The sequence below is a fragment of the Pipra filicauda genome, unplaced genomic scaffold (assembly GCF_003945595.2).
Source record: "Pipra filicauda isolate LSUMZ 115617 unplaced genomic scaffold, ASM394559v2 scaffold25_size4600443_pilon, whole genome shotgun sequence".
In the NCBI taxonomy this organism is placed as follows: Eukaryota; Metazoa; Chordata; class Aves; order Passeriformes; family Pipridae; genus Pipra; species Pipra filicauda.
Window position 1 is genome coordinate 2,061,449 of NW_024104376.1, and position 65,294 is coordinate 2,126,742.

Here is a 65,294-nt window from a genome sequence, read left to right on the forward strand (position 1 = left end):
GAGAGCACCAGCAGACCTGTTGTAAATTAGCATTTAAATGCAAGTGTCCCTTGAGGAATTTGGCTACTTTACTATTCAGAGACAAGAAGTGACAGGTCAGCTATGAAAGATCACTCTTCCCTGAAACTGATCTGAAACGAGTGACATTCATTGCTGACTTTAGGCAAATCCCACACAGCTGCACGGTAGCAAAAACACAACAAGAAATCCTGGTTTTTTTCTAACAACCTGACTTTGTATCTTCTCTATCACTTGCCTACAACCCACATCAAAAGATATTCCAGTCAGTGAGAGGATTTCCAGTGATGTGCTGAGTGAATATATAGGAAAAAGAGTCTATCTTTTAGGATCCTATGGAGCTGTTTCTAGGGAGGAGAAAATAGAGGATGGATAGCTGTTTATAGTTAGGACAAAATAGAGGATACATGTGAATGAAGCATAGACAGCAAAATATAGGGACAGTTTATATGTGAGGATAATATTTATAGAGCTAAGGTGCAAACAAGATCTTTTCATTTAGCTTGTAAGTGGTTTCTACGCCCTAAGAAGAGGCTGAATCACATTTAGCAAACTCATCTTTGCCAGCAAGTACGTAAGTATGTGTGTGCATTTCTGTGATGCTGATTAATGTCTGAGTCAATGCCATAAGACATCTAAGAACTTTGAAATATTTTTGGTTTTTTAATGTTTTCTGCTGATGGCAGCTTCTCCCTTGCCCGACTGCTGGGTTATGGGTGAGCCATTTCCCACCCCAAGGCCTCTGGCACCACAGTCTGCAAAGAAATGGCATCTGCCAACTCACACTTCATCTCCAACAGACAGTGTCATACACCTTTCCTTGATCCACATAAAAGGCATTGAGAAAACATGAATTCAGACCAGAGGCATCTGAGTACAGCAGTATTCTTAGGACAATTATGAAAATAAAGGCAGTGAGACTCTCAAAAGCACCCGGTACAGGTTTTTTAAGTCCTATTGAGTTCAAAGAAATCAGAGTTAGCTCAATACAGGCTGAAGTTCTGCTTCAATTCAATTACTTTTCCAATCTCTGCCTGACAGATTTTGCTTATCCTCTTCCAGATTTAGGAGCCAGTATTTGTAGACCATTCAGTAAATCAGAGTCTCAGAGCTAGGGCACACGCAACCACCATAAAACACAGGATGGGTAACCCTGATATGACTCATCTCAGAGAGAATCAGCACGAATCAAAAGAAGTATCCAATCGTAAAATCACTTTGCCTCAGAGATTCTGGTAAACAGACCAGCTGCTAAACAAGAACTGCCTCTCTCTTTTTCACACTGTTGTGGTTTAACCCCAGCCAGCAACCAAGGCCAACACAGCTGCTCACTCCTTCTCCCACCAGAGATCAGGGAGATAATCGGAAAGGTAAAGCCAGAAAACTCATGGGTTGAGGTAAAGATAGTTTAATAGGGGAAGCAAAATCCATGCACTGAAGCAAAGCAAAACAAAGAATTGATTCACACTTCTCATGGGCAGGAGGGTGTTTGGCCACCCCCAGGAGAGCAGGGCCCCATCACATGTAATGGTTTCTTTGGAAGACAAACTCCATGACTCCAAACCTCCCTTCCTTCTTCTTCTTCCCCCCCCTCCTAGTTTTATATACTAAGCATGATGTCATATGATATGGAATTTCCCTTTGGTCAGTTTGGGTCACCTGTCTTGGCTGTGTCTTGTCCCATCCTCCCATGCACTCCCAACTTCCTTGCCAGCATGGCAGTATGGAAGTAGAAAAGGCCTTGGATCTGTGTAAACACTGCTCAGCAATAACAAAAACATCTCTCTATTATCAGCCCTGTGTTCAGCACAAATCCAAACCACAGCCCTGTACTGGCCACTGTGAAGAAAATTAACTCTATCCCAGCTGAAACCAGCACACACACTCAGAGATTTGCTGCTTTTCAAACATTTAAGTTCATTTTTTCTCTTAATATTGTTAATTGATTTGATACTGCAGATAGTGGGTTTGTAAAGAGCATTTTCTTTGTACCCCTTCCTCACATGCAACAGCCTGTTATGGTAAAAGATTACACAGTATAATCATCTGTTGGTTTCTACTCATCTTTTTTTCAACAATATGGCTGCTGCACAAACCAACCCCACTTCTATTACTTCTAGGTAAGCTGATATTTTTTTGGTTCTGCTATTTTCTGTTGGAGACTATTTGCTGTTCTACTATTTGCTGCTTTTATTTGTATTTCTAGGCAATCCTGGAACATCACTCCATTTACAGAGGTAACAATTTTTGGCATAGAACTGAGCATTTCATTTGTGGGATTTGCTGCTTAGGTCTAAATACTTCATGGTGCTCTTGCAATACCAACACACATTTAGGAGCTGAAGTCAATACAGGAAGGCTGAAATCCTGATTTGTATGGGGAAGGCAGAGGTGGAATACAGTGAAAGCATCTGTAAGTTTGTCACACAGGCTGTTCCTTAAAGACAGCCCCTGTGTGATTATGTTGTCTCTTATATGAACCTAAAGTTACATATTGTTAAAATGCTCTTAAACTCCAGCTTCAGATTTATTTCTAGTAACAGGTTGTAGGTTTCCAGCATTGCACACGTGTTGCACAGACCCCATTCAGCAACAGCCTCCCAGGATCCCCATGGGATTAATACACAAGCTGAAGAGCTTCACCCACTGATCTCTGCCTGTAGCTTCTTCACTGCAGCATGTCCCATGGGAAAGCTTTCAGTCCTGATGGGCAGATTCCTAGTGATGGGGAGTGGATTTTTCGAACAAAAAAATTCACAAAACAAAAATAAAGCAGGTGAATCAAGGGTGTCAGCCGTTACCCTTAAAATTCACTGCTCCACTCTGCTACTGTAATTAGCATGTTTTTACTGTAATTAGTTCCCTGCAGCTCCTTATTCATGAGTAACCACGGGGGAAAAAAAGAAAAAAAAAACAACCCACTATTACTTTTGGATGCAATGCACAGGGGGCAGAAGCTGAGAGCTTCAGTGGTGCTGCCTTGTGTGACATAAAGCAAAACAAGTTTATCCCTCTTCCTCTCTCATTTGTAGCCTGGAAATATCAGCAGTTTTCCATCCCTCCCCCTCCTCCCATCCCAGTTGTTCACACTATGAAGTCTTTGGAACCGCACCTCTACTTTGGTATGTATTCATAGAGTGCCAGCACAGCTCGGCCGCATGCACGGAGCTGCATCGGCACCAAATCCCTGACGCAAACCAGGGAGGAAACGTCATTCCTGAGAGCTGCCAGCTCACCTCTGCCCTACGCCTGCCTATCCTTGCCTCTGCAGGGCAGGTGGGGCACAAAAAAATGCTCCTCAGTCTTGAGTATGAATCCCTGAGCAAGTGTGAGGTTTCTCCTCTTCCAGACCCTGCAAGGGACTGGAGGTTTTCATAGTAATTTCATTCACTTTAGATTCAACTGAGCATCTCAAAATAAGAGTGAGAAGTAAAAATTACTTATGTTATAATTAGATGTGCCAGAATTAACCTCACCTTTTTCCTGACACTGCTTAAATTAGCATTCATTGGGCATAAACCACAGTGAATAAGCTAATGAAATGATTCATTAGTTCATTTGCCTATGCATGTTGATAACTACATGTCAAGAACCCAATGATTTTTTTAACGGCCTCATTTATTTTAAGGAAGCTGCGTCATTCATAAAGCATTGGCCAGCTGCCAGCTGCATCCCCTCACCTTTCCCTGCTGTCTTCATAAATCTCTGATTAACTTCTTAAGCATCTTAGGCATTTTTGTGAGGAGAACAGTAGCATCTGTTCCATGACAATTGCTACTCATCTGCTCACCTTGCAAAGGTTTCTTGGCCCCTGCCCCTTCCCCTGTCCATGAGCCATGCAGCTCATTACTTCCAGACTGCACAGACATTTCTCACAATCATTTGATGCTTTGGCATTGCTCTGTATAGGAGAAGAGGAAGCTGTAGCTCTCCTCATCTCTTAACCAAGCCGATAAGTGTAGTCATAAATCAGACAATTTGCTCTCAGTGTGTTTTTGTATGAACGTGTTAGAAGTTGCCATTTTTCTCCATTAGATAGAATCTCCATTCTCCATCAGACATGCATAAGAGTTGTCCTTCTGCTACTGAATCTGGCACAGAGGCCACAAGAAACCAGTGACTGGCAACTTTCCCATCCACAAGCACTGTTGGTGCTTATCCAGCCTCTCCGGATATTTCGGAGCACCCACGTGAAACAAGTGAATCAGTGCCATTATCTCATTTTAGAAGTGGGCTCTTGAGGCACAGAGCTGAAATGGCTGTTGACGGTCACCCACAAAGCCTGATCAAGGAATGGAGGGTGTGTTTTTCCCTCCCTTAGATTAGATCAAATCCTTTAGTTTGGGGCAGAAGTCAGCATCCTGGCCCAGTCTGCTCCTAGAGTCACAGGAGGTTTCAGCAGAGTGAATTGAGATGGGTCTATCTTTGGAAAATCTTCCCTGCTTTCAAAGCAGGTAACTTCAGGTTTTTTGGTGGAGCACAGTGCTGGGGTCACTAGGACCCACTATCTCAGGTTCAAAGGAGGTAACAGTCCCAGTACACACAGAGAAGAAGCACTTCTACATCAGTTGCACAGATAAGTTGTCTTCTTTCCCTACCCTATAGGTCCTTTCACAGCCAACCTGCAAGAGGACAGTACCAATGAATATGGCAGGCTCCATTTCTGCCACCACTGAGCAACATTGTCACCATCTGCCAAACAGTGTCACACAGTTACTGGTCTTATTTTGCATTGCAGTAGTTTTCAAACTATGGCCCATGTGCCCTTGAGGTCTGTTAGCAGTCTGTAGTTGGTAGATTTTACATATTAAACACTCACACTTAAAAACCCACCAATTAGAAAGAAGTTGGATGCTATGGACACCTGGCAGTCCAGCAAATGATGCAAGGGTATCAAATGGGTCAGCCCCAGGGTGGTTTGGGATTGTCTGGATCTTTATGAATAAAAGAAAAAATATCTGCATCCTAGCTTGTGTTATCAAATATTGTTTGATAACACAAACATCCTTGTTTGTGTTATCAAAATATTTATAAAATAGCAGAATGATACTGGGCTATGAAAAGGAGCTGAGTGCATTATGAAGGAATGGAAAATACAGAGCAAGGGAAGAAAGGAGCCATAATGGTGGAAAATCATGAGAGGCACTTGTAGGATGCAACTTTGACATCAGGTTAAGTGCTGGTTAAATCCTTATTAGTGTTTATAGGAATGAGTATATTCCCAGGCTCAGGTGTGCTCAGAAGCATCCCTTGGTCTGGATGACCTCAGGAAATCACTCTACACTTCAGGTCTCCAGAGTGAGCTCCTGACCTTCCCCTGGCCTTTGCGTGCAGTGCTGTGTGCTGCAGTCAATCTGTACTTGCAGTGGCTGCTGTGAGACCCAGCAAGGAAGGGTTTAGCAATGAGAATCACAACACCCTGGGACCAGTTAAAGCCTCTCCTGCTATTTTTCAGTTCCCTATCTAGATTGAAGCAACACATGTTCAATGACACTGGTGCAGTAAGTGGGACTGGAGATTTGTAGTGATGACTCTGTAGTCTCACCAGCTCACAGATACAAGACTGATGAATAGCACTGCTGATCTTTATCCTGAACACCTCTCCTTTGTGTTGTTTATCCCCCACGTGGGATGCACGACTAGGATATGTTTGGAATGAGAATCAGCAACCTGCACAGTGCTTTAGCTGCTTGGGATGGGATATACAAATGTTTGTTTCTTCTTCTGCCACCTCCCAGCTAATCGGTGTATGAGGCTTCAGAAATAAAAAATGTTTCTCATTTCATTAATGATGTGTTGACCTTGTGTTGTGAAGCAACCAAAGGAAAATTTAATTTCAAGTGTGCAAAACTGAAGTGTGGAAAATTATTGAAGTCGATAAGATTTGTGCTGCTTGGCTTTCTATCAAATAATATTGAAATTACTCCTGCACAGGAACAACAGCAATGTATTTCTCTTGACTCCCCTTATACTGCCTACATGGAGTTGCTCTAGCACATGCTGGTATGGGGACTCAAATTTGCAGCAGAATGTCTCTCGTTGCTATCGTTCAGCAGCAACTGTGCCCTAAGACACTATAGTGCCAATTCTGCAGAAAAGTTCTGTCAGAATAATAGGCAGTTGGGCTCCAAGAACAAATTCATGGCTCCCACATACCCACATCCAGGCTCATGTCACCTAGGGCTATTGCTTTTAGAATCATAGACCAGCTCAGGTAGGAAGGGATCTTGAAAGGTCATCTGCTGCAACATTTTGTGGAAAGGGGAGCCTGGATGAGATTACCCAGCCTGACATCCTATAATATCTTGAAAACTGCCAGCAATGGGGACTTTGCCACATCCCTGAAGAGGCTGTTCCAGTGATTGATTGTTCCCACTGTAAAAAATTTCTTTCTTATACCAAGATGAAATGTGCCCAGTGACACTTGTTGACGGCCGCATCAGAAATCCATTTCTATTCATTTTTCCAGTGCGCTGCTCCTCCCGACTTCTACCGCAGCACACTTGGCAGACATTTGGGTTGTTGAAAGTAGCTGGTATCTGGTACTCCTGTAGCAAACAACTGGCTTCCATCTGCCACCACTCCTACAGCAGCTGGTTCCAGGATATGCGGTGAAAATAACTTTCTAGCACTAAACATCAGTGCAAGATTTCTACAGTCACATTAGCATGGTTTCATTGTCATTTCCTTTTCAGATATAAATGCTTTTGTTTATGGAAGGACCTGGACTGCCACTAGTTGCAGTCCATCTGCCCAGGGACAAAAGCTCAGCTATACTTCCACACATCACAGCCCAGCTCCTTCCTAAACCTCTTCCTGCTTTGATGCTTAACTGCCTGCATCAGTGTCAATGCTGTGCACAAGGATAGAGGGGAAGAGCTCCTCTTGCAAGGGCAACAGCAGAGACACCAGGTGCTTGTTCACATCTGCCTTGTGCTTAGGCCCCCTCATTGTGCCATGTCCCCTCTGTACAGATGACAACTTTGCCTTCTGCTACTCCTACATCTAACAGGGCAGATGTGGCTTGTCCGACACCCCTCCACTGCCCCAGCACTGACAAGGATCAGAGACACATTTAGGTTATAGATGTGAGTTGTGACCATCACATTAATAGGGCTAATTGATAATCTTTCATCAAGCGAGCAATCAGGTGAGCTATACATTAATTAGTCTCCTCTACCTGTCCTGGTGGTACTTGTAGTTGGTTCCTGGTGCTGACAAGTTTTGGCAGCCCATGCTTACCAAAAAGCAAAGGCTGTATCCTCCACCCAGGGTAAGCTTTTCTGGTTTACACAGAGGGATACAGGCTTTCCATCCTTGCCTAGTAAATCAGATCCTAAAGCAGATGATTAGAAAGCTAAGTATGAGTTTTAGTACTTTTAGAGCTCCTAGAAGGACTCACCTCTATATATTTCCCAATTTCAGCAGCTGGATTCATGTTACTAAGCAAACTAACATCACAGCAAAAAGATACAAGAGAAAGTTTTGCTAAGGAATTTTAAAGTCCATCCATTTTCCTGTGAAATAAAATGGAGATGTTTCTTTAGGAGCACCCATATAATTGATGTCAATAAAATATTTATGCCAGATATATATCTGAAAAAGAGAAACTAAACTCCTTAAATTTAATGGAATTCAAATGATAACTGAATTCATTTGAAGTGGGTACCAGTAAAATGCTTTTTTATGTGATTCTAAATGAAATTTTGTTTTATTTTGATAGCTAGATTTGCCTACAGGCAGGGTTTGTCTCAATGAGATTTAGTTATTCCGAAAGACAAGCATGAGTCTGATAGTTGTCTGGGATCCTCCAAAAGCAGATGTTGCCCATCCTAATGCAGGGACTCATGCAGGTGCAATAGCTCACCTCTGGAGAGGTGTACCTTCCTCCACTAAATATTTGGGGGGGGAGAGGGTGATGTGGTGAGACATCATGAGTCTAATTTTACCCTCAATTTTAAAAAAGTAATGACAGGCAAACATTTTTTAGTAACAGCAAAATGAGCTTGAAAAGCATCTTCCTTGAAAAAGCACAAACCATTGATCAAAGGTGTTATTGGTTCATTTATTCCTTTGCTGCCTCTGCCAGTCCTGTAGCTTTGTTTGACAAATTTAAAAAGTCAGCGTGGTTTCCAGCATAAAACAGCAAAAGTTGTAATTGTTCTCAGGTTTTAAATTATAGAGAGTATTACCGTGCTGTATTACTACTGATTTAATGATGATTCATATCCAAAAGAGATTCTGACTCACTACAGTTCACCTCAACCAACCAGATGACTTTTATTTAACAGGCTAGAGAATTAAAAAGTGAATTTCAAGGAAATAATTTATAACAGACATAGTTCAAGCATTAAATCAGTCGGATTTAACAACCAGAAGGATAGTTTCCACTTATAGAAATTATGCAGGTTGAAGTACCAAAAGCACAAGGCTAAGCCAAACCAAATGTGACCTTTCAGGAAGACCTTTTCCATAAAATACCTGCCACTCCTGCAGAGTAAATAGTGAAGGAGACTCTTCATGACACTCTCACCAGGTCTGTTCAGAAGCTGTCAGCAGCAGAAGAAACAACTTCAGACAACAAAAGCCAATGTTACAGATTTTCATGCAGAATATGTCAAGAGCTTAATTTCCATAAGATGACATCAACATTCAGTGAGTTTCTGCACACAACATCCTACTTCAAATCTAGGTGGAAAAGGCCAAAACAGTCAAATTCTGAAAGGCAGCAGAAGAAAATAAACAAGTCCTCAAAGGACATTAACCCCACAACTGCCTTTATTTGGCAAGGAACACTCTCACCACTGCTTGATTCCCTCCCAGTCTCTCCCCTCAGCCCACTGTTGATGAGAGCAGCCAGAGGGTCCTGTTGCCCTCACAGGATTCGTGGAGGAGAGTGCTGCAGCAGGGCTGGCAGGGGGGGTTAGGATTGGCCTGTGTGGATTGATCCATTAAAGAAAGACAAATGAAAAAAGTGCACTGGGAAAGTTTCATCATATGAAAACGAACTGCAAATAAACATCTTATGTTTAAACTGTTTAAACTATTTATCCAGGTAGAAAAAAAAAGAGACAAGTAAAATGCTGGAGGTCCAGACTCAGACACACAAATTCAAGCTGAAGGTGAGAAGTTCTACAGGATTTTTTATTCCAAATCATTGCTTTCTGCCTAATAAAAATATGTCATGACAATAAGTTGGGTTAAAATAGACGAAGGACTTAGTATTTTGAGAAGTTATCTTAAGAGTCCATCAATCAAACTTTGCCTTTGAAACACAGAGGTGATTAAATCTAATGTTTGCTGATAATTTCTAATGGCATAATAATAAGTCATAATAGGAAAAGAAATTATTATTTAATCTGAAAGGAGTTGGCAAAAGACTTAAGTCAGACTATTTAACAGGAATTCTTTTCTGTATGGGTAACCACAGAAAAGCCAGATTAGAACAGATTAGCTATATTCATGCTTAACTTGAAAATTTCATTTGTGAGATGTGTTTAAACCGTATTTAACCTACATAAAAACATTTTTTCTTTTGTTATTTAACAACCAGTTTAGGGCCCACGTGATAGGTAGCTAGGGAAACATAATGAAATACAGAAAATTATTTTGGTTATTTTGACTATTTGGAATGTTTTTAGTGCATAATGCACTAAGCTCAGAGTAGAAGATTTGAATCAACGAGTATAAGGGTATTTAAGGTCACCTTCACCAGAGAGAAAATAAAATTACAAAATTACAGATCCTTTTGAGAAAGTCTTCTCAAAACAGCCAAGGTCCTTTTGGGCAAGAGGCCCCAGAAAAGCTGAGCAATGACATCTTTGTTTTAGGTGGATGTCTAAGAGCTGTCAAGTGGACATGAGCAATGTGCTGAGGAGTCCTGAATGACAGGTGTTAGCAGAGTCATTTGAGATCCAGTTAAAAAGTATAAATTTAGCACTGTTCCTTCAGACCATGCCAGAGATAACTGCAGCACCTTATCAGCATGAGAAAGGCCAATTACCCACACCGGCCTCAGCCCCACTGAACGGGCCACAGAAATCCCTGGGGACTTCTGCAAGTGCAGAAGTCTTCCTGTGTGATGCCCATCACCTGTTAGGAATATGACAGTGCAGGTCTGGAAAGACCTTGAACGAAATCAACTGAATTTAACCTGACTTTTGCTGTGGCTTTTTTCAGCAAGCTCTGGATGGGACCCATTAATATCAGGGAGGGCTTCACCCTGGGAAGCAGAACTAGTAGAGCCAGAGGTCTGTAGTGTTGTCACTGTATCACAAAGAAAGGAAAAACAAAAAAGGAACAAAAGGACACTTTTATTTCCCAGTTTAATTTAATGATTAACATACAATGTTTTGTCTTGTTCTACAAATGATATTTTCTCACCCAGCAGTGATTTTCCCAAAGATACCATTTATCTCTGACCACCTCAGCAGCACTCTTCCCATTTCCAAGTTTGACAGCTTGCACACATGCCACTAAACATTGGGAAAGGGGATAGCTTTTACATCAACCACCAGTTCAAAGAGACATAAACCTGACCCAAAGTTGTGTATTTATGCAGTTAGAGAACATGTCATGGCTTCTGAGAAAGCAACTACACATTTTAACCTGTTTTCATTATTTATGTTTTCTTTCATTTAATACTGTGTGCATAACTGGCCGGTTACCTTCTCCCGTTACAAGAAAATCCTTACAGTTATAGCAGGAAAAACAAGAAAACTTTTTCGCAATGGATTTTAGGAAATTACATATGAATTCAGATGTTCATCTGGCAAAAGGCAAGTACATACTTCACATTAATTGCACAATATTTATGCCAAATGAAGATGTGACCCACTCTGTAAGGAAAGCTTTAAAAATTCAGTAACCCTGAAAATAACACATATAATCTTTTTTTTCCCCAAGGCATGGAGTATCTCTTTGAAATTCTGTAAATCTCATTTGCAGGGTAAATAATGTTCAATCTTTAACAAACACCAGATGTATCTTACAATCTCCGGAAATGAGTTTCTTACTGCCATATAAATTAACGTCCACCATGACTCATGCCACTGTCAGGAATTCCCAGACTTGTGAGGAGGGTCAGTGGTGCAGCCAAACCACACGCGCTGTCTCCTCCTCATGGCCCACCTGTTCACAGAGACTGAACCACAGTCCCTGTGAGCACCCACTGCTCCTTGAGTCACCTGCTGCTGGTGATGCCTGCATCTGCTGGCAGCACCCACAGCATGCAAAGAGGAGGCAGCACCATGTGTGTGAGCAGAGAGATCGTCTTGGTATCCTACTCTTCTCAGAAGGAGATAATTGAGATATTTTCTGCGCCATGAACAGACAGAACAGCCAGAGCAGGATGGTCCTGCTGCCATCTTAGCTACCAGCACATGCCACATGACTTTTAGACACCTTCCCTGAGCTGCTGGAAATGTGGAAACAAGCTGCAACACACTATCATGCAGTCATTGATCAAGAATAACCATTGATGTCTCATTATATACATATTTTTATGCATCAAATGTTTTCCTCTATCAAGCCTATAGAGAAAGAGGTGCAACAGCTAGAGGGCCCTGGCTTTGCAGGCTGTGGTGTGTGGTAACTTAGTGGTGCTGGGTTTTCCACACTTGTTCAGCAGGCCCTGAATAATTCAGTGGTAGCTTTGCTTCTTGTGAATAATGTACTCAGTCTTGAATCTGAGCCAGTAAAAACTTACATTGCACCACTGTGAATTTTCTGCTGCGCACAATACCAGCACTGATGCTTACAGATAAATGCCTAATGGGTTTAGGGCATGAATTTGCTCTGCCTGTACTCCAGAATAGTCATACCCTTACAAGTAACACCTGCTTAACATTATTTAAATGCTCACATGACACATTTGACTAGAGCTTTTCATACCCCCGACCTGGTTGCCTGAGGTGGCCCGCGAGTCCCAGAATTTTCTGCTCTGTCCTCTTCCTACTAAATCCTGGGCACTTCCTCTTGTTTTTTTGACCACTATTGATCAACCAAGCCAATGTCTTCTCTACACAAACTATCAGAGCCCAGATACATCACTCCTCCCTGGTAATGGTCAGCTAAGAGCCAAAAAGTGTGTACATGACATTAGGACTGGTTTTCACCACATATATATCCCTGTACAATGACAGGTATTGAATCTCATGGTTTTCTGCCCAGTCATAGTGCCTCCAAAGATCCTCCTGGATTCTTCACACATAGTCTGATTTTTTTTACTGCCCCAAAAAGTTTACTGCCATTATTATTCATTCCCCTTTTCAGTCTGTTATGAATATACTGAACAAAGCATTCAGGTGCCTGAGCCATGAAATCATTCCCTCCTTCCTCAGGTTATTCATTCCTCCACTCCATTCAAGTCAAAAGAACTGAATTTTGGAGAAAGATGAAAGACAGAAATTTCAAAGTCAAGGTGTAGAAAAAATATGAGCAGAAAAAAGATTGCATGCAAATAAATAGAGCTGGAAAAGGAGGAAACTTTCCTCCCAGCCTGATCCTGTCTACCTGGGACACAACTGGGGCTGGGTAGATCCCATGTGCAACCCTTCTTGTGCTGTGGTGGGACAGCGCAGAGCCACCTCTCTGCAACCCAGTTCTACACATGTGTTCATGTGTGCCTGCAAAGGGGACAGCAGCATCTCAGTGCACCCCTGAAGGGTGTCCTGAAAGGGAATTATCCTGCTTGCCAGTAAGTGAATTAATTTGAATAAACAAATCCACATCCTGACTCCATCCAGAGACCGGCATCTTGGGGCTGATTGCTGAACCTTGTCCCTTTGGCATGTCCCTTTGGCATGAGGGTCCAGAGAAACCCTCAGTGGCCTCTGAGATCTGGAGGCTGAGGGAAAGCAGTCCCCAGCAAAGCATTTCTGCACCACACCTCCACAGCAGGAGGCCTGGGGCCCTCCACTCATCTCCTCCACACCAAGGAAAAGAAAGTGGAGGTAGATGAAACTCTGCAACGTGTGCCAGATTCCTCCTCTGTGCCTTGGAAAAGCACCAACCTCTCACACGCATCACCTTGCTCACCTCTTGCATTCATTCATTCTCCTCCTCTGTGCCCAGGGTTTGTCTGCCATGATAGTGCACCCCAATCTATTCAAGCTCCAACACAATGCATCAAGGGTCAGTTTAAGGGAATAAGATACAGAATTTAGAAGAGAATAATAAAATGAAATTCCAGGAATTTGTAAGATCAGACTATGTAACCTCACAATTGTTCCAAATCCTTAAAGATAAAGCTCCTAAATACACCATCAAACACCATCACAGCCAAGGTACATTTTATTTATAATAAATTCTCCTAAAAAATGTATTATTAATCAGCACAAACATTGCCAGCAGTGTCTCTGACAAGAAACTTCAACACTTTAGGTTTCCTCTTAAATGTGCATTTTTTTAGGGAACAAAGCCTGCCTCTGCTCTTTTTGGCACTTTTCATTTGCATCTCTTCCACTCACTCAAGTTTGAATACCATATTACACCAAAGGGAATACAATAACCTCTTTGCAGACCTAAGTCTAAATGAAAGACTTAAGCATTTCAATGGAAGAAAAAAGATATTCCAGTTAGAGATCCATAAAAATCAGCAAGTATCACGTAAACATTTCCATTTTGATGAAACCACACTCTTCACTGGAAAAATATTCCACCCAAAGATTGAATTTATTCTAGATAATAGTTAAAGATATCTGTGAACTGCTGCAAAATACAAAACATTTAAAATGCCCACATGCAGGTGATGACCATTTAGTTCTGGTCATTCACCATATGGGATGTCTGCCTTGCAGCATAAATGCAGGAAACACCTGGATCACACCAATGATACCTGCCCATTAATCTCAAAAATGTGGAAGAAACTCTCCCTATTGGATTTGCGGGTGTGCTGTGTTGTCTGTGGGTCTGTCCTGAGGGCTCAGCTGCTGAGCAGCCCTGGCGCAAATAGCCTTGTATTCCAGGAGAACCTGCTAGTGAGACCCAGTAGACTGCTCTCTCTTCCAAAAATGTAACTAATGGTTTAAGATTCTCATTTTGCCCTCCTGTTTGCTAGTCATTAATTCAATTTTATACCAAAAGCTCCCAAGCCATGCCCAAGATTTTACTGCAGCCCTCCCAGAGGTTACAAAAATAGGAATAAAATCTAATTGCTCACCAAGCTGCATAGTCCTCATTTTCCTCCAAATCGTATTTGTTCTCAAATCCACCTTATGTAAAAGGCAAGAGACATGGTGGGCATCTCTGCCAGGTTCAACTCAGTAACACGTCTGTGTTTGGTCTTACAGTGCACCGAAGACACTCTCTCTGCCAAAGAGCAGCTGCTCTGAAGCGATCTCTGGAAATCTCCTTTCACCTGGCTCCTTTCCCTCCTCCCGGCTTTCAAGCCCAGGCTGTAACCAAGCCACTGACAGACAGGCATCAGCACACTGCTCTGCTATCCTGCGTGGCTCACTAGATGCCTGACTTCTCTCAAATGACAACTAAGTCTCATCATTCTCTTTTCTAATCATCACAGACAGCTAAATACTTTTTCTATCAGCATCCTTATTAGAGCAGGATGGTCTGAATGGGTGACTCCTGCTTGTGGTTTCTCTGTATGTAATGCTGCTGGTCTTGTGGGCTCTCATTTGTGGTGATCTGCTCATCTCTGGTCTTTGTGTTTCTCTTGACCACTGCTGGGGTCAGGTTCAATGACAACCTGAAAAGCCTCTGTACAAAGGCACAGCAGAAGATTACCCCAAGTATGAAATCCTTCATGAAACGGGAGGTACCAACAGCCCGAAGAATTGATTGCAACACAGTTTCGATTCTCTCTAAGCCTAATATTTACACTTACTTTTACAACCACAGATAGGTACCTGGCTCCCTATCATCTCTTGTTTGTTTACACATTGTTGCAAACACTTGTCAGCAACAACTTTCCTGCGTTTAACAGGATCAGCCTAATATCATGCTGAATTTTAAGTGTTCAGAGTCCAAGGTATCCTCAGACACCAAGGGGAAGGAACTGTCTTCAGCAGTTCAGCTCCCATGAGACTGAACTCGTCATCAGGAAATATCAGCTCTTCCTGTGACTGCTAATGGAGGCTTATGCTGAAGCAGTTGGCCCCTGGGAAACTCTAAGGTTACAGACAAAAGCCGTTGTTAGCTGCAGTTCCTCTGAGTTTCAAAATTTCTGGAAATCTTCAGTTTTCCTCTCAATTTCAAGTTTAGGTCCTTGTGGGTACCCAGAAATATTCAGGATCCAACCCTGACCTACCCTAAGTGAGCCTCCCACCAGGCCAACTATTATTCATAGCAATCACTGACTGCCTCTCCATCCTCTGTTCTCCTGCATTTTGGACCCTGACTCTTCCCTTTTACTACCTCCGGCCCCACTGCCAAGTCAAAGCCTCCCTCAGAGTCCAGCCTGAGTCCAGAAACAATGGCTCTCTGTGTCAGCTTGAATGTTATTTGGGTACCAAGATGGTGCCATACTGCTGAGCATCAGCACAGTCTAAGGAAACACAGGGAAATGAGTCCATCCTGAACCCACTGGAAATGACTTCTCATCACTTATCCCTGGAGCTACTGGGCCAATGGCCTGCCTTTGTCATGAGTGCTGTGAAATTCAGGGAAGAAAGGGTCTACCTCCTTTCATCTCTGCAGGAGTAGCAGGCTTTCTTTCTTGATGGAGTAATCCAACCCTGCATCCCCAGGGGCAGGGATCAGCATAAAGTTTCCACCGATCACCCGGAAAATCCTGCAGAACAAGCATCATTTTATATACTCCCAAGGTATATAGCTCAGGTTTACTGCAGGATCTCTGCTTGAATGCAGACTCTGGTATAGTGAATTCACACTATTTCCAGAGGGGTACAAAAGTCTTGACTGTAAAAGGAACCTGAGATCCAGGAGTCTATCACACAGCTGGAAAAAGAAGTGTTTTCATCATGTCAGAGTTGTGCATTGCCCAAGGTCACCCTGTGGCTCGGGGTACAACAGTTTAACCAGAACTTGTCAGCACAGCTGTCTGATGGCCTCCCCCACACTGCACAGAAAACTTAAAGCAGCAAAGAAATGAAAAGCAGAATTCCAGGGGAAATGAGGTTGATTTGAAATTAAATAACGGCCTTTATGTTTTCCAATAGTTCTATTCCAGCAGTTTTTACATCTCATTGTGATGGCTGTCTCTTATCTAATATTTGCATAAAGCTGATGATGTGCAACACTTTTTATTAATAAAAAACCCACCTCCTCTCCATTTTTTTTATTCACAATGATAAATAAATTTAGAAGAAAATTCTTTTCTGCAGCTGCAGCCCCTCAGCCCCCTCACACCCTAATTACACTGAGAGTGCCTGTAACCTATTATTACTATTCAGCACTTGGTACTTCAGAAGCTCCTGTTGCCAACATCTTGTTCACCTACCTACAACCAGTCTTTTCCTTATGCCCACCACCACTCAACTGCAGACTATATCTTCTCCCCAGCCCCTCTCAAATTAATACCAAAGATTGTTTAGAATAAAATTCTTCAGTTTTCTTCTCTCCCCTCCAGACAAAAAGAAATTCCCATTCCCATTGCTGCCACCTCCAGTTCAGACAGAGCCCTCAACACTTGCCGAGTTATTCTCTTTCAGTGATCAATATTCTCCAGTGTTGATTAAGAGAAAATGGCTTTCAGATGGAGAACGGTCCAGAGGGTAGGGATAAAATTCAGTGGTTGCACTGAGATAAACCTGGCCTGCAGGAGAAGAGCTATTTCATGCCAAACTCTGCAAGCTACTAAAGGATTAGGCTGCATTTTTCATGTGTGTTCCAAGAAACTCATTCCAGAGAGATCAGATCCTGCAGCTGTTGTACCCCCTGCCTAGTCAGAGCCAGCCAAACTAAAAAGCCAACACCTTTGGGGATATACAAACAAAAAGGGAAGAGAGCAACAAATGAGATGTGCATTTAAAAAGCAATAGCGGTCCTGGTCCTGCTTACTGCTGGCAGGGAGGCACAGAAGTGGACAAGCTCTTCTAGGAATAAACCCCTGCCCCAGCTGTGGCATATCACACACAAAGGTAACACCATGTACATGACACATTTGCAGGAGTTCCTTCCTGCTAGGAAATTCAAAGTGACTTTTTCCAAACCAGGTTTCCACCACCAATACCCTCTTAATGTATGTATGTATGTATGGCCAGTCTTCGCGAGCGAAGATTTGGGAAAGGTCATTACCCTTCGAGCCTGCGCAGTGGATTTTTTAGGTGAGACACAGTGTGTGCTGAACTGAGCCCACCCTTTAATCCTGAGGTTCATCTGCTGGGGCCGAGCAAGCTTGGACAGTGGCAGCGAGGTCCTCAGGACGTAGGTTTGTTTAGAGTGACCTTCTCTTAGATGGATGGCCTTACAGGGCTGACGAGCTCCATCTGCCTGGGGGAGTTTTTCCCTGGCCTGGAATCGAACCCGGGTCGCAGTGGTGATGTAATTCAAAACAAGTACCGTTCATTCTCTTCCAAGGCCGAGTTGGGTGGGGTGCCCTGAGCAACCTGATCCAGTGGGTGGCATCTCTGCCCACGGTGGTAGGGGTGGAACTGGATGATCTTAAACATCTCTTCCAACCCAAACCATTCTCTGATTCTCTGACAAGAACTGAGAATCCTGTAAAAGGTAAAACATGGACTTGACCATAGCAATGTTTTCAAGTTCTAACTACCAATGGACTTTTTAGCTACATAGGTGCTTTTTTATTCCTATTCTCCTATTTTTCACTGAAATCCTCTGAACAATTGCAGTTTCATTCCAGTGAAGAAATTTTGTTCACAGGATAACAAAAATATATCCTACTCACAGAATCACATCATGGCTGGGGTGGAAAGGGACCTGAGAGATGACCAAGTCCAACCCCCTTCTCAAAGCAGTCACCTAGAGCATGTTGCTCAGCTCTGTGTCCAGTCAGGCTTTTGGTATCTCCAAGGATGGAGACTCCACAACCTCTCTGGGCAACCTGCTCCAGTGCTCCATGACCCTCACAATAAAATGCTGGGGTTTTTTTATGTTTAAATAGAATTTCCTGTCTTGACATTGGGAACCATTGAGAACCATGGAGCTCTGTCTTCTTTACCCTCACCCCAATGAAATATTCACATGGGTAAGATCCCCTTGAAGCTTCCCTTCTCCCAACTAAATGAACCCAGTTCTCTGAAGCCTTATCTCACAGAATATGCTGAATTGGAAGGGACCCATAAGGATCACTGAGTCCAACCCTTAGCCCTGCAACAGGACAGATGCTCCATTCCTTACCCATCTTTGTGGCCTTTTACTGGATTTGCTCCAGTATGTTCATGTCTCTCCTGCACCGAGGAGCCCACCTTTGGGCACAGCTCCCAGAGGTGTCTCTCCAGGGCTGAGCAGAGTAGAAGGAACACCTCCCCTGACCTGGGGGCAATGCCCTGCCCAGGGCGTGACGGTTGCCTCTGCCACAAGGGCAATTGCTGGCTTATGTCATCTTGGGGTCCACTAGGACCCACTAGGACCCCAAGAGACCTTCCTGGGGTCAGCTCCAGCCTGTAGCAGTGCATGGGGCTATTCCTGTGCAGGAGCAGCACTTGCCATATCCCTTGGTTGGACTCCATGAGGCTCCTGTCAGCACATTCCTCCAGCCTGCCCAGGTCCCCCTGGATGGCAGCACAACTCTCTGGTGCATCAGCCACTCCTCCCAGTTTCATATTATCCACAAAGTGGATAATTCATATAATCCACAGAGTGCTGACAGAGCACTCTGCCCAATAATCCAGGGTCATTAATGAGGAGGTTAAAAAGTTCTGGCCCCAGTATTAACCCCTGGGCCATGGGGCAATAGAGACTGTCCTCTGGCTGGACATGGCTCTGGGACCAGCCATTCAGGCAGTTTTCAGTCCACTTCACTGTCCACTTGCTAAAGGCAGGATATACAACATCCATCACCCTCTGCCGAGCACATCATCTCTGTACAAGGCTAACCAATTCAGGGAGAACTAGTGAGAAGAGACACACATGTACCACAGGACAAATTATGTTATTTTAAAGTTTAAATAAAAATGATCCTTGGATTGTGACTTAGTTTTTATGTTCATCTAGAACAATACACATTTATGCTTTGCCAAAGAATAGCTAACATAACATCAGAGTGAGGTTAGTATTACAGTCAGGTGAGTAGCTATTCCTCTCCATATCTCCCCTGGAAAAGTACATTTGCTGGAGCTCCAGCAGGGATGTCATCAAGATAAATGTGTTCTTCAGTGAAAAGACTATACCACAGCCATTCATATGCTGACTTAGCCTTGTTGCCTTAAATCTATCATCTATATTAATGATGAAGACTAAGTATGTGTTCTGAAATATGCATGTTAATGGAGATGGCTTCATTTGAAGCCAGATGAGAGGGAAATTTCTTTACTTTTATCTGCTATTCAGCTATACAAATTTTTTCTCCCCCCAGTTTATTCAACATCCATTTTGAAATGAAAAAAAATGCATTTCAAAACATGTCCGGCAAATTAAGTCATAGAACATTTCCAAAACAACCCTGAGATCATAAGGAAAACCATGCAGAGTGCAAACCTTTCAAGCAGAAGAGACAAAGTGCAGTCTCTGAAGCTCATCAACCAAAGCATCTCTGATTTTCTCAGCAACACCCACAATCAGAGCCCAAAGAGTACTTGTAAGGTGCATGACTGCACTCCTGCTGCCTGTCTTAATATTCATAAAGGACCACAGACCCCCATGAGGTTTTAATATGTTGGTTAATCTGATAACATTTTGAAGCATCTTTTTCTTTACTTCTTTCAATTTCTTAGAAGTGAATTCTCAGTCCTCCTTCATTTGTCTGCTCTCGATCCTGCTGACTCATCACTTCCCCTTCCTCCGTCTGCCCAAACACTATTTTCTCTCACACCTCCCTGTTCGACCCATCCATGCTTTGCACTCCAAGGAAAGGCTGACAGCAGCATCCATCCCTGACGCACACATCACATCCCTGTTCAAAGACACTTATATCCCATTTCAACCACCATGACTTTCAGTGCTGCTTTTACTCCTGCCTCCCCCTTCCCCATGGGCTCCACTTGCCTTTCTTTTTTTGCCAGATGTGGGCTTCTGACAGTTCTTTAGGCATCTCTCTGACAGCACCAAGCATTCAGCATGAGTAGCTAGACTTACTACTGTGCTGCTATGACAGTTGTTTTTGTGTCCAGTGCCAAAATGATTTTTAAAAGCATCAACAGCTCCCTGTTGCCAGTGTGAACCCAAACACCTCCCGGTGCCAGATTTGGCTGGTATCAACCCTTTGCTGTCACTGATGCTGTCTGCCAGCAGCTCCCTCAGTGAATGAGTTTCTCCAGCAGATTTCTTCACCCACATGACTAGAGGCCAAACATCAGGTCAGCAAGAGGGTCTGCAGCTGTGAGAGGACAAGTCTATCCAAGCAGAGGACACACTGAGGCAACAGAGACAGAGACCCTGGTCTCAAAGTCATGACAGAATCTGTCACACTTTTCCCTGTCATAAGGAGAAACCTTTATTATCATTTGGTCAAAATAATCCTGTGCCCATAGTTAAGTCCTTATCTTCCAGACTTTCAGACCTTTACTTGGTGTTGGTGCTGTACCTCATACACCATGAACCTCTTACCCAGAACATTTCTGCAGGGAGACATTGAACTGTATCTTCCCACATCTGACTGATTCCAGCTTCACCAGACTGTACCCTTAGTAGTTACATATGTACTTTGATGTTAAAAGCCTTAGTGAATTGACAATAAAACACCTATAACATTGCAGAAGGCAAGAATGCACTGTATCTATGGTTAGATGTATCTGTATCTCTGCACAGAACTTATAAGCCCAATCAAACTTAGCTAAAGGGCTCGCAACAAGAAATAAATGGGCAGGGCCTCAGCACAGCACGAGTTTACCCCAGGCAGAAATGTCCTGTGCACACAACAGGTTCTCATCCTGTGGCAGCTGCTCAAGTTTAAACCCATCATGTGCCATATCTGTCATATAGACAAATACTGCCCACTGCTATCTGTGCATCTCACATGGTGGAGAACCAGATCAGCAGCCACTGGACTGAGGCCCTGCTGTCTATTCAATGAATTTCACAGAACTCTTTGCAGTTTCCATTAACTAGTGTATTCTGAATACAGCCCTGACGAATCTGCTTCAAACTGCCTAGAAGGTGGCCTGATACACCATTGCCAGTATCTGTTCTGGCCCAGTTTCCCAAGCTGTACAGAGAACTAGGGGCTGGGAAAGCAGTTTAGCAAAGAATCTGAGCTGCTTTTCCAAAAGTCACTTGATTTAAAACACTGAGGCAAGTCTCCAGTATGGATGAGGAACTATATTTCTTCAGGCCAAGAATGTAACAGTCTCTCTCTTTTTCCAGTGAAGGACAGCAGCTCTTTTGATGTCTGCCTACAGAAATGCCAGTCTGCCAATCCCACACCACAACCAGAAGCAATGCCTTTACTTTCAATTTAGTAGTATCTAGTCCTGAAGGTGAAAGACTTTATTATGGCTTCGAGTTTGCTCCAAGTTTGGAACACAGTTGTGTTAAAATAAATTGTCTCATCCACCACTATTATTCTTCTCTTCACTTGCATTGATTGCAAAAATCACTCATCTTCCAGATCCTACAAGCCATGTATCAAAATCATCATACAGACAAGAGTTCCAGGAGTCAGGGAGATGAATGTGGGACAGCCCTAGGAGGTATTTATCACATCTGCAAATGCCCATCTCACTGGGCTGTGTCATCGCCATGACTCAAATGTGCAATAGTCTTTGCTGGCTCACCTTCTCCCAGGATTCAAAAAGGGAGAAGAAGCAAACGTTCAAACCCAGCCCCACAACCTGATGTGCCACAAGCACAGGATCTGGTCTTGAGGAGCCAGAAACTGCACGTAGTTCAAAAGCCACAAGGTGCCAACACCGGATTTCTCTTACCTCCACCCACAAGTCAAAAGTTTGGGGTATAATTCATGGTTAGTCAGTTATTCTTCCTCTTTGGAAGCAGAGGGATACAACATCATCCAGGGATGCCTGTCTGATTCCCCACATGGCTCAGAGGGATGTGCAACTTCTAAACAGCCACAGTTAAGTGAGACAAATCCTACCCTGGAAACAGAATGACAAGCTGACACGCCATAAGCCCCTCCAGCAATGTTATTAAGTGACAAAACTGCCAGTTTCTATAAATTGATTTACTAAGATCAGCAAAACCAGAGTTTGCTCTCATGGGTTGAACATTTAATAATTCTTGAATGTGATGAGGAAAAAAAAAAGGAAAAGAGAGGCACAAAGATTGTGCAGAAAACCTGCAAAAAATATTCATGGGGTTTTTTGCATGGGTGGCCAGTAATGCCAAGAATAATGACAGTTTGACACAATTGGCATTTAGAAGACAGGAAGCAAAATATTAATAAATAAATAAATACACTTTCCACTCAACTACTGCTTATATTTCTGCTAGTGACAGGATACTGTAAGAAGGATTCAAAGAGGTTAGGAGGAAATTCAAGCATTTTAAATATAAAATAAAATCTAATGGCACGTGCTGAAAAAAACATTCAGAACAACCACTGAGTGTTCGGAGTAATCAGTTCAAAATTCAGAGATGAGAGAAAATGAAGAACATTTGCTCTGTGCAGTCATGGAGGCTGACAGTTTTGACTGCACAGACAGTAGTACCGGGAGGAAGGGAAAGTAACAGTAGTAAAATTTCCTATTTGTTATAGCTATCTTGTGGCAATTCCTGAAATACTTCATCCTGTGTTTTAAAGCACAGGAAAATGATCTTCTTTACTTGCAGAAAGGATATATGAGATTAATGGGATATACTGAAAACAGCAGTTATGTTCCAACAGTGACTAAATGTGGCTAAAAGAAGAGACATCTTTTCAATATATGAATATTTTTCAATGTGCATATACACGTACCACGGGGAGGAATTAGTTAGTATGACACACTGAGGAGTACTAATTCAAAGCAGCAATCTGGAGAACAGTTAAAAATAAAGTTTAGGAAAAAAAAACAAACAACCACACAATTGAAAGCAAAATATATCAAAGCTGTAGACAACAGTTTGCAAAAGAGCTACGGCATCACCATGCCTGCAATATCCGACACAATACTATCAAGTGTAGCCAGAACAGTCATTCATGGACAGCAGCAGCAACAGGTATGGGTGGGGGTTTTTTATTTTTTCTAACATTCACACATCTCCAGATCATCAATGCAAATTAAAAAGCATGTTGAAGAAAGGCAGAAACTCTTTCACCTTTCTAACCCTCTATGGCATCACTGCTCCATCTGCATTTCCTTAAAACATGGAGGAAATGAGAGCAATCACCCCATCACCAACATAACCAAAGGAAGTTACCAAGATAACAAAAGGAAGTTACCAGCAAATTTACCCAGAGTAGGATTAGATAAGGATGTGAGATAAAATTTGCAAAACCCACAGTGCATACTCAGACAAAAAGAGTTTAAGACACAGGCAAGATCAGGACACAAACCCTGGTATGTTGGAAGACTCCAACCTAACACTTGTCCTACAGCAGACTGTTTCTTTCTTAAATAGGTGCTTCCTGGCAGCAGGAACTTTCCAGCCTCTGAGTTGCTGTCCTTGCCCTCTGCTTGGGCTCTGCTCACCACAGAATTATGCAAACTACACCTGAGCTCAGCAGAGTCATCAATGTATCCAGGAGTCAAACTCGATGACCCTTCAGGGTCTCTTCCAACTCAGGATATTTTATGATCCTCAGTGGCAAACCTCAGGGCCTGCAGTGGCACTGGTACAACGTGGACATCATGTTTCCTGTGCTGCTATGCCCTGGCCTACAGACTGCACGTGTGTAACAGTTCCAACCCATCCTCTCACAGAGCTGGGTCAGATGATTTCCTAAATACTTCTTACAAAAACTACAGGAACTGAAACAGGGATTCATAACTCGACTAGACCACATCACAAGTGTGAGTCACAGCGTACCCAAGAGACTTATATTTAAAGGGCTTTCATCAGAACATTTTTAACTTGATTTGCACCTCACCAGGACATATAGATCAATGCCCCAAGAAAAGGAACGGGAGGCTGCATGTTTAGCTCAGAGAGCAAGAAGGAAATAGAATTTATGAAACCACACAGTGAACAAGTTGCTACCATTGTATTTTCTGTTGTGGCTGAAGAGGTCTTTTAAAGTAAAAAGTCAAATCATAAAGTGCACTAGTAATTGCCATCACCTACTCAAAGTGAAACATAGACTGTCATTAATGGGGAAAAAAAAAAGTGATCCTAACAACTATTCCCATTCTTGATTCAGTGAGCAAAGAAAATGTTTGTGTGTGACACCATCTTAACAGCATTTATACAACTAGGATCCATATAACAATAGTTTCAAAATAAACTGAGTATTATGTTATGATATAGGAAAAAATCCTACACTCTATTATTCTCAAAAATCATTTACAATAAAACACAAACCAGAAACAGTAACTCTTGAACTTTCACAGGTTGCTTGCACATATAAGAAGTTCCCTAATTTACTAAATGGGAAAGTAGGATTAAGAAATAAACCATGCAAAATCCATAATTTCTGTTTACTAGGACTCTGATTTAAACTGAGTCAAGTCAGTATTGGACCTGCCCCAAAGGAGTTTTCATCATCTGGTACTCATAAACCTTTTACTTTTGCAACCATCAGTGGGACTGCCAGAAAGAAAGTACTAGTTTAGACTGAAATACTGCTATTGTCGTTTATTCAGGTATTTTAATGAAATTAATAATTTGTATTTCTTTGAAGGGAAGGTTTATTTCTTTTCTGTGTTCTCTTCTTTTGCAATTATATTTTTCAGTGTTTCATCATGTGCCCCCCGCACTGGCATCAGAACCACATGCGACTCAGGGAGACATAAGAAAACCCAGCACTCAAAGGGAGCAGCTGCAGAATATTAATGAAAATAATAATTTATTTTTTTTTGTAGGACACAATTCTCTTAATGATTCATCAGTAACACTTTTTGCTACATTACACCATTGGCCTACCTTGTGTTACACCAACCTTCAGCAATGCCAAGGTGACAGATTTTAGCAGCAGGTTAATTGTAAGTATGCTTTAAGTTCCTCTTTGTTAGACAATTTGTTTCTTTTAGCAGGCTGCATTTTTCAAGCAAAGTAATTTACAACAGAGATCCCTGCTGCTGCGCGACATGCAACATTGGCATCATTTGTCACGGCAGCTGAAATGAAAACCAACACAAAGAAAATAATTGTAATTTGCTGCCGACACGGAATATCAGAGAGAACAGCCATCCAGAAAGGAGCAGCTCTTCCCTGCTGGAGAGTTTCTAAAGTCATTTGTTTCCCTGTCACCCCTCTTTGCTACCAAGCTGCTCCACTCGCAGTTAAAAGTTGGTTTGCTTTACAACAGTAAGCAGTTCCATCCAATGAACTAGTTATTTCATGCAGAAATAAAAAAACTCTTCCATTTGACGTACAGACTTGCACAATTAATAATTCCATTGACCAAAAGCAACATGGCACAGGCCAGCTCAATCATACCTGTGCAAACTCCAGGCAAAAGGCAGGGCTGAAACTCCAATCCACTCCAAATACTCACCATGGCTTCGAGAATATCAGAAGACAGTAAGAATTAACATTAACACTGCATGTTTGGTGGAGAGGCTGTAAGCCAGTAACCTCCTGCCTGCAGCATGTGAGCAATTCCACCCTGAACTGCAACACCTACATCAGACAAAATACACTCTGTAGGGCTGGTTCTACCATACACAAAGGGATCACAAAGTATGTAGCACAGATGAAATGGCCCAGTTGCAAGATGGAAATCCTACATTTAGGCAGATAAATCCCATTTCAGGAATCCCCCAAACATATGAAAATTGAGCCTTGAAGCCTGCAGGATTATCCACAAGTGACTGAGTTCACAAGTACCCAAACCCCTCACACATCATCTGGGTGACCCATAAAAACACAACACACCTTTTGGCTTTTCCAGGACCTTACAGTCTGCCAAAACATACAGCCAGAGACAAGGAGATGACTATCCTACAAGATGTTAAAGGTTCCAATGCAGGTCAGGAGGAATCTCTTCTTTTTTTAATATCTGCATGGGGGACCGCCCTGTTCCTCAGCATGTCAGCACAATTACCCTTGCCATAAACTAACACAATCCAGCAAAATAACTTCTTTTCCAAGGGGATCTATCCCACTGTCTGCCTGCCTTTACAAGGCAACTGAGGACTACAAATGAAGATGAGACTGCCTCTCACAGCATAGGCTCTTCTTGGGATGTTTTCCTACAGTGGCTCTGGTTGCTGACTCTTCCCTTGACCTGCCATCCTTTTAAGAAGAGTTCGTGCTCTCAGACAGCAAAGTGTATAAAAGTAACCCTTCAGTGTTCCTACACAAAATGGGGCAAGTAACTAACAGGGGAAACCATGCAGAAAAAAAGTCACTTGCAGATCTGCATTATAGCCTATCTGAAACTTCACCAAAAGGGGCTGTAGTCTGTTCAATATCCAATTGGCTTTTGATATGGTCTCTGGTAACTTGGCAGTTGTATATCAGAGGTAAATCACCTGCAATCATTCTGCTCTTCCTATTCAAGGATGTCTGTGTTCAAAAGGGGGTAGTTTACTGTAATTTTTCCTTTGATGGCTATTCCTATGATTCAATAGCTGAGCTGTGCAGAAAAGCCACTCTGGGGGAGGGAAGCCTTATGAGCTCTTTCTTCCAATCTTTCTGCAGGCTAAAAGCACTGTCAGGGCATAGGGAACAACAGGAAAGTACCATAAATAAAAATCATAGTTTTTTTCCTCTTTTAATAGACCATCTATGCATCTCCATGTAGGGAAAATGACCTGGAAGAATCTCATTCTCCTCCATTTCCTCCTTGTTCCTACCTGGAAGTAACAAGCCATTTCCAGCAAAACTAGATAGGATCATCACGCTATGAACAGATCACCCTGCCAAATCCAAGCAGTATTGCTGTGCAAAGACAAGTTGGCACTCCATGTTATTGCCCTAACCTGCTCAGTGGCAACCTCTTCCCAATAGGAATGGCAGCTGTGGGTCTAGTACGGCAAATCTTACACCCTTTGGATCCATATTTTCTAAGCAGTGAATGGTCCCATTCAGTACACTTCATATTCCATAACAAGATGATCTATTTTCTGATAGATAAATCAATACGCTCATGTTTGAAAGAGCTTAAACCCTCCAGGTAAAAGCATAAGGTCCTTTTCAAAACAATAGACAAGCAAGACACTTTGATAAGTACAGTATCAAGAACAGAACATAAAAGAGGCACAAAATGCATTAAGTTTAAAGTCTCAAATAATTTAGGTTTTCCACAGCAACTCATGAGACTGTGGAGCAGCATTCAGAGCTGCAGTGTTCTTTAAGCCAGTTGCTCACATACCATTGAACTACTAAGGCGAGGACTGTTAAACCAGAGCTGTTTCCTGTCTGCAAAATGTTTTATCTTCTCATCATCTACTTACAGGAGAGGTACTACATCAGCACTCCAACACTCACACACACATACACCTGTCTTCCAAAATAAAACAAAAAATCCTTCTGCCTGTTTATGCAAACCCCTCCACCTGCATCCCCACACTCCCACCCCCCACAATACTATTTGGAAGCAACACTATGGATGACAAGGGTCCTGAACACTGAGACAGGGGTAAAAGCCTTAACAAACATTAATTAAAGACTAAAATAAGACCTTGAATTCGTGTTATGAGAGCTCTAGCTATTTTTTCTTAATATTTTAGGTTGAAAAATTCCAGAGGCATATGACTCTCAGAGCAGGATGATAATTTCTCAACTTTATTAAGCTCTTTAGTTTATATAGTGATGCTCTATCAGTTTGTCACTAGACCATGTAAAGGTCAGACAGAGAAGAGGGAAACGTGTTGGATAGAAGTGTGGCAGACTCTCTGAACAGCATTTACGAAGAGTTCTACAGCACAATGCAACCAGAATAAAGTAAAATAATAGCTAACCTATACAGGTTGTCAAAATGAGATAAGACCATCCTTCCAGTACAGATGTTTTCCTCACAGCACTTCTTCATGTGCAGACATCCACAAAAGGGACTGACCAGGGAGTGAAAAAAATGTGAGGAGCTCCAAAGTCCACGGAAGTTCAAAATGGCTTAGTTTGCATACAAAAAAACCTGTTAATTCCAGAAGTTCAAGTGCAAGTGGACTTCTAATATTAATCACAAACACCATCAATTTACCATGCAAACATTTTAATAATTTAAATCACTCTCTTCCAAGCATGAAGAGACAGAAGTACCACTCCATGGTGGTATCTCCTGTGATAGTGACAAATGACCACCTTCTTATAACTTAAATAATAAATTCCTGTTTTGTATAACTGAGGCTGAATACCCACAGGATATTATTAACATTTCCCCTCCAGCATCTGGTCTAATAAAGAAACACAGAACAACTTTGCTGTAGTACAAAAGTTTACAGAAAGTTCAACAATTTAATTAAAGACAATACAAAGTATGTTGTCTGAATTCAAATAATTTATGTAAAAGTACATGCATGAGAAAATATTGGCGAGAAGATTTGGGTAACTGTATTATCAGATGTTCTTTGTTCCTGGAGATAATATACAGTCAAAAATACATTTATATTTTAAGTTACAATAAAAGACAGCATTTTAAACACAATTTCAGGTCTACCAGCCCTTTAATGCAAAAAAAAAGTCCTGTTAACAGAGGATAAACCGATAGAATAAAAAAAATGGAGCAATGCTGAATTCTCTGAAAAAACCTGCAGTGTTTGTTTTTTCCTTTTAGCAAGGAGGGAGAAGACACTAGAAAACAAAGGGGACTCAGTCTTCTCCATTAAGTTTTTAAAAACTGTGATCAGGGATTACACTCATCCATACACCCCAGAAAAACCCACCCTCCTTGTGGGGAGACAGGGTACAGATCAGGCACAGATCTTTCCTTCCACAGAAGCAGTACCATGTCCACACAAGTGTGGATCCTGCCGGCAAAGCAAGCTACCCCATGGTACTCAGAGGGGCAGCTTGGCCCCCAAACACACCTTCTCTCAGCCTCCAGCAGCACCACTAATCCTCCCAAATCACAAGTTATTTCTTCACCTTTGTCAAAACCTGAAACACCTGAAGTCACCTCCTTGATAATGGTACCTGACAATAGCCTGAAATACCGAAGATTTCTTACCATGTGTCACTTGCACTCCACATTTTTGTGGTCAGTTAAATAGTTTAACAAGACAACACATGATTAACTTCTTTCAAGATATTTTAGTTCATTGATTCTCAATAAAAGCATTGGTTGCAGTACAACAGTTTGACATACAGCAACAAAAGGTACTCAATTTACATGCACAAGCTATTTAACAATAATACAGTCTGTTGCATTATGAAACAAGCACTACTGTGACAGTTGGCACAGCCTTCCAGTTGCTCTCATGAGCTCTAAAAAAGTGATGAAAACAGCGTTCCAATGGTACCATGCCAAAGAACAGAGGTTTGGCCACTGCTGAAAGATTCCAATCAAGATGCCAGTATCATAACAGGAAACAGTGTTGGAATTACTGTAAAAACAGCTACAGAAAAAGCTATGCAAAATTTCTTTGATTTGTACTTCAATTTAAGAAAAATGCATGTGGGAAATACATAGAGCTTTGTATAGAAACAAAAGTACATGCAGAAGCATGTTTAAGGCAAGACAAATGTGTGGATGAGTAAAAAAAAAAAAAACTCTCATCATTTAAGTACTATAAACCTGTTGGGGTAAGAGCGCATAACTGCCTCTCTGGATTGGTTTTTGTGGTTAGAGGGTTTTTTTGTGGTTGTTTGTTTGTTATTTTATTTTATTTTAATAAAGCTTCCAACTTTGAAAGTGCAAGCCAAAACTCCTCTGCATTTGTATTTGATGCCTGGCTGAGCTTTTGTTCAGCTTTATAGTTTGGTCCAGATTGTCATGGCGTAATGTACAAAATACAGCACATGCTACTAGGACAACTCACTCCCGCTTTTCAAAGTCTGCTTCTCAAGAAACAGAGACCAGAGTGTCACCTTCACTATAAATCAAAGTTTCAGTACTGCTGTTAAGGGGCTTCTAGAAATGAGAACAGAGAAGTCAGATTTATGATACTGAGATAAGCAATGAGCTTATGTAAAACATACATGCTACAATAAGACTTTTCCTACAGCATATAAAAGTCATCAGGGGACTTAATTTTTTGTTAAACATTTCTTTATAGGTTTCACAAGTGCTAACAATTCCAGTAATAAAACTTTCAAAATGTCCTGGCTGTGCCTCTTTTTCATGTCTTTTCCAAATGGTATTCAAACAGATACGAAATCTTCTCCTCTAAGGGACAATTATCAGTTTAGCATTATGCTATTGGCAAATCAGATCCTGAAATATTATAAATATTCGATAGTTGTCATAATTTTATCCATGTCCATATAAAAGAGCACATTTACATGATCTTTAACATACCAGATCTTTAACATACCAAGTAAGACTGCAAAAATAAAAGGCAAAAAAGTAAAAAGGCCTCAAGTGTCCTTTTTTTGTTGTTTGGTTTCTTTTTAGTAATTGTCTCACAGCAAAAAAAAAAAAAGTAGCAAAGGCTTAACCTTAAATACAAAGTTATCATCAGCAAATCAGGTCCTCTAATCCAGACTGATGGTACACTTATCATTTCAACTGAACCACCCATTATAAACTTGCAATGCCAGCACTCATTCATACCCTGAACTGTTCCCTGGCCTCATCTACCCAATCAACTATTATTTTAAGCAGAACAATTAAAAAAGTTGTTTGTGGTTTTGAAACAGTTGGTCTGAATTCTTTAATACCACACTCAAAACAAAAGAATACAAATTTAAGGATATCTCAACTCAGTTCTCAAAATACTGTTTACAAAGGAAAAAAAGAGGCATGAATATGGAAGTACAGAAGGTGTAAAAACACCACTTTTTAAATGGACTTGGTAGAGACCCTATACTGGAGACACTTACCTTGTCAAAGCATCAACATGATCATCTCAGAAGACAATTCAGAGACACTTAGTCAGAATTGGGAAACAAAATGCAAACTATACTGTCAAAGATCACTGAAATAACTCATCTAAAGGCAGTGCAAAATGATGGCTAGTCAGGGGCAACCAGTCATCTTGCAAAGTGAGGGACTTCAAATTACTCATCAACGACCTCCATAATAATCTGCATTGAAGGACCTGATGAACAATAGTGATATTTCTGTCATGCAATTACAGCTGTTAAGCAACCAATATGCAACTCAAGAGTGATACTGTCATCCATGGTGGATTACTGAAGTAATAATCCATTAAAGAATAAAATCTAAGGGGAAAGTGGTAAACATCTTGCCATAAGTGAAAACACTTCAAAAATTTACAATTACATAAAAAGTTAGATGATATAAAAAGAAGTACTGAACACAACAAAGCCACAATAAATTAGTGTTTCCATAAAACGACATGCTGAAGGTTTTGTTCCCAAGTCTATACATTTTTTACTGTCTGTTAATTCCTAAATATTGACAGCATAATTGAATAATTGAGGTACAGTAGTTTACATTTGTATATGTCTTGTAAAAAGGTTATTATTTTTCTTCCAGTTTTTCTTCCTCCTCGCCAAAGAACAACAAAGGAAACATTCCTAATATGCAGCCAATGGTCACTCCAATAGCTTTGCCCTAGAGAAAGGGGGAAAAAATTAAGTTTCTCACTGATCAGTTGCTACTCATTTGCTGTGTACCAACACAACCAGAAAAACATACCCCTTGTTCTAGTTTTCAGTTGTGAGTCACGTTTATCTTAGCATCCAGACTGGAAATACAATCCATGAGAAAAAGACAGTTATGACAATGTTACAAACAGTGTTTGCTGTGATAAAGATGATTCTGAAGAAAGAGGAGAGGAATGCTCATGAAGAGCTGCACAAGTCATAAGGGAGGAGACTGAGATTCAAAGGATTAGTAGGATGGCCAGGAAGACAGGGAAAGAAAAAAAACTAAACCAAAAAAACCAAACACCTGCACACATTTTAGGTGCAATTGTAAATGTATCTGCTTGTATCTGGTAATGCAAATTATCAAAGTCAGGAATAAGGAGTGCCTTGCCAACATCACGGCTTGCAAAGGCAGAAGGCAAAGACAAAAATATAAAAAATGGAAAACATTTCACAGTTGACCTGGATGTATAAGTCAAGAGGAGAGGAAATAAAGTAAGAGAAGCGTCATCCAAATCACATCACCAGCAGCAGGTGGATAATGTTTAGAAAACTGAGACAGCAGGTAAAAAGTGAAAAAAAATGTTACCATACAGGCAAAGGTGCTCAGAAGAGTTTTCACAGAAAAGTGCTGTGAATGAACTGCAGTACAATGACAGGGGTTTGCCACAAGCTCAGTTTCCACTGAGAAGACTGTTACACTGGGGACACTATCAGGCAGCCCCTTGACAATATGACAACCCTTTGCTGCTTTGATCTATCGCTGCTAAAACCTGACTTTTTTCCCCCCTAACTTTTCCTCAGCAAGTGCTATTTTTCTTCCCTTAAATCTGCATGAATATTTTTCCAATGAAGGCTCATTTTGGCAAAGTGAAAGAAATATCTGTTCTTTTTACTCAGTTTCTGATAATCTGTTTCTTTAATCAAAATAAAGTAATGCTTTCATTGCCGAAACATTTGACCACTTCAAATGTTTAAATGTTAATTAAGCAACCACCCTGAAAATGCAACTGCCCGATGAGTGCCCTGCAACTGTAAACACAGGCAGTAAATATTACTGAAATGCTAAAATCTTACGCAGGGGAAAGCTAATTTTATATCCAAGCTAATTATAGAATACTAGAAATTAATACATACCAGTGCAGGTATATGAATAGCAAGTGCTTGACAAAAAATGTGTAGGAGTAAACTACTAAGAGGTCATAACTATCAAGTAAATTATCTTATCACCATAGCCAGAGCTAAACTCGGTATCTGCACAGCATACATGAAGTCACTGCAGAGATTTTCCACGCCACAAGCCATTTGTGGCTCACTGCATTAAAAAAACCATAGAAACCCAAAACAATCCAGTCTCATGATGCTCCCTGATATGGGCTCACAACTCAACCTTACAGGAAATGTAAGCACAATGCCGGTGGTCAATGAGTTAATGGAAAAAGTGACAAAAAGGATTTATCACTTACTAGTTTAAGCAGAAAAAGCTCCATACCAGCAGTGCCTACCTACAGGATACTCACCAAGTGTGCACTGAGACGTGTTTGCCACATGTCAGCTTGTTTGGGTGTCAGGTCAGGGATTGACAGACCCAGTCGTGAAGCTAAGGCTTCTACGTAACCTGCAAGACTGGAAGAACAAGAAAACAAGAAAAAACAATTGTGAATCTGATAGTGTCTTCTAGTGAGGATTTTGAACTTAAAATCTATAGCTTTTCCTTCAGCATACTGATAAAGACATTGACAGATTAATATGGGAAAGAGTTTAGACTTCTAAAGGTCACATTTTGCAACATAAGTTAATTATCTCACTGATTTAATATGAAACATTTCCATAAAAACTTTATGCAGTGCAACAAAACTAGTGTGATTGTTACTGCATTTTTGTAGAGTTTGTAAGTAACCTTTAGTGGAGGAAAGGTCACACACAGGCTAGTCAGTAATAAGCCTTGTTATTTGCAGAAAACAAAGCATTAGAGGGAAAGTGTGAAAAGCAGGCATAACAAACAGCTTTACTTTCAGCAATTACACAGAAATTTCCTTTAAAAATAAAAAAAGTCACTGTGTCTGTTTATATCAGAAATTGGTATGTCTAGATCTAAAGACATTTCATATATATAACTGTTTTATCTAAGGAGAAGGAAATGTCTTCATATCTGGCCATAACAATCAGAGGACATATATTGAGTACATCAATATTATATCACCAAAAAATGTATTTTTCCACATTGCATCTCAGTAAATGCACTTAATATTCTTAATACAAGTGCATACATACCCCAGTCCAGCTAAATCTGAAACAAGGTTTCCTAAAGCTGCAGCTGGAGGGAGGAAGAGGGAAGAGAAAAAGGCATAGGATTACTTTAGTTGTGAACAAAACCAGGCAACTCCTCTCCCTCCCCTCCTAGTGACCCTCACTATTCTCAGTATATACAGGATGAGAGACTAGAACTAGGGTCCTCTTATTTTAGAGTTTTTACTGTGACCTTATTACAGTTTAATAACAGCAGGAGACTAAAATAATAGGAAGTGCAACTGTTTTTCTTGACTTATATGAAGAAAACTTGACAAATATAAAAAAACCAACACTAACACCTGGAAATCAATATAACAACTCTTCAGATCAGAGTTAAGAACAGCCGTGTGTGGCTGCCAGTTCCATGCAGCTACTGCTGGACACCAAGCAAAGCCTTCCAGTGCCTGAAGAGGCACAGGAGCAGTGGAAGTAGAAGGAGCTGTTACTCAGGTATGTAGCTTTGATAAACATTTCAACAAATCCACAAACTCTTGTCAGTTTAGCAATGAATACTGTCCGTGAGTGAACAAAGTTATACACAAAATACATGATTTCACAGCAGATCTTACTGAGATAAGCTTGACTGTCTCACACTGCAACAGAGGACTGCACATTTCCAAACCATTAACTTGCTCTGCTATAGACACTTTCACTTGAGCTCTCTATGTGCTTTCAAGCAATGCTGCCCCTGCAGTTAGTGGACCCACGAGCAGGTTTTTACCCTCTGACGTTGCAGAGGCACCAAAGCTGTCAAGCAGAGCTTATCAGTTTTGGCCCAGTGCAGGAGCAGGGTTGCTCCTTGGCCTTCCCTTATCTCATGGAGGCAGAAGAGCCACCAAGAACAGCAGCCAACACAGTAAAAGGACATCAACACTGATCTCCACTTAGCACTGCAAGCAAACAGCAACGTACAAATACATATATAGACACACATCAATACGGGATCCTGGGGAACTTAAAAGCAGTTCCATTACAGAAATGCAAATATGCTTTCCCAAGTGACACAGGATTTGAACTATTACGTAAAAACTGACAAGAAGCATTTCAAAAGCTATTTGAACTGAAATTCCATTTCTGCAAAAGGAGTATGTCCTTGTTTCACCCACAGGTTGCTTCTTTATTAGGAAAGGCAGCTGCAAGACTGAGGAAGAGCCATTTCCAGCCCTGTGTGCCACTTTCAGCCTAAAATATAGGAATGTGTCATATTAGTCTAAACATGCTGCATTTTTAATACTTGCCTGCCATAGTTGAAATTCCTAAGACAACTCCAATTGACAATTCTATTTGGGTTCCCTGAAAAATAAACAGTTTTGTCATTATTTGAGGGATTTGGAGTTAAATTATATTGATACAACTGACAGAAGTATTGCTTAGTGCTTGTCTATGTTAAAACTGAAGGGATAAATGGACATTACTTCTACTAGATCTGAACAAATCCTATCCTCCCGGTATATATAATTTCCCCTTAGGAAAAGAGCCTACTTCTGATACTCTTTTAGTATTTTATACTATTTCGTAAGAGGCTTAATGGACAAACCTTCAATCCCTATCTCTGCATGCCATTCTTCCTCACTGTAATTCTTAGCTGAATGTATAGCTCTGAATGAAAACTTCTACAAATACTGAGCAAACAAATAAAACACAGTACCACAGTTCCTTACGTGTTCAACTGAAGAAACAAAATCACAGTGAACTGCACTATGAAACAGCAGTACATGGTCCAAAGATGAGAGACAACGTGCATGAATTAAAACAAGACATATTCCAGTTGGATATAGCAAAACATTTTCCACTGTGAAGAAGCTGAACATTGGAACAGGTTGCTCAGACAGGCTGCCCCTGGATTTCACAAGTCCCATAAAAACATGAACAACGTGGTCTGACCTTACAGCTGATTCTGCTTTGAGCAGGAGGTTAGACTACAGACCCTGAGAAAGTCCTGAGCAAGAGGACTTTCTAAACTAGACCTCATAGTCTAGTCTATTCTATTCTCTTGAACAATATAAATCTTATTGACTTGATCAAGGAATTAAATAATGAACTTACCGCAGCAATCATAATTGCGTTATCCAAAAATCCAAACCCTACAAAAGGTAATGCATTGTGGAAGAACACTAAAAGAAATAAGTAACAAAGAGAAAATAAAATATTTATAAGAGAGTTCACCAATTCACAGGAACAACTGAAATGTCAGTCTAATACCACCTTTAAGAAAAAAAAGACAACATACACAAAATTCCTTTCCTACTCATTCTACTGAGGACCTTTTTGTTACTGGCAGGTGCAGTAAAACCCTTTGCTACACAGAAGTGTTACTAATGGCTTCTGAAGAACCAGCTAAAAAAACTTATTCTGCAAACACTTGTACAATTTCGGATGGAAGCCACTCATGCCTACTCGTGTGTAAGAGAAATATTTAAAGCTACACAAACTTGGGTAAGATTTACAGACCTTCCAATGGGTGTTGCAGTATCACTGAAGATGGCCAACTGTTTCACCAGACTCCCTGCATTCTTCTCTTGCATGAAATAAAGGCCCTTTCTCTGCAAGTCCCTCGCTACTCCTGTGCAAGAGTTCCATCTTCACGTATTCCTAAAAATTTGTATTTTAAGAGCATTGCCTTGGAGCTGGACAATTCGTATCAAAACTCCTTCAGCTAAATCTGCAAATGCTAAGGTGGCTCTCATTAGAGTGTCATACAGTGTTATTTACCCCACTATTTCAACCAAAACTTCTGTATCTTGATTTTGTTTGTACACTATCCTCAGAGCAAGTCAGACTTGAAGCTGCTCCTTAATACACTTTTTAGGAAATCAAGTTTCAACTTTAGTTTCATGCATTTTTTTCTTTTCACTTCTGAAACCCCTGTTAAATACTTTTGAAAATATTTTCTATTGCAGAAACTTGGAACACATTGGTCTGAATAATTTCTAAGAATGAGCACAGTGCTACTGTATCATTCCTTTTTGTCCTGCTTCATTTTCTCTCAGGTTTTAGAGTCTAAGCTGATGGAGGTGGGACTGAATTTGCACAGCATTGCCTCCAGCTGAGTTTCAAGCGCTCACTTCATAAGACTAACTACAGCACTGAGGACAGATTATGTGACAAGAATAGAGCTTAGAAAGTTAGAAATTTTCATATTTTTTTTTAACATTTAAAATGCATCAGCTGTTCAGTTTGGATTTGGTTGGTGGGGTTTTTTTTACTTCAGATAGTACTATAATTCCTTCATTTTATAAACTTAAAGAGATGCAAACATAGGAAGAGGGAAGAAAGAAGAGTGCATGAACCTCAGTCGTGAAAAGAAACTGGCAAGAGTACCTTTTAGGTTTCTCTCTCACAGACAGCATGAATCCATGACCACACAAAAAAAAACAAAGCCACACTCAAGATCTTTCTTAGGTACAAGAACATGAATGGACATCTGTAACTACTTTCTGAGGAGACACATACCTTCTTAACTGCACAGGTAAAGGACTAAAGCACAAAACGTATGAAACTTTCCGATTTTTTGTTTTAAATCACCACAAGACAAAAACCCCAAAAACATAAACAATAAAAAAACACACAGATATGCCCAATATTTTCAAAATGTGTGTATACAAAACTCTGCAGCTACAAAAGGAGCTCAAGTTCTTAGTGAAATGGGCAGACTTTTGGAATTCATGGAGTAAACAGAATGCCAGGGACCAAGCGGAAAAAAAAAAGAAAAATAAGTGTAGATACTTAGAATAGGAAAATGTTTGACTAAATAAATTTGGTCACTGGAGAGTATAAAGCCACAAAAATAAACTAATTTGGAAACTAAATCAGAATTTGAATCATTACAGTATTATAAAGAATACACAGTGTATTTCCAATTTCTCTGCTACTTTATACCACTTCTCAGTCCTTTTAAAACAAAAACCCCACAAGGTACTGCAGCATCAACACTGTTTGGCTTAGAAAAAACAATGTTTGCTGCTAGTTTTGAGCAGCCTGCTCTCATTTGGGCTTTCTGTCCTACTTTCACTAAATGGTGCACATTCTCCAGCCGAGGTGTTATGAAACAAAGGCAGCAGGGTGAATGTTGGTGCTTGTTTTGGTTTTCTGTTACTCCATTAGACAGGGATGAGGACAGACTAGCACTTGTAGAAAAAGATGAAGCCAATTCAAAGAGAGACTGCACAATTACTGAACCACATTCAACAAACATTCTTCTTTTACCATGTCTCAGTTGTCCTGGAGATGGTGGTGCAACCTCCAACTTCTCTAGAGAAGTCAAAATAAATGAGAAAGTTAGCTTGTTCATCACAAATTCGTTTATTATAAAGTTTTTACCAAATTACTAGCCAGCAAAAAAGCAGTTATGTTATTTAACAGCTTTCAAATGGGAAGAAAAATGCTTCACACCTACATTTTTATTATTTTTACAAAAGATAACGTGTTATTAAAAGCCAAAAAGTCTTACTATAATATTACTAGCTTAAACTAGTATAAGTGATTATGCAAAGTAACAGTATACTTCAAAAGCAGCCCAACAGCCATCTTTATTACTGAAAATTAGAAAAACACACTAAAATTAGAAAAATCAAGATATCTAAAGACAATCGTATTTTAATTTTTTTTACAGGTCCTCTAAACATGCAGCAGACAACATTCTTTCCCCAGACACAGTCTGCAAAAAAATCCTACCATTTATGTTCTCACAGAAGGCATCTTTTAATCGCTAGTATAAGAATAAAAGAAAAATAGAGACCACTGATTTTGGTAATAGCAGATCAAGTTTGGTCATTTGGTGCATATTTCAGGTATCCTGGACTATCATGAAGAGTTTGCAAGGACCAAGACATCAGTCCTGAACCAGACAGAGTACTCTATGGGACACTAATGCGCTTTATTAGAGATGCTGTGCAGAATGCAGCAGGATAGTCGTACTTGGAGAACTCATTCAACAGGGGCAAGGGAAAGAAATCTAGCTACTATTTTAGGCTTCTGTTGTTTTGTGTTTATTTTTTCTTTTAATGTAGATATCAAGCATAAGAACACCCGTTTTAAAACAGAAAAAAGCATTGCCCCACTATCTTCCAGTATTATGAACCCTGAGCTTTTGACACTTTCATACTTCTGATGAGGTAATTTCTATAAGCAAAGGTGCAAAATGGAAAAACATGTAGATCCTACAACACTCAAGTATTCAAATATTACTTGGGGCAATCAAGAGATGGAAAGACAGTACTGCAAACAAAAACTGTGATTCATTTGAGCATCTGTCTGAGCAGTGCAGACTAGAATGAGTATCCTTGTATCAAAGTCACTCATATTCAAAGCTATTGTAAAGAAACTAAAATATTCACTTACAGTAATTTTGAGAAAAACAAACAAGTTGGGTCATAATACCAGTATTCAGCCAACCAGGACACTGACTTCCAAAATAATTTCATTAATTGAAGGTCTTTAACAACTCTCAAGCTATAGGAGTTTCTGAATAGCTGCTTCTTCCCTCTGCCCAATGCACACACCTACAAACGCCGTTGTACTCATCATGCAAGTGGGACAAGTACAGCCCAAATACTACAGAAATAAAGATTATTTTGTTTTCCCCCTCAAAATGCCAAGGAATTCACAGATTCACAGCTCAGGCTGGAGGAGGAACAAAAGAACATGCCATGGTGAACAAATGGGAGCCCATTGAGAGTCAATCTTCTGAAGTCTCAGGCATCACTGGTGCACGACAGCCAGAAAACATCAGACTAAAATTTTCAGCTTGTGTTCAGGAAGGATGGGATCAGGGATGAGATCCATTTTCATACGGTCTCCTTCCATCCTCACAGGTTAAGCAAATCTTTTACAGAGGCATGGACAAAGAAAGAGCTATCTATATATATACCAGTACTGCTCTTTCAGTAGCTTTTCTCAGAGACAGCAGGTTTGTACAACACTGGGGAAAATCAAAGCCACCTTGAATCAAAGAGATTAGCTGAGGCCACTGTTTCCAAGAGCTCCAGATGCCCTGGGGGTGGCCAGGCAGCCTAAGCCAACACCATCACACTCCTGACTAAGCTTCCCTAAACTCAGCTTGCTCCATCCTGCTGAAAGCCAGAGAGAGAACAAAAACCCCAAATCAGGAACACAAGCATAGAAGGTCAGAGAGTGCTGCCCTGCATGGCTTTCTGCTCCGACAGGAAGCTATCACACCAACCAGTGTGGTTGCTGGGCTTCCTGTGACACTGCCACTGAAACAATCCCTGCTGCAGCACCATCTAGCCTTCAGATCTAGTTCTCCACATACCAAGATTTCATGATAAAAAGCTGTAACAGCACAGACAAACTTCCAGGAAACTCTACCTCTGAGGAAGACATCTTTTCATAGATGAATATCTGATTATGATAGCCAGTTAGGTTAGATAATTTCCATGTATTTTGGGCACCAACACAATACAAAAGACTATTCAGTTTGTCACAAAATACCACAAAGCTCTAGAACATCAGTCCTGTGGATTTAACTACAACTGATTTTTGAGTTTGATAGCACACGTCAGTCTACATAATTACACTCTATTCAGTGTAGCTAGACAGTTATTAAAATAAAACTAAAAATAAAAGCCCAGTCCATAATTGATTTTAGAAACTTAATACCAAAAGGAGGAATTGAGGGCAACCGTTTGGTAGAAACAAAAAGAAATAAAAATCTCTTACATCTATGAATAATGAGAATTCCGAGTCACATTAACTAATAAGAACAAACTTCTTCAGCACATAAGTCAAGGACTACCTTGGGGGAAAAAGAAGGGAGGTTGAGGGACACTACTTTGGGCTTAGAGGAAAGATAAGTTCGTGCAAAGTAGAGGGAAATAGCAAGGGATCAAATATAAGCAAAAACTACTTAATTATTGACATAACCTGTTTAAGTAGTGTGAGATTCCTTCTAAACAGCAATTTTATAAAGCAGGGCACCTAAGGTGCTTCAACACTGCTAGAGCAAATGTTAAAAGAGAAGTCACTAAGGACAGCATGGTAGCACCACGCTGTGGAGACCAGACTGCTCCTGTCCAGCCATAGGGAGCTCTTGTGTCAGTAACAGCATCTTCCTGCTGCATCTTTCCTCATCATTAAGGTAAAAATTAATCTGTGAAAAAATCTGTGATTACACACATTAATGAGACAGGGAAAGGAGAAGTCTGACAGATGAAGTTCAGATAACTGCTGCAGGTCAACCCTTGCACACCCTGGACAGGGAAACTCCCTCTCTGCCTGAGTCAAATCTTTGGCCTGGAGAGAGCATCTTCTCCCACCCCAGCACAGAGCAGGGCCAAATCAGACCAGGTTGCTCAGAACCTTGTCACACAGTACCTGCAGGACCAGGCTCATGGAAAAATCTGTCCCCTATGGAGCACCAAAACAAGACTTTAGAGCTGCAGACGACTTCACTAACAGCTGAAGTACTCTTGGCCACTGCCAGGTACAGAGCACTGCCCACCACAGGAAAGGGGCTAGTCTAGCTCAGCTCTACTTGCAGAGGCCAAGGATTAGTTTAAAGCTGGGACTTTGGGAGGGGAAAAAACATTAAAGCAGAAAAAATTAAATAACCACTGTGGCATTAAAGCCAATAACCTTTTTACAGAATCACTTCCAATACCATCTCTTTAGAGCATAACATACTTTAAAACTCTGCAAGATATGAAAGCACTGTGAGCCAAAAAAAATCTTTAAAGCAATTTTTTAAAACTCTAGATAGCAAAATGTATTTCAGAATAGGGTATTTATTCATAGGAAGTTGTTCTGACTACTTGAATTTTCAAGACTCAGCAGAAAAAAAGAGTAAAAATATTCAGAGAGTACAGCAAAGGAAACATGTCTTTCGCTTGTTTTACTAGAGGAAAAACAAAAATCCAAATTACAAAACTCCCTTTCAAGAGCTCAATTCAGTCCAAATCCAACAATTCATAGTTTAAATGTCTGGGGGAAAAAAGAAAACAACCCTAAAGTACTTCAGTATTGCATTTCAGATGGCCACTCACCAGTTCATCCTGTGCCACACTGCTCAGTAAGACACTAGAATTCATCTTATTGCAAAATGAATAAAATGAAATGGTGCAGTAAGGAATACTGCTATTTTCTTACTGACATTCATTACCACAAATGAGGTTATAAACCAAGGTTCAAGTGCAATACATGTCATGAGTCCTGAATTAGCAAAGTCTGGGGAACAGAAAAAAATTTACTGCTTCTTAAATATGTTCTTGATTTTTTTTTATTTCACAGTATCACTTTTTTCCTACCTAAATATTTACTTTTTTGAAAAAATAGTTTGATCCTGAAGGTGGGGTTAGGGGAGGGAATATAAAACCATCAACATAAATAATACCATTATCCACAACTTGGCCCAAATCCAGCAAGTTAAATTCACTCTGTCAGTTGCAGCCAAGTATTTGCAAGTTAGTTTTAAGATTATTATTCCTAGCTGACAAAAAACCTCAACTAACTAACATGTAATGGGCATGCATTTATTCAGATGGTTGGTAAAAAAAAAAAAAACAACAGCCAAAAGTTGTCATCACCAGTATTTGAGTTATCAATTTTTTAAGGACTGGCATACAAGAGAACTTTCAAGCCTAAAGGTATGTATTATGTTTTATTGAAATTGCAGCTAACACTGCCATAACATTTTATAGCTAAACACGTTACTGTCACCCAGGGGCAGGAAACACTAACACTCATAGCAGATACTATGGCCAGAGCTCGAAGATACATGCTACTGTTGAGTATTGTTAAATCTGAGACAAAAATATGAGCATTTTTTTATAGATTTTTAAATAGTGACTGAATGGTTAAGATTAATGATTTAACAATGAATATCAAGAAGGAAGAGGAATATGAAAAATATTAACAATCTAGATCCATTGTAACCTCATTTTAGGTTCTGAAGGTGTCTAATCTGGAAGCTACAGAGTGTTTTGTTTCAAATTCATCAATCTGTTTCCTCCAAAAAGCCCATCCAGGTCATTTCAGCAAATCATTCAGATACACATCACTGAAACAGGAAAAGCATCACTTGCATAGAATAAGAAATCAGAGAAATTGTTGTGTCTATTAAAAAGAGGTACTCCTTTACACGTGAGTTCATAAGAGAATTTTTATCCCCAGCATTCTCGATTGGAGTTTAGAAATGAGATGTGTGTTATTGTTTGTTCAGAGGTGGATCCTCAAAATAAATTCTGACCCTGATGTATGAGTTCATTCATGGAATAAGCTCATAAGGCACATCCTCGTTGTCCTTTGTTCCTCCTCAATGTTTTCGCCAAAGCTGCAAAATTCTCAGTACATATAGCAAAATATGGAGTTGAAAAACCTTGTTCCATTGATCTTCAATTGGATTCCCTTAATATTCCATATGGGAAAACAATAATCCATGAGTTGACAGCAAAGAAAAATTCTGCATCATTTGGTATAACTCACAAATGGTTTCCTGTTACTACAGCAATTAGGCATGAAAGGATGCTGTCTCGTGCAGTGCTAAATATAAACTTGGCTCTCAGCCCCTTCAGTCACATGCCCACCAGAAGGGAAAGCTGGCAAAGCGCTGGTATGAGGGGAACAGAGGATGAGATAGAAAATTTCTCTACTACCCCGAAAAACTATGTCCAAACAAATATTCTGCATAAATACAAATAGAGTAGTATTTTTTTAATGTTCTCTGTAGCATTATAGACAATTGCACAGTGATCATGTTCTATCGCCCTCCTTGAAAAACCCTGACGTAGCAGAAGAGATTATAATCTTTATTTTAAATTTCTGTTACATCTACTGGACCAAGTGCTGAACAAGCTATGCAGGAGTGTCATTTGCTCCCTGGCTTCAGTCAACCAGTTCCCTTCTGAACAAAATCCAGGAGTGATTTCAGGCATTGCTCATTCCTGGGACCCCCTATGGTGACTGTACAATACATTTATCCTATTATCCTTTCAAAAAATGTGACAGAGCAGTCATATCCTCTCAAAGATGTTTAAGAAAAAAGAGAGACCTGAGGTGGAAATCCTCAGAGGAAATCTAGGAAAAGCATAAAATGCAAACAGGTATCCAGAGGCTAAAATCATTGTCTTCAACATTTAAGAGGGCTTTATCCCTGATCTATCCCGATCTCTATCAGTGCCTTATAAATGTAAAAATCAGCATTTCCACTCAAGCAGGTTCATGCCAAAATACGATTTGCAGTGGTTTACTTAAAAAGGTCTCAAACTGCAGTTGAAAAAAATTAGAAATAAGATGTCTGCCTCAAGATTAAAGGGGCTTAATCAGCTAAAATGATGACAACGCAGAAAGGACTTGCAGTTTGTAACAGAAATGCAGGGTAAGGATAGAAATACAGAATTTGAGTTGTCTCCTTCAGAGAGAAATGGAAAATGTCAGAAAAACAGCTGAAGTGTTAGTATAAAAGTGCCAACAACATGGTAACATTGATAGGAGAGTGAGCAGGAACAATAATGTGGTATTCTGATCTGTGTGTTCCAGAAGCAAATGATTATATTATTATTTAATGAAAAAATAAGGTACTTGAGAACTGTCAAGAAAAACTTGCTATAGCAATTCCCTGACTGGAAAGAGCCATCCTCAGAGTCAAAATTCTCTGCCTCAAAAAACCAAATACTCATCCTCCCAAGAAGTTGGCTCTTTTTCCCTCCTCACCCTCTCCATTTCAATGCTTGAGGACTGCAGTGAGTTCCCAGGAGCCAGAGGAAGAACATCCCCCAGCGGCATAGCAAACTGTTCCATCTTCGGACGAATGAATCTTCCCCTGGGACTATTAACCACCTCTCCACTAGATTTGGAAACAACGCCAGGTGAGTACTTCCAACTAACATTCAAGTGAAACTAATTTAATCCAAATATACTTGTCTAACTGTTTCAGTAAGATGAGGTGCCAGTACTTCTCTATCAGCACTGATTTTTCTTGGGCCTCTCTGGTTCAAGGCAGGAATCTATCCATCATTTCACCAGTCTGCAGTTGAGCAGAGCAGCAGTGGAGCAACAGTGTTGAACTGGAAACAAGACCACGATATCTGTGTATTATCAGGGTGTGAGATTAGGCTTCTGCCTGTCCTCTGTGACAGGTTCCTGTAAGAGGACAAGAAAAGCAGTTCTGTGGGACACCACCAAAGATTTGTTAACAAGAATTATCAGCACTCTGTGCACAATCTGATCTGATCTATTAGAGGACTTTCATCGCCTGCAAATAGAGCTGTGTTAGGCATCACTGATGTCTACACGAGTGCTCATGAAATATCTAGGGAGTTATATATACAATTATGATATCCTTTATTTGATTATGTTCCCCCCCAGGCCTTGTTTCAAAAAGAAGTCTAAGAAGCTGGCGAGAGATAAGCTTATTTATTCCCACCCCTCCTCTTCCCTATGCCCTTCCTCCACCTGCCCAAAACAACACTTGTTTCCCTGGGAAAGAAGGGGAGTGAGAAAAAGGTATCAAGAACAGTGTATTGCATTGGCTGTCAAGCCCAGACATAGTGGATCTGGTACTTGCAGCCACCAGCATATTCCCTTGGAGGGCAGAGCTTACCTGTGCAGCACCCAGGGTAACCACGACACTCCCTTCTCCAGTGCCCCCGCACAAAACTGAGTGTTAGTAGCAACATGAGGGGCTTGTGCCTCAGAGCAGACATAGTGGACCAGGTCCACACTATATTCTCTGGATTTTTTCAAACACACTTGCTGTTTATACTGTCATTTTGAGGCACAAAATGTGAGGTTTTACCCTTTGCAGAACTCAAGGGTCCTGAAGTGAAAGAAAGTAATTTGGTTAACACCACAAGAGATGCTTACTGTCAGAGCAAATCCAACGCTGGCAACAGCAGTGCTACCCACAGTCCCTGGTACCAGCAGCACCTGTACTCAGTCAGACAACAAATCTTCCCACAGCCACCACCACCCGCAGCCTGCTGCAGCAGTGCAGGAACAGCAGGTGGGTGGCTGGTAAATTGTCTTTGGTGGGACTATTTTTTTCCTTTAAGAGAACTCTACTATGATGTTTACAGAAAGCTGAAGATAAACTGCTATTACATCACATACCATTAAGTATCAGCCTTTTCGTACGCAGGAAGTTTCATCCCTGCCTGAGGACGACCTTGGAAGCAAGCATAACTGCAGAAATAAGCTCCTCTCTGAAATAATTTCAAATGCATGTAGAGTTTATTGCTTTTCATCTGTCTCAGAATTAAAAGAGCTACCTAGAATAAAAGAGACAGAAAGATAAACTGAATGACGTTCAAACATTTTGTTACAGACTCACATTAAGTGTAATTACATTCCTCCTAATTTTTCATTGCATTGGGGCAATAAAGACGAAGTATGAGCTGCCCTGAAGTCCTTAAGAAACTATTCATACCTGTCAGCCAAAGGAACACCATAAGAAGCCATTGGCAATTTAAGTTCCAGCTATAAATTACACTCAGATAATTTGTACCTCTCTATATAAATGCCTAACGAATACAGAATGCAGTAGCAATGAAGCTATTCTTAACCCTTCACCTGCTGCTACAGGTAGTGCAGTAGATTCATCACTTGGGTACCTTCTTCCCTTCTTCCCACATAACTTAGCAAAGCTTCATTTATGAAACTAGTCTGACTTCCCCATTTGACTCTCTGCATAGTCAAAGCCAAGCCACAAGAAAAGACTGTTTATCTTTGGCAAACAGCTGAAGGAGTGAATATAATGTAAAAACAGATAAAAATCACTTTACATGGAACTTCACCTAAGGTATTTTCTTTTGGTTTTTATGTTATAAGCATGTGGAATACCTAATGGGTTGTTATGCAGCTGCATTATGCAATAATTTACTCTGCACGTGAATTTTAAGTTCTAATAAAAAAAACCTGTTCATAAAAATTATCTGGAAGTATTAATATTGCTGGTTTTGTAAATAAAGTAATATAAGTAAGGAGAAGCAGAAGATAAAGACCACTGTGCTCTACTCTTCCTATAAGTAAGTGAACAGTTCTGACTAAGGTCACTTTTAATTCTTTCAACCAATTGCCTTTATTCTGCAAAACAAAAAAGGAAAATCCTTCTCCGGATCAGTGTTTCTGCAGCCTTTGGGAAGCACGAGGCCTCTCTCAGGAGGATTCAGATCCAAATGCACCCCTGCAGCTTCCAGCTGCAGAGCCAACACAAACTTCAGCTCACGTCACACCCCTGCAAGTGCCAGCTGTGCACACACTCCCCTAAAGCTGCTTTGGGACCTCTGCTCTATGAAGAACTACACATCTGGCCTGTCCATTTAATCCCACTGTTTCTTAACTTTCCCAGGAAACTACCCAATGCCAGTTCACATAAGACAGTGTTCCTCCACTTAGGACAGTCTTTGTTTTTCAACTTTGCGCATTTTCCCTTTTCCACTGCCAGGATTTTTTCACCTGTCCTTTTGCCACAGCTTCACTGTAAGTGGACAGCAGACTTCCACGAGTGCTGAAATTATGCCCTTCTCCTCCAGTTCTGTTAATCCGCTTCAGAATCAATAAACTACAAATGTGAAAGCACAGCTGATTCCAAGTTTTCTGCACACATAAGCCTGCTTCATTTTCTACGTGTGAGAAAATCTGGAATCTAACCTATTTAACCCTTTCCCCTTGGCAGTGGAAAGTATGCTGTGGCACTAGTGTACTGCCTGCATCAGTGACACAATTGCAATGCCACTATTTACCGGAGAACTAAACCTACAACCCTCCATTTTTTCATGCTGTGAGATGGAGGCTGATCACAGTATGCCTCCAGCATCCTCCTCTCCTCCCTCCACTTCTCCAAAATCTGTGCAATGTTTACACAACCCCTTTTCCAACAGCAAGGAAGGGGATGGATCCAGGCTGAGGATGCCTCTTGCAATGCTGAAGCAAAGTACTGTGTACTGCAGGGGGCAGCCACTCAGACCAGGATGAATAATTCTGGACAGAGGGCCAGAGGAAGGGAGAGACAGCTCCCTTCCTAGTCACAAGACAAATTTTGAGGTAAAAAATATAATTGCAAGTACTTGACAAAACTACAAAAGTAATCCAGGAGATCACAGCAGTATTGCTCACTTGTGCAAGTCACTGCACGTGCTGTCAGTGACAGATCCCAGAACAGACTCCCACTTGAGGCACAAAAACCCTCATGGCACTTCCCATGAGAAAACAGGAAAAACAGAACCTTATAAGGCCAAATACAAAACTGCACCTGGAAGTGATCTAAAGTCACGTTGCTGCTGCAATGGGTGATTTGATTCTTTTCCTCCTGTTCCTAAATTCCCTCCTGATTATTTATTTGGTGGCACTTGAGCTCAATGAGGTACACAGTCAGGCCCAGAGAAGAACAGCAGTGCATGGAAAGCAGAATCGAGGCTTTCACATCAAGAGGTTTTCAGGACAGGGAGAAGAACAGAACATAACACGGGTGAAGCCAGCAGTAAATCTCCATGGACAAGTCACGTCTTCTACACATCACCTCATCCACAGCTCATCTAGGCCTGCTCTCACACCCTGTGGGAAATCCAGGAGAATGTTCTTCCTCTGATGCCTTAAGCCCCTAATGGTTTTTTATTTTTCTAATATTTGTAAGACTTGTAAATTTTATAGGTAGGTTTTAAAAGCAGAAACCCCTTTGTCCCTTGTTCCTTTCTCTTATTTACACATTCCCTAACCCTCTTGCCCCATTCTATGTCCCCATATCAAACCTACCCCTGAATTCAGTAGCAATGTTTAGTCTTTTGTCAAGGCAAAGGCCTAGACTGTTTGGAGAACAGCATATCAGGGCCTAAACCACAGAATACGGTCAAAAATTAGGTAAATATGTACCCTTTGTGCTCTGATGAAGCTGAAGGTGAAGAAGTAAGTGGTCCCAAAAAGACCCCAGACCCAATTCTCAGGGGGAGGGCCCGGGGCGGACCAGAGGAAGGGCCAAAGGGTGGACACATCTGGGATTGGATGGATAATGTTATAAAATGTAACCTCTCAGGCACGGCCGGCGCGCGTCTATATCACCTACTGCCTTGGCAAATAAACCCTTCCTTATCTCACCCCTAATTAACTGCTCCGGAGATTTTTTTCAGCACCAAAATACACAGGCAACACCTCCACGGCTGGGAAAGAATAATAAAAGTGAGCTTTTGGTTTTGGGGTCTTTGGGTTTTTTTTTTTAACTGAGCTTTTAACACAGGGTCTGACATAAATCACAGTAAAACTCAGCCATATTAGTGTGCAACTGCAAAAACTGATATAAGCACAGAAACAAGGCAGAAATGATAGGTTTCTAGCATCCAACCCTGAGAAGCAATCCAACAGTGAAAACTTTACAAATCCAAAGACTCTTTCTTTCTTTCTTTCTTTCTGATAAACCAGACCCAATAAATGAGGAAAAAACAAGTTACATAGATTTCCCACTGAAAAAAATTTCAACCTGGGCCACTTGTACTTTATCAGAACTACAAATGCACCTTTGGTACATTCCTTCTGTTCAGGGAGGGGGATGTAGAATTGCAAGAAGTCTGTCCGACATTTGCAAAAGGAGAAGGTCACCAGGCTGATTATTTGTAACACCACTGTCACTTTTGCAGCTACCTATTCACTTTATTTACTTTATTCCATAAAATAATAACTGGGGAAAGGGGGATGGATTTTAAGCTGCTTTCCCATCTCTTCTCTCTGGCAAAAATCTTTATTAGGCAAGATGGGTTGTGGATCTAGTTGAAAATTCTTACAACTCTTAATCTTGAATAAAAGTTAATTTTACATTTGCAACATCACATCTTTGTTTTGTGAAAATCGGCCTGTTGCCAGAACCTACTGAAGCCAAGGAACAGCTGGATAGAAAGGTTAAATGTAACCTGAAAATAGAAACTGATGGTATTTGAAAGGGCAGCTAGTAAAGAAATTGGTTTATTCCACACACATTTCTCTCCAGTTTTCCACAGAATCAAATAAAGCCAATAAAACACAATTTCTACCCATTCAGATTGTTACGAGAGATAGGATAATATCCTCACGGAGACTGACAATTCACACTTTCAGAATAAGACAAGTTATAGCAAAAATTAAAAGCCATGGGAAAACAGTTACTTTAATGGTACAATAACCGGAAACTGATAATGTCTAAAGACAAGGAGAACTTAGTAGGTCAAAATGCAACAATTAATCGTTGGTTCACAGGAAGCATTTGGACCTGAGCTTTGTGGCAATACAACTTTACATATGGCAACACAACCCAAAGCACAGACCTCTGTCCGTGGCATGGACAAGAGTCATATAGAATCACATATGATGCCCTGTGTCTCCTCCTAACCCTCTGAAGGCTTCCCAGAATGTTTTGAAAGAACTGCTGGTGCCCAGCCAACAGGGTATCTCCAAGAAGTGAGCTTTGGGAACCAGAGCCTGGGCCACTACAGACACCCATATCTGGCTCCTCTCAGTTCAAGTTGGTCTTACTGTAGAAGACTTTTTGTCTTAAACTTTTCCACTCTTTCTGAAATTAAAAAGATTTTTCAAAGCTTTGTCCTTCCCCCAGGTCATGCAGGAGCCTTTCACCAGGATCACTGCCAAACAGTAAGGTATGTTTTAATTCTGGAAATGCCTGTGCTCCTGACATCCTAAAAGCCATAAAGTATTTAAGAGCATTGAGGAAAGGTTTTATCCCTAGATATAAGCAGTAGGAGAGAATAAAACAAACCACCTGCTTCTTATGACTGCTTTAAGCTAATAAGAGAGTTGATACAGAATATGCCTCATCTCAAAACACATAATCTTAAATATGTTCCTATCTATCCTTTTAATTATCTAGAGAAAAATATGTGAGTTAAAGAAAAAAAAAAGTTGGAATTTACCAAAAGAATCTCAGTTTGTCAAAATAAAATTTAATAAAAACTCAAAAAATACCCAAAAAGGAATGAATATGTTGAGTGCATCACATACAAATGGAAAATGGCAACTGATGCAGCAAAAAACATGCAGCAATATCAGTATGTATTATGACTGGTAGATATTATATTAATTAACATATAAATATCTAAGAATCCAAAGTAAATGAACACTGGAAAAAACAGCTACTGTTTTATATCCCACAGTTTTGAAGGAAACATGCACTCTGCTGGGTTGAAAACAGTATTTTGTGGGCTTTAAAATGCTCTCCATGTTTCAGAGGAAGCATTTGTTTCAGGCACGGGTTAGTCACATCCCAAAAACTTCAACGGGCTCATTCAGTGTTAAAGGAAGTTCTCATACAGAGCAACAAAACAGAAACCAGAACGCATGCTTTCAGTTTTTGAAATAACACCGTGCTAATTTAGGGATAAAGAAAGGAAGGGGGGACATGAAGCAGCTCACACATTCCTGTCCAGCTTTCCCCATACAAGAGCCACTCTTGTAAAATAATAAACAACACCCGAGCTATCCAAGATAGCTTCCTTAAGTACTCTGCTTGCATTATATACTTATCCCATTTTTCCATTTAGTTCTTGTTTTTAGAAAAGATTTTCTCCCAGAGACACTGCCTCTGTAGTTCTGTATTTGGATTGATTAAATAATAAATAAGACTGACTAAAGCTATGAGTTTTCAGCTGAATGAGTTAGCCTTAAATAATTTCTTCCTTAGAGAAACTGGTAGACTTCATTTTCTTTTAATTTGTTACATTCTGGAACAGTACTTCTGTGCTCACAGAATAAACGCGATCCCTTTCATTCATGTCTGTTACAGGGAGAGCTAAATGTTTTGAATCTATCACCCTGAGAGGTTTACGTGGCATTGTAAGTAAAAGCTGCATTTCAAGTGATCTTTCCTAAAAGGACTGAAATCAAAAGCACCCTTTGTACCAGATAGGATAGTTACTGGGAGACAGATTTTCCTTTTAGCTATAAAACGTATTATTTTAAACAAGACACAGTTGAAGAACAATGGCTCAAGATTCAGATTTTTTTTTTCTGATTCATGATTTAAAAGTTATTTGTACATGACACCTATTTTGTACTCATCATATGCTTAAACACATGCAAAAGACAAAACAAATTTTAATTGGAGCAATCTTATTTTACATTTTGTAGGGAAGGGCAAAGGTAACTAACTAAAGAATGATATTTTGTAACAATAATATTATTTCTGCATTATATTTGGACCATGTATTTAATGCACACCACTTTACAAGGAAAAAGCATAAGGTAGCTGACACTGAGCTTCTTCAAATAAATGAAGCTGTTTTAATCTGAAATCTCTGATCAAATTATTAACTAGAAACTACGGTATAGCTCAGGAGTTTCCACAAGACCTGGACTTGAAATGCTTTGGTCACATTAAGTCGCTGAAGATGTGGATTACTGAAATTCTTGAGAAGGAAGGCTTTAAATGAATATGAGCAGAAACTGTGCACTTCTATTTCTTGCAGCACTCCATGCCAACTGCACCACAACAAGCAAGCGGGAAGTCTGTCAAACCAGCAGCCTGCTGGCCTTATGCAACACAGGTCTCGGCAAACACACTCTTCTGCTTGGGGTTTTTTTACTGTACCAAAATCATCGGTCGTCTCTGGTGACACTACCTCCTCTGCTGGCTTCTCAAGTGGTACCAGTGGTTTAGGATACCTGGATGCTACAACGATTTTTCAAAAGCAAAACAGCAATAATTTATTATTTAAAATCTTCCAATCAATACTGGAGTGTCTGTCAGCAAGGAAAGATCCTTTATAAATATTAAGACTGGATTTCTCTAGGTTTTACAATTTCACTTGAATGTTTGCAGGCTTTCCTCTGCAAAAAACATACAGCAAGTTTCTGCATGTAAGCAGAGAACTCAGACTAGAACCTGCTTTAAGTTATATGAGCAAGTAAAATTTCAGAATAGGGAAGCAAATCAAACCACAATAGCAAAAACAACATGAACTTCAGAAAACAGTACCTTGTTGCAGGTGGTTCAGAGGTAGCCAGTTACATCTGACATTTTCAGAAATCAGTTTCAGAATAGTTTTACCATCAGTGACCAAGCACCAATTTTCTTGTTTATGACATTAAACCTCAGCCGCTAGATTACAGAACAGTTTGGGTTTGAAGGGATCTTAATGATCATCTAGTTCCAGCCCTAAGGGACACCTTCCACTAGAGTAGGTTGCTCGAAGCCCCATCCAACCTGGCCTTGAACACTTCCAGGAAAGGGGCATTCACAATTTCTCTGGACAACCTGTGCGAGTGTCTCACCACCCTCACAGTAAAGAATTGCTTCCTAATATCTAATCTAAACCTACCCTCCTCCAGTTTAAAGCCATTTCCCCTTCTATCACTATATGTCCTTGTGAAAAGTCCCTCTCCTGCACACTTGTAAATACCCTTTATGTACTGGAATATGCTGTAAGATATCCCCGGAGCCTTCTCTTCTCCAGGCTGAACAACTCTAACTTATTCAGCCTGGAGAATAGGAGCCTGAGGAGAGACCTCATCACAGTCTGCAGATTCCCCAGGAGGGGAAGAGGAAGGGCAGACACTGATCTCTTCTCTGTAGTGACCAGTGACGAGACCCAAGGGAATGGCCTGAAGTTGTGTCATGGTAGGTTTAGGTTGGGTATCAGGAAAAGATTCTTCACCCAGAGGGTGACTGGGCACTGAACAGGCTCCCCAGGGAAGTGGTCACAGCACCAAGCCTGACAGAATTCAAGAAGCATTTGGACAATGCTCTCAGGCACACGGTGTGACTCTTGGGAATGTCCTGTGCAGGGCCAGGAGTTGGACTCAATGAACCTGATGGGTCCCTTTAAACTCAGAATATTCTATGATTCTGTGTGTCATGAGGTTCACATGTTAAGGAAAATGATCAGTAGTGCCAGCGCAACACTTTTCCTTCTGCACTCTGCCTTCATGAGAGGGCTCCATGACTTTGGGCAGGAGCTGAGGGGTATATTAAAAAAAAAAAAAAAAAAAAAAAAATTTTCAAAAGCAAAAAGAAGTAGCACATCTTTCCATCTGAAACATGACATTCCTTTCACCACCAGATATTTTTGACTCAGCAGTGAGATTAGCCCTAGTCCTGGTGTACCCTGTGATGGTTAGAACATAAAGGGACTCACACAGTCAGGCTGGCAAGAGTTTGTCATTTTACCAGCTTGACAGGGCACTTGGAACTTGCGCATTAGACGCTTGCCAGTAGTCTGCCAGAAGACATTTTCCTAGAATAGCAATTAAATACTAGAGTTAAAAAAGTTTCTTGACCCCTAGGTCACAGAAAGGGAGAAAGAGGTAGATGATCTTCCTTCACACACAGCACAGAGTTTGCCTGCATATTTTGGGTCTGTAAAGGAGAGAGCGAGAGAACATTCACCATCAGGTGCCATGGGACCTGTCAAAGCACAACAGCAAGATCAATTCCTCTTCTCCCAGCTCAAGGAGTTGGGCAGTCCCCACAGGAAACCTCACATTTGCACTGTGAAATCACTCTTCAAACAAGACAAGTACTTCCATAAGGACTGAATTAAGCTTTGTTGTTTTAGCACAGATTAAGTTCTAACAAAAAGAGGTACTAAAATCCAAGTGGTTCTAAACCACCATGGCAGATGAACTGGTTTGCTCATATTAGCAAGAAGCATCTGACTCATGCAACAAAGGGAATCTTTTTCACAGGAGATTATGTTTTGAGTGTCTAAAAACCTGAGTGAAATCCATTTGTCTTTGATGACATTTGCAGTCTTTTGAATTAACTTTTCTTTGTAAAGCTGTGGAAGTAGAGGCACATAGGTTCAAACACTCGCTCAGCTATTCCAGTAAACCGGAGAGCTCATTAATTTAACACCAGATCATAAGCCAGAGAGGTATAATTACTTACCAAAGTAAGATTTTATCCAACAACGGCTAAAACCTTGCTAATTCTCTCAGAGATTCTGCCCCAGCTGTCAGCCTGACTGAATGCACAGAAGTGGAGCCTTTTACCTGCACACTATTTTGGGGTTTTTTAACAAGAATAAGATGCAGCAACTTGAACTTATTAACAGTTTTCTATCAGAATGTGCTGGCTTGGTCAGATTATTACGTATGGTATGACATACCAGTGCCTTCAAAGAGAATCTAGCTAGAGACTGCATTCTCCAAGACCTGCAAATTAAACAACAAAACCAGCTGTCAAGACTGCATTGCTATGGTGGTTTTGCATGTCTTCCAGTTAATACTAAACCTCAATCCACAGAGAAACAAGAAATTCCACTTCAAAAGACCTTTTATTTAAGGATCCCATCACAAAAGTCTTCCATTTAAAATATAAAATACAATTGGGTGCTTTCAAGAAATTGTGTTCAATGTACATACATTATGTTAAAAACACCCATTTTATGTATTATATACACACATATATATAGTATATGTATTTTATGTACATGTACACAAAAATAGGAAAACAGGAATTGTTTTCCCATGTTTGCAACAGAAGATGGGAAAATAATGGATTCTCTTGCTGTCAAGATCTGAGATTTCTTAGAGGCCCTAGACACCACCATGTTAGTATTATTAATGAAAATGAGTTATATCTGGGCTCAAGAATATTGTAATACAGCACAGGTAAGATCAATAGTACCCTAAGAAGAAATAAAGGCACAGCAGACATGTCAAATTCAGTGTTTCTTATGTAAACAAGTCAAACCCTTTTGTACTTTTCCCCCTCGTCACCAGGTTTGCTGCACTGCTTACAAGTGCAGCTTTCTTGAATCATCTCATATCATACACTGGAAACTAAAGGTAGAAACCCCATATATAAGCCCCTTAAGAAAGAAGTTACATCTTCTTCCTAACACCGCTTCTGTCAATGAAATATTGGTACAGAAGGTTAGAGGCATTAAATCATTCTTCGTACTGCCTGTAAGATTTTACACATTCATCTCCACCATGAAAGAAAGAAACAACTGGAAGGAAGATTTAACTGTCTGTTGCCAACAAAACTAAGCCTTGATTTTGGGGCATCACTTCTACAAACAGTAAGGCAGCACTATCAGGTTTAAAATGAACTCACCTACTTACTACTTCAGTGTTCCTGTAACTATGAAACAGAAATATACAAATTACTTCAACATGTCCACATGTATCATCTCCTACTACTGTGGCTGGGTGTGGCTGACAGGCTTACAAGAAACACAAGCTAGAATTTTAAAACTTTGTTTCAAATCTCTTCCTGGGAAAATGTGAGACCTTATTCAGCTTTCCAAGATCAGAAAGGAAAAAAAAAAAAAAAAGAGACTTCAATGCAGAAGGAAAACTAAATCCAAGTGAGAAGGACTCAGAGCTGTCTTCAGAAAGAACAGCTCAGTGATGTTTTGACTACACTTTAAGATAGTAAGGTATGGATTATAGTCCAAATCAGGACAGTTTTCAAAACATTTTCTGAGAACTATTAAATCAATATTCAGTTTCACAGTCTTCCCCCCAGGTTCTGTGCAAAACACATCTATTAATTAAACTCAGGCTCTCAGCTCTCAGCCATCACATGCTCACAGATAGAGCTCCGTCTACTGATGCACTTAAATAAACAGCAGAATCCCAGTGTTTATTAATAAGCTACACTGTTTAACCAGCTGCTAGTGCCCAGCATCTGGAAGCTCTATAAACATCCAGGTAAGACAGGTGACAAGTAATGGTAGGAACACAGTCACAAACCTCTCCCCACATACACTTTTTGTGACTACAGCGCAAACAGATGTTTTAGGTTTCAAAAACGCTTCAGAGACTCACCTAACTTACAGGTTAGAGCTATGACTCACCTACCTGAGGACTGTCCTTCAGCGTAGCGGCTGCAGCAAGGGATGGGTTTCCCCACAGCCTCTGCCATTAGTGGAGGCCACAGATAGTGTGTCCTGTCATATTTCGCGCTAGGGCAATTAGGTGATGGAACTGCATCCTTCTGGTGGTAGGCCTGGGAATGGGCTGAGGAACTTGCCCCATTTGGTTCTTGATGTGCCCAGGTCTCCCCATATTGCTGACAGCTTCCCCTAGCTGATATGGGGTCTGTTAGGGCACAGAAGAGGTAGTGAAGGAAGAAGGTCAAAACTTAACCCAGTAAGGACTGTGTTATGAAGGGTACGGACCAAGACCTCACTTTCCATAAAGAATTATGAAAAGATCACAGGCACAAAACAAGCTTAAGCACAGTGGCAAGACTGCATAGCCATTTCATGATCAAGGAGAGACTGATTTTTCAGACTCAAACAGGACACGGGAATTACTCAGTAGGAAGAGAAGAGAATTCGAAGGCTGCATTTGGATCACTTTCATTGGAAAACGACACAAAAGTACAACTAGCAAACTTAGCTAAAGAATCAGCTACTGAGAGCTACAGCATGATGCCACTGAATGAGGAGATTGAGAAGAAACCCAGCATCTCTAAAACCATTTCACTTGACTAAACTCATGAGTTATAAAAACCAAAAGTGACACTAATCGATTGGAGAAAGTACTTGGAAAGGAAGGCACAAATCCCTCTCTCCTCATCTCCTACTCACACTCACAACCAGCATACCTATTCAGATCATTCCCAGACAGTCACTATTTCAACAACAGGAAAGAACAATCACACAAAATATTATCTAAACATAATAAAGCATTTTGAGCACACAATATGAACATGTAGCTCAGAAATTCTCTAATTTTCTTTCCAGAACAGTCCTTCTATCCACTTTCTCTTCTTCTGGCACTCCTTAGTGTTGAGAGTGATGATACATATCCAACAACCCACAAGAGCCTGGCTCTACATTCATTGCCTTTCTTAACATAAAATCTGAATTTTGTCAATATCGATCCTCTACAGAAATCGGCTATGGGCAGTAGTTTCAAGATAAGGTTTTTTTCCAGTTTCTGAGATTTGAAAGTCAACAGCCGTTATCATTTTGCAGTCTGGTAGAAAAAAAAAAAAACAACAAACCACAAAAACATGAATGGAGCTGGCTAAAGGAAAAGGTTATCTACAAAAAAGCCTTATCAAGCTACTAGACGGGCAGATTAAGAATCTGACTCCAAGGACTGAGGTCCGGTGGCGCTGCAACACTTTGTGAAGCCTTTACCTGCGAGACTACGGAGCTCAGAACTGAGATTTTGCTGAAACGATCTCTCCAGTGAGATCAACGTTTACAGTTTCAGGCACAGTGAACTGCTATTTCTACTGGTGGAATAAATTTGCATTTTACTAATGAGATCCCTTGCAGTAAAGTCTCTAAACTCAAAGTAATGCTTTTGGTACTTTGTGCTTCTAAATCCTGAATCATCGGAAAGTCAGAGTATGTTACAGAAATAGACTTTCATATTATAACTAATGGCATCTGAGCAACAAGATATTAAATAGGACCATCTGTTGATTAATCTCTGTATAAACCTTGAGACATTATATTGAAATACATTTTAAAGTCTCATTTTGATATCCACCACATGATCCTCTGGGTACACAGCTTCTTCCTGTTTCACCTGAGCAATAACTGATGAGACAAGCTCACACAAAAACCTCATAGCAAGAACCCTTCAGAAGCTGAGAAGGATTTACTAGGGAAGAGTGTTAGTTGTTAGTATTCAAAAGTTAGTGTCAACTTACAGCTCAAAGCACACTACCCTCTATGTTGGAAAACAAATACAACTGACACACTCGCTGCAGAACAGAAGCACTGCTCCCAAAATGAACCACTTAAGTGAACTATTCTTGCTCTGACTAGAAACACTAGTGTTTACATGCAAATGTGCTATAAACAAAACCCCTAAGAGGTACCTGAAAGGTGTCTGTCTCTTCACCAAAGCAGCATTTCTACAGCTGACTGCTGGACCTGTTCTCTGCCCACCCAAGACTTCTTTCAGACAACTACAGAAGAGCCACCAGAAATGCCCTTTCCAAGGGCATGCCACTATCAAAGTCAGAAAGAGGCCTAGATCAAATGCACGCTGATCTCTTAAGTACCTGCTATCATCTTCGCTGCAATAGGGATTGCAAATTACAGCTAAGGATCAGAACCAGGAGTAAGAAGGTTGTAATTAAGAGGATTTGATTTTGTCACGTTTTGATTTGTTTAAGGAACAGTGTCAAGTTGGCAAGAACAGTTGGATCAGAGGAAAAAAATCACTGTGAATTACTTCAATTGGCGGTGGTTGCATAGCACCGTATTCAGAGATACAACTGTAAACCTCCCCAGCACAAACACACCTTCCCGCACAAGAACCAACACTTCCACGAGGCAGTGTCGGCAGCTCTCCGTGCGGGGAAGTGTAACTCATGAATGAGCTCTGCGAACAGCAGCCGCCCACAGCCTCTTCAGAGGTCTGAAATCAATTTACTGCTGCCCTGGTGTCAGGAGGGTTTTATGAGACACACTTTCCTACTCCCATTCCGAAACAATGGCCACGCGCGCCTCTCCGAAACACCTGGGGAGATGACAAACACACCGAGGATTTGGCACGCTGGGTCCACTTCTGAAGGTGCTGCGGATGCTTCTGGAAACTAAATTTCAGGTCGTGTGCCCCATATATACCCGATTAGGGTAACACACATGGGCGTGCGCCTCTCGGTGCCTTGTCCTGCTGGAGTTTCCTACTCGCCCGAAGGAGTCGCTTGGACGAAGGCGGGAGGAGCCCCAAACTTCGGGGGCTCCGTCCCAGCTCCGGCCCGGCCCTCCCTTCCCCGCCGGGTTCGGGGCAGGTCGCGGCTCACCTTGGGCGATGGCGATGGACTCGAAGCGGTGCAGCTCCCGCAGCAGGCAGCTCCGCTCGGTGGAGTGTAGGCTGTAGATGAAGTCGCGGGCCCCCTGTGCCGTGTTCAGCGCCTCCATCGGCTCCTTCTTGGGGTGGGTGCCGAGCGCCCGCGACCCCCGCGGCAGGAGCAGCCCCTCGGCACCGCCCCGCAGGCTGCACAGGCGGCGGCGGCAGCAGCACCGCGGGCCCCTCAGCGAGCCCAGGCAGGACCAGGGCACGGCGGCGGCGGCACCGGCGGGGCCCCCCGGCCGCCCCAGCAGCAGCGCCGCCCGGCCGAGCCACGCCGACATGGAGCCGGGCAAGGGCGCGGCGCTCGGGCCGCCAGAACCGCCCGCGGCCGAGTCCCCCCGGGCCGCGCTCCCGCGGCCGCTCCGCCGGTGGGGCCACGCCAGGCACCGCCCGCCGAGCGCCCGCCGAGCCCCCGCCCGCAGCGGCGGCAGCGCCGCCCCGCCCGAGCCCCGCCGGGAGCCGCGGCCGCAGGGCGGGGCTGGGGCCGGGCGGGGGCGGCCCCGCGCAGGCGCCGCCCGGGCGGGCTGAGGGGAGCGGCGGGGAGGCGGCGGCGGCGGAGCGGCGGTCGCTGCCTTCAAAGTCCCGCACCCAGCGGGGCTCCCTCGCGAACCCTCGTTACATCTCTTGTTCAGGTACCTGTAAGCCCACAAGGCTTCTTCTCAGCGCCAGCTCCAGCAGCTCGGCGAAGTAACACGAGCGAGATTTTGCTCGTCTTTCCCATTTTCCCGGCCCTTGCCTCAGTGTTGCGGTGTTGCATCAGCCACTTTTAGGTTTAGTGTGCTTTGCCTGCATATAGCGTTTGTGTCCTTTGTAATTAATTGCAGGTATTGTGCCTGACGCATACGGAACAGTTATTTAAAAAAAAACAAACAAATAAACATATTCAGGACACAATTCATGTCTTGAGAGAACAGAGGATGCTTTAAAACCCAAGGTTTGGTTTTAAACCTCACTTGGCTTTACTGGTACATGTACTAGCCATAGGTATTAGTCCACAATCCTTTGCTGCTTTGTCAAAACACTGTATTCAAATTGTATTAGATTTTGTAATTAGGCTGCAAAGAACCTAAATAACCACAAGGGACCATATTATATACCCGGCTTATTATATGCCTGGCTCATTTAACACAAAGGTAAGCAACTTCTGGAGGCACTGAAAATATATTGCTGTATCTTCAGGTCTTTAATGCCAAAGTTACCAGACTTCTGGATGTCCATCCAGCTGGTTTCTTCAGCCAGGGCGGGTCTGCTGCCTTCTTGGAGGGAGGCAAACAGAAAACTTTAACTTCACACAAAAAGCAGAGTTTTCTCCCCAGTTCCACTGCTGCAGATGTATTATATAGTATAAAGGCAAAGATCTCATGATAAACAGAGGTGTCTTATCCAGACTATGCTTTCAATATTATGAGTATTTACATAAAGTATGTGTACTGTAGAGAGGGAGCAGAAAGTGAGTGCAGAAATGCAGAAAATAAGTCATAAAGGCCTGGATATATGACGTCATAATTCTCACCCTGCCAGTGAAATACCGGAGATAGATGAGTGTTAGCTACTATTTCCAGTTCATTGTGTTTTTGCCATGCCCCTAATAGAGCCTCCTTCTGAGAGGAGAGATTTTGTACAGTTCTGTCTCTCTTTCTTCCAGTGTATACTCCTCATACAGAGTCACCAAGCCTTTGATGGTGCTCAGAACTGTGCTTATCTTCCCAGGCACTTTATTGAAAAAGTGGTATCTTCTGCTACTCTTCAGGGGCACTGTGGCTATCAGTAATATTTTTCAATCCCAGAGATCTGTAATAACAGAGTTCACAGAACTGTTCAAAGATGCTGTTAAAATCTTGGTAATCAGATTGCTTTTTCAATAAAAATGCATTGCTTCCATGCACAAAGGCACGGCATGCAGTGGGACTACCAAACACCTGAAAAAACACACCTGAAAAATAGGGGAAAAACAAACTTTACAGAGGCCCAACATTTGATACTTCAATTTGATATATTTCTGATTGTTTGTATTATATATTATATTTGATTTTACATTCACACAGCTGGATTGCACCTGACTACAAAGACAGAGCAAAGAAGGAACACTAGTGCCTGGCAAGAAAGGAGACTTTCTCTCTTTCCCCCCACCACAGCCCATGCCAGCCACACTGTACAGCCATTGCAAACTTGACTGCATTTGGATTATTCTTGGGGTGTTTTGATGTGACTCAAAACACTGCAGGTGTTTTCAGACACTAAAGGGCAACGAACAGGGATTTTCTTATGTAGCCTTTTGGCATTTGATGTATAGGAATATCAACTGTATAGAGAGGTGCAGGGACATCATTTAAGTAGACATGATATAATACTATTATGAAAATAAAAGTCATTACTTGTGTATCAAGGTAGAGATCAGGGTGTACCAGACTGTAAACCCTTCTGTGGGCAACACCTGTGGCTTATGCTTTTCCAAGCCTTTAAACTGCATTGAACAAACTGGAATAAAAATGTAATTGGAGGGACTATTCTGCAAGGACAGGAAATGAACTAAATAACCTAATAGTTTTCTCCATAATTCTTTGTTGGGACTTCTATTTTGTGAAAAAGTGAAATTGAAGCCATTGGCTAAACCAACACTTTAAGTAATCAGACTGTCTATTTTAGCTCTGTTCAGCAGGTGGTGTAGAGTAACTTTCATTAGTCCCTGACACTCCAGCAGGGAGAACCTGCTGAAATACATATTTCTCACAATCTTCTGAAAAATGCAGAAGCTTCCCTTTCTTTTCTCAAGTTTTTTGCTGATAGATTGATTTTCTCCTAATGTGATTTGTTTTAGGAGTGACTAACCTAATAAAGCTGGTTTAGACACCAACTGACAGGACTAGGAGGAAATTGGTAAAGATGTTACACAGAAAATTTGTCAATGTTCAGCCCTAAAAGCTGGAAGAAAGTTTATGTAGAAATAAGCAGAAAAATACCAACCATCTAGAAGATAATTTCTACAAGGCCTTTTAGGGACTGCAGAGCTGAGAGACAAATCTTTTTGTGGAGATTGGCAGGAAATACTTTGCAGCCATCATCCCATATAAATATTGAGTGTACATATAATACCTATATTCTTATGTGGTGGAGCAATAGAATATTATTTATTATGAACTTTTTATTAAGGGAATAGTGTGATTTCTCTGCCAAGTGTAAAGGTAAGTATTGATAGCTAAGGCAGGAGCAAGATTTAAAGGTTGATAATTGTTTGATACCATAAATTGCAACTTTGCACAGTTTATGTTTTACCAGTTAAGTACTATAATTTTATATTAAGTACTTTATTTTGACCTGTGCTGGTCAAAATTTGTAGCAGACTTGAAGATTAATAGCCCCAGAGAGGCAGGGACAAGCTACTTCTCTTTTGCCTCATGTTTCTGAAAAAGAAGTGGCCCTTCTGATCCTGCTAGCCCAACCAGGGGCTGACCCTACAATTGTTTGTGTGCTGGCAGGTGGAGGAATCCACAGAGAATGAAACACAATGCTCGCTCTAAAAAGGAGCCCTGGAATATATTCATCACCTGCTAAAATTCAAAATTCTATCTACAGTCTAAAATATGAATATAAGACAAAATGAGGAGGTTAAATTATCATTATTTATTGAAATAGAGCAAAAATGAGTAATATCTTGTCATTTAGGAATAAAATAAGAGCTTACAGTAATCTTAGAATCATAATCATAGAATGATAGAATGGTTTAGGTTGAAGGTACCTTAAAGATCATCTCATTCCAAGCCCACTGCCATGGGCAGAGATGGCATTCACTAAGGCCCCATCCAACCTGACCTCGAACATTTGCAGGGATGGGGCATCCACAACTTCTCTGGGCAACCTGTTCTCATGCCCGACCACCCTCTGAGCAAAGAAATTCTTCCTAACATCTCATCTAAATCTCTCCTCTTTTAGTTTAAAACCACTCCCCCTTGTCTTGTCACGATCTGCCTGTGTAAAAAGCCACTCTCCCATCTTGGGAAGTTCTAGGAGACCGAGTACAAACAGAGGATCTTTCTGACCATCACCATTTCCCTCCTTGTATAGCTTTGTAACATCATATGCATTATTATATTGATAAACACTTATAAATTATTTCAAGACAATTTTTGGCCTAGGACTCTACTGGCTTTGGTGGGGACAGAGTAAAGTTCTTCACAGTAGCTGGCATGGGGCTGTGTTTGGGATTTGTGCTGAAAACAGTGTTGATAACACAGGGATGTTTTAGTTATTGCTGAGCAGTGCTTACACAGCGTCAAGGCCTTTTCTGCTACTCATCTTGCTCATGTAAATCATTCCATGTTTTTAACATTCAGGAAGCAGACAGGCACATTGTGTGGTTTAAACAAAGATGGGGATCGTGGCAGACAATCGCTGAAGTAAACTCCCTCTGGAGCACTATGCCTGAAAGGGATCATATGTTTTTTGGCATTATAAATATGGGGTTATCAAATACAAGATACGAAGTCACAGGTTTTCTGTCTTTCAGGGTAAATGCTTTTACAATATTGTATCCAGCTACAGTGAGCTCAGTCTGACATAAATTGCATGGAGCTCAAAAAAAGGCTGTGAGAGTTATTAAAGGTTTGGAAAAATGCTTGTTAGTAAGAGACTCCAAAGATCAATTTATTCTCTTTATTAACTGGAAGTTTGTGAGTTTAACATAAACATAGTCTCTAAGTAACTTTATTTATAAAAGAGCATTTTCAGCACACAACAAAATGATACAGCCATCAATGTATATCAATGTATGGCAATTTTGATAAGGAAAGTAGGCAGAATCCGAGTACTATACAAAATTTTAGCAGTGAAAGTAATTAGAAAGTGGAACAACTTCCTAAAGGTTATTTTTTTAAAAGGTGGGATCTGTTTCATAGAATAATTAAGTGCAGTCTTAGGTTAGACAAGCTCTTAGCTCTTCTTTAGACCTAGAAAAGCCAAAAGTAGGTGTTTACTGTAATTCCTCCCACATTTATAATATATGGATGCACAAGATTTCTTCAAATGAGTCCTGAAATTCTTCACACTAAACATGATGGAAAAATTTGCCCTTTGTTCTCCAATATTTGTGTTCTACTTGGAAAAGAGTAAAGATCAGTATATCCTTTGAGTTAAAAAAAATTATTGTGTTAATAAATTGGATAAAGTGAGAGGCCTGAACTGTTCTAGTGAACTGCATTAAAATGTATCAGGGGGAATGTATGAAAGAAGATAAATATTCCAAAGAGGGTAGGGCATGTCAGAGAAAAGCACTTATATACAGCTTACATTTATTGGACCAACTTAGCAGTTTTCTATTATATCTCTCTCTCAAAAAAAGAACTAGGTGGTCTGAAATTACCTTTGGGAATTTCCACTGTACAGAGGGTCTCCCACATCAGTGTAAAGCTGAGACTGACATCAGGTGGTACTTGAACATCCTTCATGTAAGCACTGGGGTAGCATATCATGCCAAGGATATTGTACCTTTGCCT

The 65,294-nt window shown here is 41.0% G+C and overlaps 1 protein-coding gene across 1 annotated transcript; it reads right to left on the reverse strand.

Moving 5' to 3' along the window:
• Positions 1–27,869: 27,869 nt before the first annotated feature.
• Positions 27,870–60,188, reverse strand: TMEM65 (transmembrane protein 65). The gene is given in 10 exon segments (XM_039382180.1): positions 27,870–31,777; positions 33,333–33,438; positions 34,087–34,129; positions 35,343–35,397; positions 36,151–36,218; positions 38,311–38,355; positions 56,839–57,078; positions 58,057–58,077; positions 58,080–58,124; positions 59,756–60,188. Coding segments are annotated over 10 exon segments (1,047 nt in total). The 5' UTR covers positions 60,087–60,188; the 3' UTR covers positions 27,870–31,684.
• Positions 60,189–65,294: the final 5,106 nt, after the last annotated feature.